This window comes from Taudactylus pleione, unplaced genomic scaffold (genome assembly GCF_031769625.1).
Source record: "Taudactylus pleione unplaced genomic scaffold, aTauple2 ptg000115l, whole genome shotgun sequence".
Classification (NCBI taxonomy): Eukaryota; Metazoa; Chordata; class Amphibia; order Anura; family Myobatrachidae; genus Taudactylus; species Taudactylus pleione.
Window position 1 is genome coordinate 1594571 of NW_028284517.1, and position 72089 is coordinate 1666659.

The following is a 72089-nucleotide window of genomic DNA, read 5'->3' on the forward strand; positions in this document are numbered from 1 at the left end:
ACAAGAAATGCAATCTTCAAATACTATGGAGTAAATTTACTAAAGTGAGAGTTTTTAGAAGTGGAGATGTTGCCCATAGCAACCCATCAGATTCTACTTAACATATAACTAGCACCTTCTAAAAGATAACAGCTAGAATCTTGATTGGTTGCTATGGGCAACATCTCCATTTCTAAAACTGTCACTTTAGTAAATTTACCCCTAAGAAATGATAATTTTCAACATTGTAGATATGGCTGGATTTGGGGTCATGTTACCCTACCCTGGCTAAAACTGGCAGTGTATGCGCATTTCATCGTGACCCTTTGCTGGCAGCGTTGGGGTACAGATGAAGTAGAGAGAACTCTTGCAGAGGAGCCCCGGATTAGTAAATTGCAGCATTGGCAAAAACTGCATGGCTATGATAAGTGGTGATATAGATATTACATGCACACTGAAGGTCTGCAGCAGGGATCGCAAGTGCAAAAATGCACGCACCCGGTCGATTGTTGCGTTCTCCGCATGCGTATGCATCACAGTGCATGTCTGCGAACCAGCCACTGTGATCAGGACTCCGATCGCAGTGACTACGCAGACCCATCGCAGAGTGACAGGAAGTACCATTTGGGGGTCTTGACTGGGGGTGGTCGGTGAAACACAGACGTGCCAGTGCCTTTCTACGCCGTTACAGGGGTGTGCATGAATTAGCCACAGCGTTGGCCTATGCAACATGAGCTCTAGTTGCGTACAGGAAGTTTAGCAATTTCTGGGTAAGGTCTGACCTGCCTTAATTGTGTGTCAGGCTCCGATGGTCCTCGATGCTACCGATGTTTTTGCAGATTTGCAAGGTATTGCGGATGTGACTAAAAGGGAAGTGGCCGTCTTTATGTTGTGCTGCGGTGACACTGCGATCGCACTCATTTGCATCATTTCACAGCAAAACTGCGTACGCACTTGCTGCCGTGATCGCATCAGTGATCCTTGCTGAATCAGGCCCTGAATACATACAGCTCAGAGAGGTCACTCTGGAAACACACACAGGACACTCCCAGGTGGCGGTTCCCTTCTGTGCATATGCCGTCACCACTGGGAAAAGCCCATTTCCCATATAGCAATTAGGGTTAGTTTTAGCGTAAAATACTACTGTCGACATTCGGACTGTCGACATGGTGAACACGGCGACATTATTGTGTTGTCATAATGAATATTGACGCTCTGCATGTCAACATATAATACCCAACCCAAAGAAGACAACGAAGAATAATACCCAGCAAGTAGAATAGGTTAGTTTCTTTACAAGCATAATAAGAACAGATACTGGGAATCATATCAAGCTTAGAACAGGAGAAGTGAAACAGGTATGGAGCCTGTATACTGTATGTACAGAATAAGAACAGATACTGGGAATCATAACCTGCTCGTAGTACAGTGAAACATATGAAATTCTAACTACATATGGCTAGTTAAAAGATATACAGACATTTGTTATTTTTGACACAATTTATTCAAAAAACAAAACAGATAATACAATGCACTTTTACTGGTCTTTAGATTTTTCACCACATGGCCCTTCCAATTGAGGCCAACTGGTTCCAGGTGAACATAGTCGTGACGGCTGTTGTAGCAGAGGTTGGTGGTATCACTTCAGCTACCTGATGAATCACAAGCCATGATGAAGAAATTACAGTTTGGGATTGGTCCTCCGTCTTCTACCTCATCTGCCGTCAAAGTTGGTGAAGGAATTTGATCTGCCAGTTCTTAGACCCACAGCTATACGAGCATCCAGGACGACGCTCCATATTAATGGAGGTGGGCCCTGATTCAGAGCGAGCGCTCTGGTCAGAGCGTCCTGCTCTGAATCAGGGCCAAAGTCCATAAAAAAACAGATGTCCGAGCACTTTCTTTGCTTATGCTGCCTAAATCGTTAGAGATATATCACAACGATGGACTTTATTTTATACCATGTAGCGATTGATACGTATGATCCGGTTTCTCCAGAAAAACTGATGTAAGCCCTGTTTGCTGATACAAAATTTCAGTTTTTCCCTTTTTTATCGTTCCTATTTCATTTATGTGAAAAACGATTCTCTAATTTCAAACGAGTCCAATTCCCGGTAAGAGTCTCCTTTGGCATGGCAATAAAAAAGCTCAGGGTCAGACACTTAACATGGCTGGAGTTGACCTTGGTGGAGACTATTTTGCTCATGGACAACTTTATGTGGCCCTTTTGCGTGTCACGTCAAAATATAAAGCTTTTCATGTTGACGTCAGGAGGTAATCTTATAAGACCTTGATTAAAAAAGACTATTGCCATGAATTTAAAACTGCTCTCGTGCAAAGCCGAGGTGGGTCGCTAGTGTGGAATAATATAAATTGGGGTCACTGCAATGTGGCATAACATTAACTAGGAGCACTACAATGTGCCATACTGTGATCTGGGAACACTAACATGTGGCATAATGTAAACTGGGGGCACTGCAATGTGGCATAATGTCAACTGGGGCACTACAATGTGGCATAATATGAAGTGGGGGCACTGTGTGGCATCTGTGAAATAGAGCACTATTATGGGACATAAAATGAACAAGGGCACTACTATGGCGCATAAAAATGACAGCTGAAGAGGGTATATCTGGAAATATTGGCGGCATCTTCAAAATGTTGGTATGCGGCTCACAAAGTTCTAGTTACACCCCTGTATATAGGTTGTGTTGCGGGAGGCATATGGAGAGTTTCGCACATGGGAGGGTGGAGTGTTTTGTGCAATATGTAAACTTGCATAAGACCCAAAAGCATAACAGAATAACATCATGCATTATACGGTCAGTATGTTTCACTTTCTGCATTGCAACATGGTATTCTAAGGACGGATATTTCCTGAAGACCTATTTGTTATACACGTTTGTTATATATCTCACATAAGAAGAGGAAAAATAAGGTCATATAATGTAATGATTCACAGCATTTACAAATTATTTGGAGATGCATTCAGGATCACGACCATCAAAATGCAGAAGGTGACAATACCGTCAGCACCATCCCAGTGGGCCTGTCAAATTTCTGTTTATTATCATTCTTCCTTGTAGCTTCCTCTTATTTCATCCCCAGCATCTCCTGGCCTCTCCTATCTCTTCCCTGGCCCTTCCCCAATAGTCCATGATCCTTTTTTGGGTGCATTATGTCTCTTTGAAAAATGAGGGGGCGCCAATGCTCTTTCTGGCACAGGGCACCAAAAAGTCTAGTTACGGCTCTGCATATCACTAACATTAGCATGGCACATATGGAAAAGTAATGTTATCCTTAGAGCCTTGTCCTGTCCCTCAGGGAGAGATTTGCACCATTTTGCCATAGTAAAAGTTCAAATTCACACACAAACAAAATATAGGGGGAGATTTATCAAACCTTGGAGAGATAAATTGGAGAGAGATAAAGTACCAACCAATTAGATCCTTACTGTCATTTTTCAAACACAGCCTGTAAAGTGACAGAAGCTGATTGGTTGGTATTTTATCTCTCCCCGCATTATCTCTGTCCAAAGTTTGATACATCACCCCCATATATTCTAATGACACATACGAACTCTCAAGAAACAGAGTTATATAGAGACACATACAATACACCTCTCCTAATCTTATAACCCAATCATCCACAATGTTACTTATGCTGGGCATACACTGCCAGATAAAATGTCTGTCAGACCGACAGACATTTTATCTGGCTGCCTGCCAGCCGCAGATGTCGCCGGCATACACTGTGAGAGAAATCTCACAGTGTATAGCCCGACATCTTCGCTCCGCCCCCGGGGGAGGAGACATTTCCCTGTTCCTTCCGTAGGAAGGAACACAGGAAATGTCTGCCTGTCGGCCGCGCTGGGCATACACTGCCCGATGCGGCCGACAGTTTCCCGGGTAAATATTGCATCGGACGGGCATGCTGGACAATCCAGCATGCCCGACCGAGCAATATTTAACCCTCGGTCGCCCGCATACACGCTGCAATTATCGCGGCGATCCGCCGATATCGGGCGGATCGTCCCGATAATTGCAGAGTGTATGGCCAGCATTAGACACTGCCTCCGTGAATTATCAGATGATAAACAGTACATATTTATTATCCTCAAGCACAGTACGTCATAAACCTCAGCTAAGCTTGCAACAATAAAAAAGAACATCTTAAACTGTACTTTAAACATGTGTTTGTGGTTTTTAAACCAGTTTGTTTCAAGGTCCTCCAGGTTATTTTGCAGCAAGCAGAGACATATAAAAGATTTAATACTAAAAGATTCATCCACTTGCAATTCTTCAATAATGAATTCAAGTTTAAACATAGGCAATTAACCCTGTCATTCCCTCTAAGTGTGCAAACATAGACGGCACAATAATTAATTACATTTCTGCATTCAAGAGATGATTCCAGTTTCATTTAACTCCTTCTGAAAAGATCTCGGCTGCTCGACTCTCAGCAATAAGGTGTCACAGATTAATGGGGTCTTTTTCGCATCATCTGCTCTCTCTCTCCCTCTCTATACATACATATATATTCTGTATATATATATATATATATATATATATATATATATATATATATGTCACATTCCAGTAACAATTTAAAGAGAAAATACCCCAAAAAATGTTACCATTTGATTAGCTGATGTTCATATTCATTTTTTACGGCCAAAGATTTATTTAGCAGTAGAAAGGCTATAGCTTTCCTAATGTGTTTAGTATGACCATCACATCTTTTGAAATAATCTGTGGTGCAGTAAAGGTGTAATGCTCTCTGCCTAGTGTATGCCATGACCTATCCTGCTTGTCCTTATAACCATCCCAAAACAGCATCATTTTGACACACATATAATCTGCCTCATAAATGTATATTGTAATTTTAATAAAACAGCATTATCTAGAAACACCTTCCACTCCTAATTTTACAGACCTCACAATCAATGTACAGATTTGTCCTCATACGCTGAGGCTTCAGTCGCGCCAAACAGCCCCTCTCGGCGTGCCAGGGCCAAGCATCTTTTTTGCTCAAAATGTGCATCTCATTCACACACATAAAACAACTGGAAGCGACAAAACTACTTTGCTAGATTACACTGATCATTGTGATGTGCGACATTTGTACATCTGTGTGCGACTGAGTCTAAATGAGTATATACGGTGCAGCGACTTTTTCTCACGCCAAGTCCCGTTGTGCTTCATCTGCAACTTTGTGCGTGTTCAAAATTAATTCCTGTGCAGTTAATGTCGCAGCCCAGAGTCTGTAGTGCACTGTGAGGGGTGTTTTGCTGCGTCACTGATGCGTATAAGATGCAGAATTTTAAGAAAAAAGTTGCTGCCCTACACCTCTAGGAGCGGCTCAGTCACGAGGGGCGTTTTGCGCCTCATGGCATATTGAGGTGTATGAGGAGAGGACACATTTGTGCTTTTACTGATATATTCATTCTCACAATCTAATGATATAAATTAATGATAATCTATAGTTAGGTTTATGCAAATGTATGAAACACATTGAAACTGAAACGGCTTATGTTACAGTCTGGACGGTATTTTTACATGTACTACAGTTCTATAGGGACCTCACACTCACTAGATTTAGTGTTGCGTTAAAATAAAAAAAAATTCAAAAGTTTGCAATCATCAAGAATTGAGAAGAAGAAAAACTATTATGGTAAATCATGTGCATTCTAGAAGAGTGTATAATATAAAGCAACTTGTGACATCCTGGCTGAGGTCCATACCCCATAACTGGATCTCTAGCGACAATCTGTCAGTCCAAGATCTAGAAATAATGAAGGGACAATAGGCAGAAGTCACATATAATGAGCTGGATCACTGCCACAAAAACAATATTAACCGGAGGCACTATAGATAGGTAGATAGATAGATAGATAGATAGATAGATAGATAGATAGATAGATAGATAGATAGATAGATAAATTCTCTATATCCATATATATTGTATATACTGTATATACAGTAGCTTTCCAAGGTCTTGCACTCCCAACAATTAAAGCATCTGAGGCCGGTGCCCTCACAGTCAAAAGAATGTACAGAACAGCAGTGGCACTCTTGGCTTAAATAGATATTTTCTGAGACTGGATGCAGTATCAACGTTTCAGTCTTTATGACTGTCGTCAGGATATCTATATATCTACATATATCTATATATTTGTAAAACTTCAGTAAATAAAATAAGTATAATCACTAGGTACCAAAGTCATTAATTTAGTGTAGGACAATGTGTGTGTTAAAAGGAATTTTGCAACTCATACAATCACTGATTAGAGGTCACATTTCTGAGATCCTTGAGGTTTCTAGGGGCACATGACTTAATGATAATACCCAGAATATTGCTATAATTAATACTCATAGAATGAATATTATGTCTTCTCTGCTTTTATATTACAGTACATTGTCCACAGACTGATTTACAAGTAACTGTGTTTGTGCATGGAGTCTGATGATTCTTGCCCTGAATGTAAATGTGACATTTGTGAAATGGAAATGAGTAGATAATCTACTGGTGGTGAGGGGGCATCACAGAGGGGGTAACAAGAATTGCTCATTAATATACACAGTGTCTCACACGAGAATCCCCCCCACCCTACCTCAGAGGAGACGGAGCTGCTGCTGGAGACACGTTCAGCACCTGGACAGCTCCACTAAGAGACTGTCACTGCCACAGCCAGCAGCGTCTATACAGTACAGAAACAGAACCTGCGACCACCACACTGCCGGCACGAATATACAGGAGACACAGAAGGGAAAGCCCTTCCCAGCACAGAGACCCCACACAACGCAGACTCCACCTCACAGAGACCCCACACTACAGGGACCCCACACAACAAGGACCTCCCAGGGGACCCCACAACAAACAGACCATAGACGGTCGACCACAGATACTTCACACCACAGAGACCCTACAATACGAAGACCCCACATCACTGAGACCCCACACCATACAGACTCGCCAGCACAGAGACCCAACAACACACAGACCCTAAACCACAGAGACCCCACACCACAAAGATCCCACACCAGACACCACAAAGTCCTCACACCGCAGGGACCCCACGCCACTGAAACCCCTCACCACGGAGAGGTGACCCCACACCACAGAGTGGCACAAGACAACCCCCACAACACACTTATAGACCCGATCACCCTGCACATTTACAAGGGAGACAGCCAATATACCCCCACCCAGCACAAATACACAGGACACATCAAAGAGACCCCCACATACTGTAGCACACATACATATAAGAGAGCTCAGAGACCCACAAAGCACATATGCACAGGAGAGAGCTTAGAGACCCTTACACAGCACATATACCCAGGACACAGTACATAGACCTTGACCCAGCACATATTTACACAGAACACAGCACATAGACTCCCACCTAGCACATATACACAGGAGACAGTACAGAGACCCCCACCCAGCACATATACACAGGAGACAGCACAAAGACCCCCACTCAGCACATATACTGTACATGGGAGACAGCACATAGACCCCCATCCTCCAAATATACACAGGAGACAGCACAGAGACCCCAACACATATACATAGTAGACAAGAAGCACAGAGCCACTCACCCTGCAAATATACACAGGAGACCCCCACCCAGCACAAATATATAGGAAACAGCACAGAGACCCCCACCCAGCACATATACATAGGAGACAGCACAGAGACACCCTCCAAATATACACAGGTCAAAGCACATATACCCTCCCAGCACATATACACACACAGGAGACAGCAGCAGGCAGTAGTGTGGAGACACTGACTGGAAGCTGGTCGCAAGTTTCATTCCGATGGACTGAATTTAGGGGGATGCACTGGATGGACTGAACTTGGGGGGGCTGCACTGGATGAGCTGAACTTCTGGGGAGCACTGGATGGACCGAACTTTGGGGGCTGCACTGAAGGGGTTGGCACCGTTGCTTAGATGGGGAGTTCTGCCGTCGCATCCCAGGATGGGTTGAAGTGTAGCCAGTGACTGACCGGGTCCAGCATCTGTATCAGTGGTTCTAGCGGGCACGGTGCTAGTGTGAGCATGGAGCCCGGCTTCAGATACACATAAGCGAAGCCCCATGCCATCACCTGCAGACGGGAGCGGGTCCTGTGTCCTGGGGGCGCGCTGCGCCTCACCCTCTCCAAAGTTTGGCTCCCGCTTTAGCGCTGCGCAACATGATCCTATGTAACATCAGCGCCATCAGAGATTGGGGACCTTTCCTGTCCCGAATCCTGCCCAAAGTCAACAAGACCCTCCGACTAGTGCACCAGGGCATAAACACGGTGGAGGCAACGACCAGCTCGGTGGCGAGTGTCCTCCAGGAGCCGGAGCCCACCAGTTACCTACCCCACAACGAGCCCATGACCGACAGCGACTTCACCACCGGGCTGGAGCGGCTCTTCCATTACACTTACTCCCAGTCCTCTGAGGACCAGCAGGTCTACAAGGACTACAGCAAGCCACCCCCCAAGGAGCCGGTGCCCCTGCCCAAGGCCGTGCTCTACCTGTTGATGGCAGCGCTGGTCATGGTTGCCGTGGTGTATGCCATTGTCGGGCACCTCATCAAAGATCTTATTCATGACTTCATAGGTAAGTTATTTTCATGCCTTGTTTGAGAACATTGGGGAGGGTGGGGGGGGGGACGATCAATGTTTTTATTGTAACCATGATCGATGACAACAAGTGTATTTGACATTGATGGCGCCAGTCCGTTGTTAAGAACATCGGCAGCGCCAGTCTGATGGCAGAGGTCTGCGCATATGCTGCACTGTGCTCACTCTTTTCTACCAATGGTTTTAAACTATCAACCATCGATGATACAGTCTTCGATGGATATCACTGATATGAGCACCCTCAATTGTTTTAAAAAGATGGCACCCATAATTGGCATGGCAGAAAGGTGGTAAATCTGGGGGTGGTAGAGCAGGGGTGTGTGTGATGGATCTTATAGTCTTCTCTGGACTTTATAGACCCCTCATGACTTACTTCCCAAACTTGCAGGGTCCTGAAGTGAATGGTAGGTCAGGTTTGGAAGATTTAGGTAGGGGTAGGTCATAATGACAGGAGGGAGCTGCTTTTTAAATCACATAGTGAAAAGTTAATATCATTTAACTGCTAATTTAGCAAGAGTCAGATCTGACAACTATTGGCAGGTACAAACCTCAATGATTCAGCATGATATAATTGACATTAAAAATATAATTGGCGCATTATTTAAGCTTTTGACCTATTCAGCAATGTGTATATGGAGAAGATACTGTAATTATCTTCTCCATATTTTCCTAATTCGCAGAGCACCGCACTGTAGGGATCAGCTATTGATCTCTACAGTGCTTTAACGCTTTTTGCTATTCAGCAAAGCAAAAAGCGTTAAATGACTCCTAAAATATTTCCTTTATATAACACCACATCCCGAAAACTGCAGAGACAGAGGGACATTTTCCCATAAGTGCCTGCAGCATCTTGTAAGCCCGCCCAGTCTCCGTGCCTGCTTTCCGGTGATCGGTGGCAGGTAAGTCCACCTAGAGCCTTTTAAACCTGCTGAAATTGATTGACATGCATATACATGTATACATGCTAGTATAAAGTCTGTATACATATGTCAATCACTTTTGGCAGACTGGAGCTGTACTTACCCCGCCGGCGGTCACTGCAAGCAGGACGGAGACTGTTTCCGAGCGCATGACTGAACATGCACAGACGAACAAACAGAAGGTATTGTTTTCGGAATCCCGATAACAATGCCTTCTGTGACATCGCAGGGACAGCGTGTTACCGCATCCGCTGTCCCTGCACAAAATATTGCTGAATAGCAGCCATATTCTATCATAATTGATAAAAACTTGTGACGATGTTGCCCGATACTAACCTGGGCAACATCGCCACTCTTGCTGAATAGACCCCTAAAACATTTTGAGACCATTAGATATTGAGTGCTCACACTAGTGGTTTACTACAGTATTTCAATCCCAATAATTATCTGCCCTAAGATCATCACAAAGTTGTCGTCTTTAAATGAACTATCAGCAGAAATGTCATACAGATAATCATGAATTCATACACACTACAAAACGCGCACAATATCGGCTCATCAGCTTAGAGAAATGGTGTGTCGCAAGTCAGATCCAATCATCCAATCCAACTGCTTTTGGAATGGTAATGGGCTTAGGTCCTGCGTACACACTGAGGTTCTCATACCAAGCAGCTGAAAACTGGCTGATCGCCACGATTATTGCATAGTGTGTATGTGCTGGGTTTGATACCTGCGGCTTGAAGAGCAATTCTGTGATACACAATCAAGGTTGAGTCACATTCACAACTACTGTACATCTCCATCACAGATTGTGTCAGGGAAATACTGCATACCCACCAACATGACCCGTTCCAGGAGGCGTAAAATGCTCTGTTCATGGACTTCCCCCTTAATTTATGATTGCCATCACCTGCGGTGAAACACCTTTCTTATCTATTAGCTAGTTCAACAGTATTGATACTGGGAGTGTTATTGTCACCTCACAGCCCTCATCACATTATAGCTGGGGTGCAGTGTGAGATCATCAATTTTAACCTACTTAATTCTGAAATATAACTAGAGAAATATGTAAAGCTTTTTGTGTGTGGATAATGTACCAAAATCCGGCGTCTCTTGTCAACATGTGCTACAGTTCAATCAATACTGTCCACAGTGGCTCCAGTAGCAACATGCCAAGGGGTGAATGTGTAAAGGTGCCCACACACTAGGCAATATTTTACATGATCAGCCCGATTCCGATGCATCGGGACGACAGATCGTGTAAAATATGTCCTAATCGCGAGTCTCTACTCACAATTACGATACCGATGCGCGTACCCGCTGTCGTACATCGCATCTTCAGATCTTGCCTGCTGCAGGCAGATCTGAAAATCTTATCACGATGCACTGGAATAGTATAGGATGCACGATAGATCCTGTGTCAATTTGGATTGTTTTTAACACCAAATCGTGCCCACGACTGCAGGGGGAGAAATCGGACACGATATCGGATTGTGACCTGAATACCTAGTGTGTGGGCACCTTAAGACTGGTCTCACCATAAGTGAGTGGTATTATATTAACAAATCCCAGGAGACCATTCAGAGGACAGAAGAATCCACCTGATGTGGGACCTTCACATGAACTGTGCAATATTTTCTGTAATTTCGGAGATGTTATCTCAGAGTCTCTGATTCACAGCAGATTGTCTACAATTGAAAACTCTACACCTGTATTTAATATTCTCTTGAATTAATGTATTTTGGTTGCTTGTTGTAGTGCTCAATAACCAGTCGTATTAAGGATGAGAATTCAGAGAACAACAAAATCTGTCGCATGAGGTAACTAGAACATTAGGGTCACCTAATTCTCTATCCCCCAAACAATTTTAAAAGGTTTACAAAAAAGTGTCCATGAAGGCAAAAAAATATAAATTTGCTTCTTTAAATTTATACCATAATACAGAGGTTCCCAAACTTTTTTGAATCCCAGTGCCCTAGAGTATCAGCATTGTTTTCACGGCACCCCTAAGCCAAATGTTTGTTATTTAGAAATTCCAATTTTTTTTTTAGTAAAGTAGTAAAGTGAAGTATATTGTGCTTACCTGTCATACTTAGGTTCAGTTATGTGGTGGTGGACAGGTTTGTCCACATATTTACATTACATTGACAATATATAATTAGATTTAGTGCTGGACCGCCAACGTGAGGCACCCCTGCAAGTGTCCCGAGGCACCCCAGGGTGCCACGGCGCACAGTTTGGGAACCACTGCCCTAATTGAAAAGGGTTGGGTACGGGATCCCGGCGGTCGGAATACTGTCGGTCAGAATACCAACAGCGGCATCCCGACAGGATTAGGTAAGTACCCTAACCCTTCCTCTAACCCTAATACAGTAGAGTGGTCAGGTTATGTTGGGGGCGTTGTGTCTTAGTCCATATATATCTAATAGAACCGTATTATGATAATGTCCAGTCGTCAGTTCATGTTGAGGGTGTAGTGTCCTATGTCTGTATAGAGTGTAATAGAAATGTATTATGATCATGTGGTCAGATCATGTTGGGGGTGTAGTGTCCTATTGCTGTATACAGTGTAAATATGATCATATATAGTGGTCAGCTCATGTTGAGGGTGTAGTGTTCTATGTCTGTTTATAGTGTAATAGAGCTGTATTATGATCATGCCCAGTGGTCAGGTCTAGTTAGGTGTGTAGTGTTCTATGTTGGTTTATAGTGTAATAGAACTGTTTTATGATCATGTGGTCAGGGGCGGGATGCAGTAATACTTACCGCCGGACATCGCCATTGTACAGATCGCATATGCACTAACATATGCGATCTGTACAGCAAAGGACAGCTCTTCCGATAAGAGCTGTCCTTTGCAATCTCTCCTGCACAGTGGACTTCCGGGTTTATGACCCGGGAGTCCATCTGCGCATGCGCAGTGACGGGACGTCCGCGGGGCATGCTGGGAGGGATCCGATTGGATCCCTCATAAGCAGAGCGATGCGGTAGAAGCCCATAGGCTTCTATAGGGTAACGCCAGCAATAGCTGGCATTACCCTCCGCATCGCAGCCCAGCGGCCAGGAGATTGCTGTATACAGAAAATGCGGTAAACAGGGGTTTTACTGCATTTTCCGTTTGGTGCATCCCGCCCCAGGTCATGTTGGGGGTGTAGTGTCTTATACCTGTATATGTTACAGAATTGCATTATGAACATGTGCAGTGGTCAGTTCATGTTGAGATGTAGTGTCCTGTGTCTGTATAGAATATACTGTAATAGAGCTGTACTATGATGATATCCCCTAGTCAGGTCATATCGGGGGTGTAGTGTCCTAATTCATATATACAGCTGTATTCAATATGGGAGAGAAAAGTCTGTGCTGGACTTTTCGCTCCACATCGGAGATTTTCCTGGGATAAAGTATCGTGCGCGTGCCCGCTTTATCCCCATATTCAATTTAAAATCAGCAAAAACGGGACCCGGCGAATTGGGGGCTATGAAAAAAAATGGGAATTTTCGGGAATTAATTGTAGGACCCCCCTAAAGATGTCCAGACATGGGAGATAACTATGGGTACCCCTGTTTTTTCCTGCCAAAGAAAGTCGGGTTTTAAAATAGCCGCGGCAGGTGTTTTTTCCCGACATTGAAGAAGTGACGCAGAAAAGTACTTAGGTTATTTTTTTCATTTTTTTAATTGGTCCCATCAAATTTGGGGTACATTAAAATGGGTACTAGCATATTTTTAAGTCCTTAAAGCCATTTTTTTTTTTAAATTCTGCAAAAATGCACCTGCCGCTAATAGCCTATTCTAGAAAACACCTGCCGCATATTTGCAGAAAACCCCTGAAGCTATTTCCCTATTTTTAAACACTGTTTCCACTTTTTTTTTTTCACCCCAAATTTTTAGTAAATTTTTTTGGGGTGTCCCTATTTTTTTTTTAAAAAAATGTTTTGACACAGTTTATTTTTAAATGACATTCCCAGGGGTGCAGGCTATTTTTTTTAAGCCTGCACCCTTAAACCCTAATTCTGCACTTTTTTTCAAACCTGCGAAAAGTCTTTGAAATCGAATACGGGGATAATTGAAACTTGCGAAAAAGACGTAATCGGCGATAAGTTATCGCCGATTTCAAATTTTCGCAGCCTAATTGAATACCCCCCATAGTGGTCAGTTCGTGTTAGGGGTGTAGTGTAGTATTGCTGTATAGAGTGTAATAGAATTGTATTATGATCATGTCCAATGGACAGTTGTGTCGTGGGTGTAGTGTCCTATGTCTGTTTAGAGTGTAATAAAGCTGTATTATGATCATGTCCCTTAGTTAGGTCATGTTAGGGGTTTAAGGTTCTATGGGGTATATTGATTGAGTAAATATACTCCAATGTCTGTGTAGAGTGTAAAAGATTTGTAATATGATAATGTCCAGTCAAGCCATGTTGGGAGGTGTAGTGTCCTGTATGTCTGTATTTAGAGTAATACATTTGTATCATGTCAGTAGTCAGGTAATGTTGGCAGTTGTAGTGTCCTATGTATTTCTAAAGTGTAATAATTGTATTATGATAAGGTCCAGTGGACGCGTCATGTTGGGGGTGCAGTATATTTGCATATGCCCGTATTGAGGGGATGTAGTCAGTATTCTGACTGCCAGAATGCAGATGGTCACAATACTGACAGCGGCACCCTGACGGTCACAGTCCCGACAGATTCTGACGGTAAGTACTAGGGTTAGGGTTAGGCTGCGGGAGGGTAGGGTTAGGGTTAAGCTGCGGGAGGGGAGGGTTAGGGTTAGGCTGTGGGAGGGGAGGGTTAGGCTGTGGGAGGGGAGGGTTAGGGATAGGCTGCGGGAGAGCAGGGTTAGGCTGCGGGAGGGGAGGGTTAGGGTTAGGCTGCGTGGTGGGATGGTTAAGGTTAGGCTCCAGGAGGGGTGGGTTAAGGTTATAGTTAGGCTTAACAGTTGGGGTAAAATTAAAATACCAAAATCCGTCGGGATTGTGACCGTAAGGATGGCGCTGTTGGTATTCTGACCTTCAGCATTCTGACAGTCAGGATCCCGTACCCAACCTGCATTGAGTTATCTGTATATAACACCCAGAGATGTATTTAATAAGCAGACACTTGGTTTTATGATTTCTCTTGCACCAGATAAATGAAAGTGTATTGGTCATTATCGGTTACTCCTCTGTGTAAGTTTGCAGCTATGTTAGTAAATACTGTAACCCCCGAAGTGATTCAACCACCCAACAGGAAAGTGCCTCTGAAAATAGTTTTTAAATGGGGAAAGTTTTGTCTTTACACTATAGTAGATAGGAAAAAAAAACACAACACAAACTCAATATCCGCAGCGCCATCTAGCAGTCACATGACCCTACCTTCACCCCCAGAATGTTAATTAGACATTTGGATGAGATTTGAGCTATATTTCAGAACTTGCAGTGCTTATCCACAGTCGTTTCCATAGGAGATATTTTTCTGCAGCACTTCGCAGCAATTACAATATCCTGCAGCATATTGCAGCAATAACATATCTGATTTACAAATGTTTAGAAAGAACTTTTTTTTTTTCAAATATCTTTTTATTTTAGTTTTTTCAGACAGGAAAAATACAAAAAAGTAACAAAATACTCGTGTAGGTATAACAGAAAGGTAAATACAAATATACTGCTCAATGACACAAAGGCCCTCATTCAGAGCCGTACGCTCTGAGCAGAGCGCACGCTCTGAATGAGGGCCGGGCTCCATTTTCATGGAGCGTCCTCCTGGACGCTCGTATAGCTGTGGGTCACCACCCACAGGCTATACGAGCGTGCATTGTGATGGCCGCGATGGTCGAGACCATCGCGACCATCGAAATTGCGAGCCGGAGCCTGCGGTTGAGGTTTTCAACCGCAAGCTCCGGAGTGATTTTGGCTCTATCAGAGCCAAAATCACTCCCACTGACATCACTAGTGATGTCAGTGGGCCGGCTTCTGACGGGAGGCGTTCCCGTGGGAATGCCTCCCGTTCCCGTGGGAACGCCCCCGTCAGGGAGGCACGCCCCCGGCACGCCCACCAAAGGGGGCGTGCTGTCAATCAACATTGACAGCACGCCCCCTTTGATCGGACACAACGAGCGAAGGACTTTCCTTCGCTCGTCGCGTCTGGCGCATGCGCACGACGGAGCTCCCTCCGTCGTGCGTATGCTCAGTCCATAACATCGACCCACTTGCGAGCGGACAGCCGCTCGCGAGTGGGTCTGAATCAGGCCCAAAGACATAAAAGTCGACCAGGAAATAAACAGTTATTTCCAAGTATCTCAGACTGATTACAAATAAGTTCAAACAATGCAGAAATAAGGAACTCTAAAAGAAGTTCCAATCTCAAAAATCACATAAAAACTGTAATGATTGAGAACTTCAAGGTTCCAGATTCTGGTACTCTATTAGATAAAGACAATTTATATCTTTAGCCAAATAATACAAAATAATACAATAATGTAAAAAAAACTAAAATAAATAAAAATAGACAATATGCACAATGAAGAGAAAGAAGAAAGAAAGGGAATAGAAAAGAGGGGGGGGGGGGGAGAGATAAGTACCCGTATTTTTAGATGTTTCTAGGACTGAGTCTTCTATAGTAGAGACCTTTTAATAATTTAATACAGAAAACTTGAACAGAAGTCTTCCAAATCTCTCAAGGAAAACAGACATAATATATGAGTTAAACCGGTTTTTGGTTCAAGTACCATGATGTGGTTTCAAAAATGTTGTTAATATGGGATTGAGTGGTGTTATCCAAATGTGATATATAAAATCCCCATTTTCTCTGGAAACGTTCTACCCCCTTCTCAATATCCGGGAGAGTGTCACGCCGGTCAAAATAAAGTACTTGAAGTATCATACGTTTAACATCACCAAGAAAAGGAGGGGTCTTTACCGTCCACTTTATAAGAATCGCTTTCTTAGCGATCGTCACTATTGTCGTAAGGAGCGGAATAACTGTTTTCTTATTATGAGGGAACACATTCCAATTACTAAAGTTCGCAAAAATTTAAGTTAAGGGGTCTTTTAGTAGACGTAGTGATAACAAATCATTTATAAAGCACATAAGTTTATCCCAGAATTTGCGGAGGCGCCCACATTCCCGTATATTGTGCCAAAAGGTGGCTTTAGAGGCTTTGCACTTCACGCACTGTCCTGTCTCATCTAATACCATATGAGCTCTGCTACTCTGTGAAATATATGCCCTGTGTAAAATCTTCTCATGGACTTCCTGTAGGTGAGCCGAGTGTAAAATTTTCAGGGTGGTCTCATAATAACTTAAAAGAATTTCAGGAGAATCTATTGTGGGGATATCAACTACCCATCTCATTGCACATTTATGCCATAGGGAGTTTGCTTTAGATGAAGTGAATTCAGTTGTCAAAAGTTTGGTTTTGTAATTATTTTGCATTGTGAACGTAAATATGGAATCTAGTGCATCTTTTGCACCTGGGTCTGTCAAAGCAGGAGGTATATGTTGAATTAAATGTCTGACTTGGAGATACATAAAAAATTGCGAGTTAGAAAGATTGAATTTATCCTTAAGAATTTGAAATGAAAGAAAGGTGCCCCCTGGGTCAAAAACATCTTTGATTTTTGCAAGACCCTTAGCCTTCCAAACGAGGAAGTGGGAGTTATCTAAACTTGGGCTAAACATAGGATTACCCCAAAGAGTGTTGTATTTTGAAGAGCAGGCGTTTCGGGTTGAGTCTCCGGTTGATGGTCCACAACGCCTTGTAGGTGTCACGAAAAATGATATTACTTAAAATTGGGGAGTTTGGGTTTAGGTGTGTGTAAAAGGGCACTTGGAGCAAAAGGAGAAAGTAGTTCTGTCTCCAGAGACAGATCCGTATAGACATTACGTTCAAGACACCAGTCTAACACATATCTATAAAATACAGCTGCTGAGAAGTCCTTCAGATCTGGAATACCCAAACCACCCCTTCCCCTGTCGCCCTGAAGCTTAGCTAGAGCTATTCTGGTTTTCCTGCCCCGCCACAAAAATTTGGAGGCTGCTTTTGAGTAAGCATTAATATCATTTTGGGTAAGAGCAATAGGAAGCATTTGAATCAGATAAGCAATCTTCGGAAAGATTATACTCTTCAGGACCGCCACTCGTCCCATCAGTGACAAAGGAAGATCACGCCAATCCTCCAAATGCTTATTGATTTTCGAGAGTATTGGGGAAAAATTATAGTTGTATATTTTAGTAGTTATGTCGGGGATGTAAATTCCCAAATATTTTAAAGTGTTCTGCGATCTTAAAAATTGGGAACAAACCGTGGGTAGGATAGAAGGGGGATCCGTTCCCAAATACAACAACTCAGATTTGTTAAAGTTTACCCTATATCCCGAGAAAGATCCAAAGCGCTCAATATTTTCTAAAATTGAGGGTATAGAAGTCTCTGGATGTGAGACAAACAACAACATGTCGTCCGCAAATAGAGCCAACTTGGACTCCGCTGTTCCTATCTTGATACCAGAGAACTGCTCATCATTCCTCAGCATGACCGCCAGAGGCACCAGTGCTAATGCGAACAACAAGGGGGACAATGGGCATCCCTGCCTCGTCCCCCTGCCTATCGCAATAGGATGAGACAGGTAACCGTTACAGGCTATCTTGGTTATTGGATTAGTATAAATAGCTGAAATTAAATTGATAAAATTATCAGGAAAGCCAAAACGTCTTAGAGATTCGAAAAGATGATCCAAAGTTAGTAAATCGAACGCCTTTTCGGCATCCAAAGAGAGAAGTAAAAACGTCCCCCGGTTCTCTCTGAGTTCTATAATCGAAATAACTCTCCGAATATTGGTCACTGAGTGTCTATCCATGATAAAACCTGTTTAATCAGTATGTATTACCGCTGGCAGGCATAGTTTAAGACGATCTGCCAAAATTTTTGTAAAAAGTTTATAACCCGAGTTTAGTAAAGAGATAGGCCTGTAAGACCCTGGATGTTCAGGATCTCTTCCTGGTTTTGGGAGCAATTTAAGAATGGCGCTGTTAAAATAAAGTGGCAGAGATTTATTTTGAAGTATAGCATTATACATTTCTAATAGAGTGTCTCCAAATTGGGAGAAGAGAATTTTCAAATACTCTCCAGTAAGGCCATCAGGTCCTGGAGCTTTATTGGGTTTGAGAGAGCGTATAGCTCTAGAGAGTTCTGATATCGTAATAGGGGCACATAGATTTTCTGCAGTTTCTTGACTGATCTGGGGTAAGTGTAATTGCTCCAAGAATCTATCTCTTTGTGTATAGTCTATTTGACTGTTTGCATAAAGGTCTGAATAAAACGTCCTAAGAGTTTCGGATATTTGTGTACCGGTGTGTATACGATTACCTTTTGGATCTATTAGGGATTGGATGATATTTGTTGTACGAGGGCCACGTAATAAATTGGAAAGTAGACGCCCTGTTTTGTTGCCGAATTTGTGGAATTTAAAATCTGAGACATATTGTGATCTATCATGGTAGTTTGACACAATGGAATGAAAAGTCAATTTTTTATCTCGGTAAATTCTTTTATGTATGGGAGAGAGAGTCAATTTATATGTTTGGAAAGCGTCAGTTAGCTCTCGTTGGGCCTTATGGTAATTATTATAATAATTCTTCGTATGTTGTTTCACATATGATATTATTTCACCTCTTATTACTGTTTTGGACGCTTGCCAGAACAGGGTAGGGTTCGTGAGCCTGTGCTCCTCATTATTAGTTTTATAGGTTTGCCAGCTGGACTCTAGCATAGATCTAAACTCAATTGAGTTGACCAAGTGTGTGGGGAATCTCCATTGTCTATAAGGACCTTTGTCAATTTCTTCCTTAATAGTGACCCGAATCAGTGCGTGATCAGAGATACAGATTGTTTCAATATGCGCCTCTTGTACCTTAGGAAAAAGGTTAGTCGAGATTAACAGATAGTCGATTCTAGAAAGAGAGCCATGAGCAGCTGATAAACATGTGTATTCTTTTTCTAGTGGATGTAACGCTCTCCATATGTCTATAAGATCTAATTGTTGTTCAAAGGCTGAAATACCAAGTTTAGGTGGTTTAATTGGACGGGTCCTAATTGTCTGTCTGTCTAGAATCGGAGACAAATGATGTTAAAATCTCCTCCCACAATAAGCTTAGTCCCAGAAGGCAAGTTTAGTTTATTCAGAATTTTTTGGAAGAAAGATCTGTTATATACATTTGGAGCATAAACATTGCACAATCTGTAGTTAGTACCATTAATAGTCACATCAATTATTACAAAACGACCCTCTGGACGGAAGAATGTATCACATAGGAGTGCTTTTTATGTATTAATACTACCACACCTCTTGCTTTGGAGGTAAAAGAGGCATAGGCCATAACTTTATATTGAAACATATTCAATTTATTTATTTCAGGGTCTAATAAATGGGTTTCCTGAAACATCATTAGATCAATGTGTATTTTGCGAATATAAGTAAACACCCTTTTCCTTTTAATAGGAGAATGCAACCCACCCAGGTTCCACGAGCCAATATTTAATGAGCCCATTGTGTAGGAGATAAAACAGGTCTCACACTAGCAGGACTACCAAAGGTTATTCCATATATAAGATCAGTAGTAATAAACTCTAGAACATTTTTAAAAGACTCATGTTGCATATTAAGTACATTATCCTCATCAAGTCGGGGGGGAGAGGGGTGGATTAGTAAGAGGAAAGAGAAGAGAAGGGGGGGAAAGAAGAGAAAGGAAAATATTCCAAAAAATAATAACAAAATAAAAACACATATAATTACACTCCAAAGGGAGGCAATCTATAACTGAAACCCTCAAGCAACGCATGAAAACCTCTGATATGATTAGCATCAATACCCAAAACCTCAGGCAAAGATATAGAAAAAGAACAGAAAAACAATATAACACATTATACTTTTAGTCTGCCACGGCCATATGATATAGGTGTTGACATTTAACGTAAATAGCTAGAACAACGTTAAAATTCACCAGCAAAAGAAAAAAGAACATTTATGAAAATCGTAGTAATTACCATACTCATTATGCACTTTTCATTGACATATTGAAGACAGTCTCTAGGTCACCCCACTGAAGAGGCAGAGTGGACGGGTGGAAATGCCTGAGCCGCGTCGCCCTCTTCCTATAGAAATGCCATCGCATCCGCTGCCGTGGAGAAATCTTGATATGAGGAGCCATCAAACAATCGAAGGCGTGCACGAAATAATAATGCAAATTTGCGTCCATCCTTAATCAGCTGAGAGCACACTGGGTTGAACTCTTTACGGGCTCTGGTGACCTCGGTAGAATAGTCTTGAAACAAAAATAGCTTGGTGTTTTCCCACATTAGATTGCTCTTGCATCGAGAAGCTGACCAGATGGCTTCCTTATGTGCAAAATGTAAGCATTTGAAGATGACCACCCTAGGTCTATTTGAACCTGTATCTCTGACCGGCCCCAGGCGGTGCGTTCGTTCAATTACTAAATCAGAGCTAATATCATTCAACTCCAGCAATTCAGGAAGAGACTGACATAATAAATGGTATAAGGCAGTTCCTTTGATAGATTCAGGAAGTCCCACTAGACGCAGGTTGTTCCATCTGGAACGATTTTCGAAATCGTCGATCTTATTGTATAGTTGATAATTAGATTTTTCCAGCGTTTCACATTTACTTTTAAGGATTTGTATGTCATGGAAGTTGACCCCCACTCTATTTTCAATTGTGTCCCCAAGAGTTTCCACCCGTGCAACATTAGACTTAATATCTGCTATAGCCTGTGTAAAGATGGATGCTTGATCTTGCAGCATCGGTCCCATTGTGTCTTTTATAGCCTGCACCATTGATGCGTAACTTATAGGCTGTTAGGGGTTGGAATATATAGGCTTATTAGCGATCAAGTCGGAAGCTTGTAAGTTAGAGTCTTTCACTTGCGGTTCGATAACCGCGGCCATGGTGGAATCTCTGCGTCTGTCTCCCCGTTGTTTCTGACTTGATTTTCCTGGCATCAGCGGAGGGAAAAATTTCTCCATACAGTGGAGACACTTAGCAAGAGACGTAACAAATAAAGAGGGGAGGGAGGGGGGGGGGGGGTCACAGACACCTAAAAGGTGCTTAATATATGGACGGGGTGGCAGTGAAGTTACAATATAGAACTATGCCATATCACACCGGAGGTTCAGGAGTAATAGAAAGTGATTACTACATGGCTGAGAATAGTAAACAGGCCTGTATAATGTGTAGCAGGCTGGGAATGAGACTGAATAGCATGCACCATGTGAGGATAAATGACATTGACCGGCAGACACGGTCAGAGTCTGCCTCTAAAATAGAGAGAGTAGAGAGACTAATAAATCTCACTTCATCAGATGTTGTGTTCTGTAGCCGCGAGCCGCAACCATCGCACTGCTCGTAGCGTGTCTCAAAATGGCGCCGGTGTCTCTTCACAATTCCCTTGTGTAACACGCTCCGGAGGGCAGCTCCGGCTCCTGAGAACCGCCATGAGAAGATGGAAGTGAGTCTCGGGCGAATCGCTGCAGGGCGGAGGGCGGGGGGGGGGCCTTGGTGAGCAGCGTGTATGTTAACCGTGAGTCCCGACTAGACGCAGCCGGAAATCGAGGCCGTGGTCTGCAAGGCGGTCGGAGGCCGCAATCCGCGGCAGCAGTAATACTCGCTGCCCGATTCCGTGGACCTCGCGCCCCCGGTGCTGTGTGATCTTGGTGAGTGAGGGAGGCAGAAATCAGCCACCAATATGTGTCGTATGGCGAGTAGTCTCCTTAGTCAGCGGGAGCTCAGGCTGCATGCGTCCATCTTCCTCAAAGATCAGCCCACGCCCCTAGAAATAACATTTAAGTGAAACTGGCAAACACAAAACAAATAAACTGACATGTCACATACTGAGCAGAGATAGGGACTGGTGCATAGTCATACATGTCACATACTGAGCAGAGATAGGGACTGGTGTATAGTCATACATGTCACATACTGAGCAGAGATAGGGACTGGTGTATAGTCATACATGTCACATACTGAGCAGAGATAGGGACTGGTGTATAGTCATACATGTCACATACTGAGCAGAGATAGGGACTGGTGTATAGTCATACATGTCACATACTGAGCAGAGATAGGGACTGGTGTATAGTCATACATGTCACATACTGAGCAGAGATAGGGACTGGTGCATAGTCATACATGTCACATACTGAGCAGAGATAGGGACTGGTGCATAGTCATACATGTCACATACTGAGCAGAGATAGGGACTGGTGTATAGTCATACATGTCACATACTGAGCAGAGATAGGGACTGGTGCATAGTCATACATGTCACATACTGAGCAGAGATAGGGACTGGTGCATAGTCATACATGTCACATACTGAGCGGAGATAGGGACTGGTGCATAGTCATACATGTCACATACTGTGCGGAGATAGGGACTGGTGCATAGTCATACATGTCACATACTGTGCGGAGATAGGGACTGGTGCATAGTCATACATGTCACATACTGTGCGGAGATAGGGACTGGTGCATAGTCATACATGTCACATACTGTGCGGAGATAGGGACTGGTGCATAGTCATACATGTCACATACTGTGCAAAGATAAGGACTGGTGCATACATGTCACATACTGAGCAGAGATAGGGACTGCTGCATAGTCATACATGTCACATACTCTGTGGAGATAGGGACTGGTGCATAGTCATACATGTCACATACTCTGTGGAGATAGGGACTGGTGCATAGTCATACATGTCACATACTGTGCGGAGATAGGGACTGGTGTATAGTCATACATGTCACATACTGTGCGGAGATAGGGACTGGTGCATAGTCATACATGTCACATACTGTGCGGAGATACGGACTGGTGCATAGTCATATATGTCACATACTGAGCGGAGATAGGGACTGGTGCATAGTCATACATGTCACATACTGTGCGGAGATAGTGACTGGTGCATAGTCATACATGTCACGTACTGTGCGGAGATAGGGACTGGTGCATAGTCATACATGTCACATACTGTGCGGAGATAGGGACTGGTGCATAGTCATACATGTCACATACTGTGCGGAGATAGGGACTGGTGCATAGTCATACATGTCACATACTGAGCAGAGATAGGGACTGGTGTATAGTCATACATGTCACATACTGAGCAGAGATAGGGACTGGTGTATAGTCATACATGTCACATACTGAGCAGAGATAGGGACTGGTGCATAGTCATACATGTCACATACTGAGCAGAGATAGGGACTGGTGCATAGTCATACATGTCACATACTGAGCAGAGATAGGGACTGGTGCATAGTCATACATGTCACATACTGAGCAGAGATAGGGACTGGTGTATAGTCATACATGTCACATACTGAGCAGAGATAGGGACTGGTGCATAGTCATACATGTCACATACTGTGCGGAGATAGGGACTGGTGCATAGTCATACATGTCACATACTGTGCGGAGATAGGGACTGGTGCATAGTCATACATGTCACATACTGTGCGGAGATAGGGACTGGTGCATAGTCATACATGTCACGTACTGTGCGGAGATAGGGACTGGTGCATAGTCATACATGTCACGTACTGTGCGGAGATAGGGACTGGTGCATAGTCATACATGTCACGTACTGTGCGGAGATAGGGACTGGTGCATAGTCATACATGTCACATACTGTGCGGAGATAGGGACTGGTGTATAGTCATACATGTCACATACTGAGCAGAGATAGGGACTGGTGTATAGTCATACACAGGGCCGGATTAACAATGGGGCGGGTGGAGCTTCAGCTCCAGGCCCTCCCACTAAAATAGGCCCACAGCATCACAGTCACACAGCATATCCTGTGCTGCTGTAGACAGGAAAAAAAATCCCTGCTACAGCCTGTCAGGCCGGTCAGCGCCCAATTGAGGTCCCTCCCATGCAGCCCTGGCGGGCCATCAAACATCCCCTCTCCCTGGCAGCCGGCACTGCAACCCGTGGTCAAAACAGTGGCCACACACACACAAGCCTTTAATCCTGTGCTGCAACTGTCTCTGTGTCACATGACGTCATCACCACCGGTCCGCGCCAAAAAATCATGGAGAAGCCAAGCCCAAGCTCTGCTCCGTGAAGGCATCATAGTATGATGTATCAGTGAGTGCTGCAATGCTGGCTGCTGCTGATGCGGGGGTGTCATGTGCCTCCTGCTGGCTGCAGTCACTGATCAGTGTGTCCTGCTTCAGCCTGAGTCTCGGTGAGTGCCTCTGTAAATGGTGTGCAGGCACAAGGCAATAATAGAGCATTTTAACATTTATATCTCGTGACCCAATATAATCAGTTTCATACATATGTGGTTACTGTGATATATAACATGTATGTATGTATGTATATATATATATATATATATACACATACACATATCTCAAGCAAGGAGGCACTCAGTGGCTTAGTGACCAATGTTTTAATGTATTGTATACATACAATACATTTTCCTTTGTTTTCCTTTCCTTTGTATATATATTTTGCCCTGTGTCATTATTAATCCTGAGCGCCGCCTTGCTTTCTTTATATATTTGTGTAGTCTCACCCATTGGACACTGGAGGGAACCGTTGAAGTTTTGCTACAAAGGAGTGCCGCTGGGATCTGTATGTATTTGGGCGTGTACGTGTAAACATATCTATATATATATATATATATATATATATATATATATATTATTTTTTTTTAGGTGAGTAGGCGGTAGCTATGCCCTCCATGGCCACAGCAATGACACAGACCTCACGGTAGTGTATAGATCCCCTTCAGCACATGTACATGGAAGTGACGTGAGGGCGGAAGTGCGATCCCATGCCCATAAAGGCAACCAAAAGGAGAAAATTGTTAGCTTGCCACAGGTTTATATTCCTCCTCTATGTTCACATGGGTAGTATGTAATGACATTGGACAGTGGGCCTGATTCAGAGCCGGACGCTCTGACCAGAGCGCTCGCTCTGAATCAGGGCCCTCCTACCTAAACTTGGAGCGGCCTCTTGGACGCTCGCATAGCTGTGGGTTACCACCCATAGCTTATGCGAGCGACCATGATGATGGTCAAGACCATCGCGACCATCGGGCTTGCGATGAGACCCTGCAGTAGGGTCTCGGGGACTGCAAGCCCTGGAGTGATTTTGGCCAAAATCACTCCCACTGACATCACTAGTGATGTCAGTGGGGCCGGACCCAGACGGTAGGCGTTCCCATGGGAACGCCTCCGTCTGGCAGCCACGCCCCCAGCACGCCCACCAAAGGGGGCGTGCTGTCAATCAACATCGACAGCACGCCCCCTTTGGTGCGAGACCTGGAGCGACGGCTTCCCCGTTGCTCCCCGGGTCTTGCGCATGCGCACGACGGAGCTCCCTCCGTCGTGCACATGCGCACTAGGGCACCATCGACCCGCTTGCGAGCACTCAGCGCTCGCAAGCAGGCCTGATTCAGGCCCAGTAACTGATGACGTCAGGGTACATCTATGGAAGGGGATCTATCCACTACCCAGACCTCCTGCACAGACAACACCCCAATTCAGTAGTCACACCCTCGCTGTGCTAGTCAAACCTCCTAGAGCAGCACACAATAAGCCCTTCACAAATTTCAGCTCCAGGCCCATGTGGACCTTAATCTGGCACTGGTCATACATGTCACATACTGAGCAGAGATAGGGACTGGTGTATAGTCATACATGTCACATACTGAGCAGAGATAGGGACTGGTGTATAGTCATACATGTCACATACTGAGCAGAGATAGGGACTGGTGCATAGTCATACATGTCACATACTGAGCAGAGATAGGGACTGGTGCATAGTCATACATGTCACATACTGAGCAGAGATAGGGACTGGTGTATAGTCATACATGTCACATACTGAGCAGAGATAGGGACTGGTGCATAGTCATACATGTCACATACTGTGCGGAGATAGGGACTGGTGCATAGTCATACATGTCACATACTGTGCGGAGATAGGGACTGGTGCATAGTCATACATGTCACATACTGTGCGGAGATAGGGACTGGTGCATAGTCATACATGTCACATACTGTGCAGAGATAGGGACTGGTGCATAGTCATACATGTCACATACTGAGCAGAGATAGGGACTGGTGCATAGTCATACATGTCACATACTGAGCAAAGATAGGGACTGGTGTATAGTCATACATGTCACATACTGAGCAGAGATAGGGACTGGTGCATAGTCATACATGTCACATACTGAGCAGAGATAGGGACTGGTGCATAGTCATACATGTCACATACTGTGCAGAGATAGGGACTGGTGCATAGTCATACATGTCACATACTGTGCAGAGATAGGGACTGGTGCATAGTCATACATGTCACATACTGTGCAAAGATAAGGACTGGTGCATAATGTCACATACTGAGCAGAGATAGGGACTGCTGCATAGTCATACATGTCACATACTCTGTGGAGATAGGGACTGGTGCATAGTCATACATGTCACATACTGTGGGGAGATAGGGACTGGTGCATAGTCTTACATGTCACATACTCTGTGGAGATAGGGACTGGTGCATAGTCATACATGTCACATACTGTGCAGAGATAGGGACTGGTGTATAGTCATACATGTCACATACTGTGCGGAGATAAGGACTGGTGCATAGTCATACATGTCACATACTGTGCGGAGATACGGACTGGTGCATAGTCATACATGTCACATACTGTGCGGAGATAGGGACTGGTGCATAGTCTTACATGTCACATACTCTGTGGAGATAGGGACTGGTGCATAGTTATACATGTCACATATTGTGCGGAGATAGGGTCTGGTGTATAGTCATACATGTCACATACTCTGTGGAGATAGGGACTGGTGCATAGTCTTACATGTCACATACTGTGCGGAGATATGGTCTGGTGCATAGTCATATATGTCATATACTGTGCGGAGATAGGGACTGGTGTATAGTCATACATGTCACATACTGTGCGGAGATAGGGACTGGTGTATAGTCATACATGTCACATACTCTGTGGAGATAGGGACTGGTGCATAGTCATACATGTCACATACTGTGCGGAGATATGGTCTGGTGCATAGTCATACATGTCACATACTGTGTGGAGATAGATTTTTGCCTATATTTTACATGTAACATTTTGGGCAGATATACATATATGTCCCCCTACACTTAGCCTAAATACATACTTGCCTACCCTCCTGAAAGTTGCGGGCGGTTCCCGATTTTTCAGGGCTTTACCGGAAGAGTAGGCACTTCTCCCGCATTCTTCCCACTTCCTAGTGAAGTGGGCAGAATGGGGAGAATATTACCGGCGAGTCCAAGCCTTGGGGGGGGTCTAATGACGCGATTCTATAAGAATTGCGTCATTTAGCCCTGCCCCTATTTAAATATCAGGCGCTCGCGGTGAATTCCCATGAGGGGGTGGGGCTTAATGATGCAATCCTGCCGCCCCCAACTCCGCCCACCTACTTCTCCTCCCCAGGCTTCTCCCCGGTAGGAGAATGTGAAAGTCGGCATGTATGCCTCAATATACCATGTGGCGTGAGACATCCGGTGTGACTGAGCTGCTCCGACAGGAATAGCATAGCGTCTTTTTCTGTAAATGATGCGTCTTATCACGTAGACGTAGTGAAACGCCACTCACAATGCACTAGAGACGCCGGGCAGCGACATTAACTGCACAGGAATTAGTTTTAAAAAACATACACAGTCGCAAATGAAGCTAGACGGAACTCGGCATGAGGAAAAGCCGCGGCGACTGTATCGTAGCACATTGTATACAGAATCAGACTCAGTCGCACACAGATGTACAAGTGTCGCACATCACATTGATCAGTGTAATCCAGCAAAGTAGTTTTGTAGCTCCCAGTTGTTTCATTTGTGTGAAGAAGACGCACATTTTGAGCAGAAAAGACGCACGGTGCGGCCGAGTCGCACGTAACCAGTCGTGCCAGGAGGGGCTGTTTGGTGCGACTAAAGCCACTGTGTATGACGACACATTTAAATGGATGTGACACATGTGGACATTAAGGACATTTTTTGTATAAAACAGACACGGTTAATATTTTATCATGTACATATCTTTATGTTTGTCTATTCATCTAGCTTTATACTAGGACCACATATTCCATACTTGTTCAACAGCTTTACTGTCGATTAGAGAATATACCAACTAGTTATAATACCTGATTTATCCTTTAAAAACGTTACAAGTGAAGGAACTGCTAGATTTAAGATTGACATGTGAATGGACCAATAAACTATGAACCAGGATGAGCCAATTGAAAAGGACATCAGAGCTAATTTACATGATTGGCTACATCCCTGCAGACTTAAATACAGATCCTGGATTCCTATACACCCAACACCTCCTAGAAGAAGGCCAGATACGGCCGAAACACATTGAGGTTATAGCACAAACCGCCAAGCATTGAGTACACTGCAAGAACTTTACACAGAGGCCAAACAACTCAGTTTTTCTTTTCTTGTTGAGACCGCGATCACGTGACAAGGAACCCGGAAGTAGCAGAGAACCAGGAAGACAGGACTCGGACGACAAGCCGGGAAGGAAGAGAGCGGACTTCTGTATAACCTTTCAGTGTTCTGACCAGCTTGGAGACTTTTTTTCCTTTTACAAGCCAATTGCTATATATTGCCCGCACAGGAGGCAGCTCATCCAGCTACGACAGTGTGTTTAAGTGCACAGTTTGCAGTTCCACATCGAACACTAGCTAGTAACTTTTATTGTTGTTATCATTTGCTTTTCATTTTTTGTTCCTTTATGATTCAGCTTTTACATGTTATGTGGTGTACACATGCTCATTTGTATGATCAGTAAAGTTATATGTTTTACATCTACTCTTTATTTCTCTATTTCATTATTATTGATACTCTATTACAATACAATCAGGGCACATAGCGACTACCCCTTTTCTCCACATGATAATATCACCTCCTGTAGGATCTACCAAACAACACCAGTTTCATTCCACAGAGATAAGCTGAGCGCTACCAATATCTGTTTTTTTCAAACTGTATGTTTATATAGGTAGGTAAGGGTGCCTATAGTATCTAATTGGTTAGTAGGTCGCCATCTATATAAAGCTCAGTGTGCAAATTTAACCAATCTCTAAGTGTATGAGGACACATCTGCAGGGACGGGAACCTGGTCATACCAAGTGCAGAAATAATGACTAGTGCATGATCATACGTGTCATATTCTGTAGAGGTAGAGTCCAGTACCTGCTCATACATGTCACATACTATGCGGAGATAGGAATTGGGGTCTGTTTGTAAATGTCACATAGAGATGTAAGCCCGAAGGATGACATGTAAGCATGAGGGACATTAAACCACAAGTGTTTTGAGTGTCGCCAGTTTAATAACGTGTTGGATATTGCCCCTTTAAGTTTAGCTGGTCTTATGCAGCCAATGAATGTTTCATGGGGAGTGGTCTAAGAGTATACAATGGAGTGATCTATGTAAAGCTGTCTCTTTGTTCCAGCTTTTTCCCACCCTCCCTTCCTCTTTTTGTTTTTCGTTTGTTGCATGTATGATGGTTGGTTTGGTGGTTGCGGAAAAGAACGACACTTGGAGTTACTTTATGTTAATAATTAGGCTTAGTGGGTGCTCTCATTAAAGTGGAGTAAGGTGACAGCCAATTGTCTTGGACAGGAAATGGCTATACCACCTGGACCTGTGGTTGAAGGTGAAGGAGAGTTGATCACCAATGCTTGGCTGGTGTGTGTGTTTGTTTGAGCTGTTTGGTTGTTATTGTCCTGTGCGTTCTTTTTGTGCCGTCACCATTATTAGTATTACCTTATAGTCTAAAATTTAATGACTTGTCAAATATAAATTTGACGAAATATTTAAACGCCAACACTGTTGTCTGTGTCTTTATTCTTAGAAGTAAAGTTACATCGCACAGCCGATGCTCACGATTATCGCGATGGTCTCCTGGCCGCTCTCACAAGCTGTGGGTGATCTCCCACAGCTTTGCGAATGGCTGGAGAAAAAGAAAAACGCCCACAATCCCTGCGAGCGCCCGGAGTTCCTTCTATGTAGTGTTCCTTCTAGGGAGGCCAGGGGGCAGGACAGCTCTCATATAGGGGCACCTTGCTGTGCACCCAGAAAGGGACATGGTCTCTAGAAAAAGGAGCGACCCCCTTTTCATCACTGTACGGAGTGTTCTCAGCACTCACAGAGCTGCTCACAAGCTCTCCCGCAGGGTGAATAGATGCCATGCCAGGGTGGAAACTAGGATTTTTGTCACTCGGGGCAAGACAGTAATTTGACGCCCCAGACCACCCCCCCCCCAACCTCCGGAAATTCCCTTATAGTAATGCCCCCTGCAGCAGTGCTACTATAGCAATGTCCTCTTCAGCAGTGCATCTATAGTAAAGCCCCCTGAGGTAATGCCCCTGTAGTAGTGGCCATTTAGTAGTGGCCCTGTAGTAGTGCCTATATGGTAATGCAACCATAGTAATACCCCTGTAGTAGTGCCCATATGGTAATGCCCCCATATAGTAATGCCCCTGTAGTAATGCCCCCATAGTAATTCCCCTGTAGTAGTGTCCATATAGTAATGCCCCTGTAGTAGTGCCCATATGGTAATGCACCTATAGTAATGCCCCTGTAATGCCGCTTACACACAAAAAAAACCCAATACTTACCTTAAACCCCACTCATACGTCTGCCGCCGTTCGGTCCGCCTGGCTGCTCCTCAGAACTATGGGAGAGACGTCATGACTTCCTTCCCATAGTGCCCATGGGGAGAGCTGTTCAGGAGAGAACTTCAGCTTCCAGCTACCGCGGCGCTGCAGACAAGGAGCTGGGCGCCCGTTGGTAATAAAATCTCAGCGGGCGCCCGGCCGGGAGCTGGAGGACACTGGCGGTGGGTGCAGCGGCACACCCGGTGCATGTGCCCACCGCCCCCCCCGAGTTGCGGCCCTGGCCATGCAGTGGCGTAACTAGGGTATTTGATGCCCAGGGCAAATCTGAAAATTGAGCCGCCCCCCCCCCCATGTGCGCGCGCTAAAAAAATGGGCGTGGCCTCTGACAAATGTGGCGTGTCAACAAGACACACACCCCTTTCTTGTCACTTGGAACATTTCTTTCCATTTGCACCTTAATGCAGTGCCCCTTATACAGTCCCCCCCTATGCAGTGCCCCTAGTAGTGGTCCCCCATATGCAGTGCCCCTTACACAGTGCCCCCTGTAGTGTTCCCCCTTATGCAGCCCCCCATAAGTTCCCCTTATACAGTGCCCCCAGTAGTGATCCCTCATATGCAGCCCCCGGTAGTGATCCCCCATATACAGTGCCCCTTATACAGTGACCCTAGTAGTGGTCCCCCTTATGCAGGCCCCGATTAGTTCCCCTTATACAGGCCCCCAGTAGTGGTCCCCCATATGCAGTGCCCCTTACACAGTGCCCCCTGTAGTGGTCCCCCTTATGCAGCCCCCCATTAGTTCCCCTTATACAGTGCCCCCAGCAGTGATCCCTCATAGGCAGGCCCCCCGTAGTGATCCCCCATATACAGTGCCCCTTATACAGTGCCCCCAGTAGTTGTCCCCATTATGCAGTGCCCCCTGTAGTGGTTCTCCCTTTTCAGTGCCTCCTGTAGTGGACCCCCCTGTGCAGTGCCCCCAGTAGTGAGCCCCTAATATAATGCCCCCAGTAGTAGTCCCTCCTATACAGTGCCCTTTATATAGTGCCCCCAGTAGAAGTCCCCCTTGATGCAGTGCCCCCTGTAGTGGTCCCCCACAATGCAGTGCCCACAGTAGTATCCCCCCCAGTGGTAGTCCCCAGTAGTGGTCCCCCATGATGCAGTGCCCACAGTAGTATTCCCCCCCCAGTGGTAGTCCCCAGTATTGGTCCCCCACGATGCAGTGCCCACAGTAGCATCCCCCCCAGTAGTGGTCCCCCCCTGAAGCAGTGCCCTCAGTAGTAATCCCCCCCAGTAGTGGTCCCCAACCCGAGGCAGTGCCCCAGAAGTATCCCCTCCAGTAGTTGTCCCCAGTAGTGGTCCCCCCCCAAAGCAGTGCCCCCAGCAGTATCCCCCACCCAGTAGTAGTCCCCAGTAGTTGTCCCCAGTAGTGGTCCCCCCCACCTGAAGCAGTGCCCACAGTAGTATCCCCCCCAGTAGTGCCACCAGTAGTAGTCCCCTTCTTTGTAATAGAGCGCGCCCCCCCCCCCCCCCGAAATACACACTAAAATGAAACAACAGAAAAATACTTACCTGTATCCACGCTCCTGCTCCCGCCGCCGTCCGCACGTCCATCCTCCCGGGCCGGGCCGCTCTGCATTATGGGAGAGACGTCATGATATCATGACGTTTCTCCCATTACCACTGCAGGAGCCGGACGGAAGCCCGGCTCTTGCTGTTGGCGCGCAGCAGTGAATGACAGTCTATCTGACTCACATTGGCTGCTGATTCACACACACATCACCGCCAGTGCTGCGGTCGGCGCTACACTGGCTAACTAGGGCGGGCCAGTACCGTGGCCAGCGGCGCCCCCCCCCCCGCGCCGCCGGTCCCACGGTGCCCAGGGCACGCACCTTGCTCGCCCTGCCCTAGTTACGCCACTGCCCCCATGTCTATTTCTCTTTTTAGGTACACTTCAAAGGGGCCCCCCGATAATTAAGTATAATAAGTATACAACACTCTGCAGTGCAGTGAAACTAGTTTGACTTGGCAGTGCTAGTGCGCATGATTGAACTGGGCAGAGGGATCCGATTGGAATACCTCCTCTGAACCATGGATCTCCTCTTTCCATGGGGGAAGGAAATCAACACCACCTGAAGATGGCGAAGATTCCCGTTGACAAGTTCCAAAAATGTAGTACTTTTGGAGCTTGATCAATTTTGGTCCCAATACAATAGTATGGGGACAGCGGACCAGATTGGGGCTGAAAGGTGAGCAGGAGATATCCATGATATCTATGATGAATGGCCCCATTACTTAATTTCTACAATAGTAAACTAAAATGTTAATTTTCATCTACGTCTTTAGAAATTAGGGGATAATGAATAGACCCCTAATTATGAAATTGCCAAATCCTTTAACTGGAACTGAGCCCTCATCCATCAAGGTTGGAGAAGCTTTGAGACAACCCCCTAAAACTGCTCTACCTATTCACGTCATATACTGTGTGTGTCATGAAATTCTCTTTGTGATGTTCAACACAAGACCTGACTCCCTATACTTAGTTTCTTTATATCACAGATGTCACATTATTATTATTATAATTTATTTATATGGCGCCACAAATGTTCCGCAGTGCCTTACCAAGTACATAAACAAATTGTAGACAGGCGACTTACAGAACAATACAATACAGGACCAGGACATGGATAATATACATTGCTACATTAGCGACCATAACACCCAGATAAGCAACAGAACATAAGCAAGCAAGCGTTAGGTAGTGCAGTTATTGGAAATTATGGCAACAATTTGAATGCATGATCCATAATCTTCCTTTGTCACTGAAAGTCTTAGCATGCAGCGCGAGTGACCAGCATCGAGCGGTGTGGCATAGCGACTTCTTTAAATTTGCATCTTATTCGCACAGTAAATGCAGTGAAACACCAGGAATTAATTTTAAATATGCACAGAGTGGCAGATGAAGTACAATGTAACTTGGCATGTAAAAAAGCTGCGGCTTCTGCATCGCAGCACTTCATACACAGATTCAGCAGTATGCCTAGCCTGTGAGGGGGAATGGTCTTGCTTGTTGCCAGCCCTCTGGTTACCCTGTTCTATGCCTGGTTCTGGCTGTTTGAATTGCCACCTGCCCTGCCCTTTGCTTGGATCTTGTTTTGCCTATTCAGGTCATTATGAGTACCTGCATTTCACATGGAGGCACACTCCACTGTATGTTTTAGCCCAGTGGTTCTCAAACTAGGTCCTCGGGACCCCACAGAGGTCACGTTTTCCAGGTCACCCAGCAGGTGCACAGGTGTAGTCATTACTCACTGACACATTTACAAAAAATTCACAGATGGAGCCAATTATTTCACTTGTGGTTCTGTGAGGAGACCTGGAAGACATGCACTGTGTGGGGTCCTGAGGACCGAGTTTGAGAACCTGTGTTTTAGCCTATTCTCCTGTGCCAGCATCTGTATTACAGTAAGTACCATGTGCACAAGCCCTGAAGGTAACTGAGTGCTATTGAGCACGTTCAGCTTTAAGTGGAAGAGGCCAATAATCATCCTGTTTCTGAAGGTTTATTCTTGGAATGTCGTGTCTGGCCTCAGCGATTTGTCCGATCACTTACCGGTATTGGTTGCATCTCAATTTCTCCTCCAGCTTTGACACCATTAAAGGGGAACTGTCAGCGGAGTTCCCCACCAAATGTCACCAGCCCCTCGGGGAATTGAGCCAGCCACAGCAGAAAAAAAACAAACAATTGATAGATTGTAGATGATTGCAGTTACACACCACCATTATTAACCAATAGATAGGCTTTTACTGCACTCAGGGCCTGATTCAGACCCAGTCGCGAGCGCTGAGCGCTCACAACCGGGTCGATGGTGGCCCACAGCACATGCGCACGATGGAGCCGGCTCCGTCGTGCGCATGCGCGAGACCCGGCTAGCGACGGGCAATCCGTCGCTCCGGGTCTCGCACCAAAGGTGGTCACGTCGCAAGCCCGAAGGTCGCGATGGTCTTGACCATCGCGACCATCATCATGGCCGCTCGCAATAGCTGTGGGTGGTCACCCACAGCTATGCGAGCGGCCAAGAGGCCGTTCTAAAAAAAAGAAAGCCCGGCCCTGATTCAGAGCGAACGCTCTGTCAGAGCGACCGGGTCTGAATCAGGCCCTCTGAGCCATCACAGCAACAGTTAAACACCGGTCTTCACGATAATGACAGTTCACATATTGACATACGACATATTTACTCACGTATCATATTGCCTTAAGAATTCACACACAATTACTTGTGTATCCGGAGTCGCACTGATCTTACGCAAAATTTCATGTTCTTGTGGGAAGGTATTTTGGACGGGATGCATGAGGCATCGCATTTGGGATGCGATGCATCTCGCCGCTCTTTGCATGCATGCCGGCGATATGTATGACCAACACCACAAAGGACCACTCTCTCAGTAAGAGCGTCCATTTGCGATGGAGGGACTCCAGGGTCTATGACCCAGAAGCCCCTCTGGTGTCCTTCTGCGCTCGCACGTACCGCTGGGGGGGTTCTGGCAGGGATCCCTCTCACAGCACTCTCCCGATAGAAGTGCATAGGCTCCTATAGGGTAACGCCATCGAGATGGTGTTACCCACCGCAACCAAGCCCCGGAATGCATCGCAGTCCGAGGATTGGCGCATATGAGAAATGCAGTCAAACCCGCATTTTTGAGGTTTGACCGCATTTTTCCCTTTGTTGCATCCCGCCCTTTGGGTCTGTGTTTTCGGTCTTCAACGTTCTATCCTGGGTATTAATTCTGGGTTCTGTTCACTAAGCCTTGGAGAGAGATCAAGTGGAGAGAGATAAAGTACCAACCAATCAGTTCCGAAGTGTCATGTTACAGGCTGTTTGAAAAATGACAGTTAGGAGCTGATTGGTTAGTACTTTATCTATCTCTGCTTTATCTCTTTTCAAGGCTTAGTGAATAGAGCCCTTAATATTTATTAGTAACTAAACTATTATAAATAGAACATGCAGTGTACATATCCCTCTCCCATTTATCTCAAATGTCAGGGGAGAGCGTTTAATCCTCTGTCAAGTGCTGATTGTTTTATCTCACATCCGACATAAACCCTGGAACTGTGCAGGAGAGATACCGGGAACACAAAGGATAAGACACCATGGCTGCTGGCCCCTACAGTGGGTGATTTGGATTTCCAGCAGCTGAAATGGATCCATTACTTTGTAAAAGTTAAATTCATACTTTGGTAATCACTGTGTTCCTATGGCAACCTCAATTCCCCATACTTTAATGTAATATTACCAAGATACTGAGAGAGCCATGATACCGAGAACAAGCGCCATCTTCAGACGGCGCTTGCTCTCGTAGCCTGGCTTTTTCCTATGGGAAGGAGTTTCGGGGATGCGAAGAAGGATCCCTCCGCCGCCTTCTCACGGACTCCCGTAGCGGGGACAACAGGACGGAGGTAAGTAACGCAGCTACTTCTGATACTAACCGAGGGAACAGCTGCTTTTCGGAGCAGCTGTCCCACACCGGAACATTGATGAATTTCTCTGGTATAATCTATCCCTCGCAGCGAGTTCAATACTTACGCCCTCCAATGATGAATAGGCCCCTATGCCAGAGTTCCCAAACTCTGCAATTACAGTCCATGTTTTAAAGATGTCCATACTTGAGCGCAGGTGACTTAATTAGTATCTCAGCCAATTTGATTTAACCATTTGGACTCAAGCATTGATATCCTTAAAATCTAGACTGTAATGGCAGAGTTTGGGAGCCTCTACACTACGCTATAAATATTCTACTTCACTGACAGTAATCTAGCTCAGGAGACTTGACAATGAAGGCTGTGACGATTGCTACAGATGGGGCTTCGAGAAGCGGGTGGCAAAAGAGTAAAACAATTGGGGATGAGCTTTTTGGAAGGACATTAAGTATAAAGTTTATCTGAGATAAAAGCGAATCACATGTACTCATTCACTGATTTTGTAAAAATCAATTAAACTGCATATTTTAATAGAAGGTATTTTATTATTTATCACCAGTTATTTATTATATAGTATAATAATGCTACTCAGCACTGTACAGAGAATATTCAGAATTCAAATCAGTCCCATGGGAGCTCAGTCTACATTCTCCACCCCTCTCCCACCTATACACACATACACTAGGGTTCATTTTTGTAAGTAACCAAATAGTCTACTTTGATCTTAATATTCACAACAGAGTTCCAGCCTTTGTTCTCTGGTCTTAGTTGAGGAACAGGTCTTTGGGGAATGGGTATGAAGTACTGGCAGCCGAATAGCCACCAGTTCATATCCTGACGCCGGCAGCCCGAAGGGAGAAGATCCCGACAGGGCAGGTAAGTACCATACCCCTTACTCCTTCCCCCCCTAACCCTCCCTTAGTGGTGCCTAACCCTAACCTCCTCCCTGGTGCTTAACCCCTTACCGCACCCTAAACCTAACCCTCCCGGGGGGTGCTTAACCCTAACTTCCCATGGGGGTGCCTAATCCTCACCTCCTCCCCCAAAACCTAACCCTAACCCCGCTGCGCACCCTAAACCTAACTTTCCACCCCCGCGGCTAAAGCTAAGGGCACCCCGGACTTACCTCGTTTGGACTGGCGTCCTTTGGCGTTCCAGCGTCGGGATTAAGATAGGCATCAGTATTTCCCTTGACGAGATTTGGATGTCGGTATAACTACATCCCGGTCTATGGTGCTGGCTTGTTTCGATGGAGAGTCATCTAACTAGCTGTAGACCAGACAGAAGGTTGGAGGTTATCATTAGAGATGTGTGCAAACCCCCTCGTTTTAGTTTTGGTAAAATCACACTCAAATGTTATGGTTTTAGTAAAACCATTCTCAAGTGTTTTGGGTCAGATTTGGATTTGGTTTTGGATCTCGTTAAAATTGATAAAAGTAGCTAAAATTATTTAATTTGTACCAGTTTGCGTGCAATCCAAAACTCAAGATTTGTTTTTTAAATCCGAGTTCCGAAATTACAGCAGACCCGAGCTGGGACTCTGGCCCTGATTCAGAGCCGGACGCTCTGACAGAGCACTCGCTCTGAATCAGGGCCGTCCCTGCTCCTTTTTGGAGCGACCTCCTGGCCGCTCGCATAGCTGTGGGTGACCACCCACAGCTATAGCGAGTGGCCAAAATGATGGTCGCGATAGTCAAGACCATCGCGACCCTGCGACGAGACCCCCCGTCTGGGCAGCCACGCCCACCAAAGGGGGCGTGCTGTCAATCACCATCGACAGCACTCCCCCTTTGGTGCGAGACCCATAACGACAGCTTGGCCATCGTTATTTGGGTCTCGCGCATGCGAACGACGGAGCCGGCTCCCTCGTGCGCATGCGCACTTGGGCAACATCGACCCACCTGCGAGTGCTCAGCGCTCGCTCGCGAGTCTGAATCAGGCCCTCTGTTACTACTCGGAACCCCAAAAGTGATCCAAGCCGGGACTCGGTTCAACTCGGAGCCCCAAATTTCGGATGTGTTCGTTTTTTCAGAAAAACCGAACCGCACGTCTCTGGTTATCATCGGTTGCTGGAACTTAGGGAGTAGAAGGAGTTCTTGATGAGTTTCTAATGCAGTTAGGAAAGGTGTTTAACTGGTGGAGTGACAAATGAGGTTATTGCAGACAAACTTAGCCCACAGAAGCAAATTACTGTAATCCATACATGCCTACCCTCCCGGTTTTCGCGGGAGGCTCCCGATTTTTCGGGTAACCCCCCGCACCCCCGGAAGGGTAGGCATTTCTCCCGCATTCTGCCCACTTCCTAGTGAAGTGGGCAGAATGAGAATACCCGCTGCGATCGCGGGTCTCCGTGAAGGGGGCGGGGCTTAAGATGTGATTCTGCATGAATCACAGCATTTGGCACCGCCCCCTATGTAAATTTTACCCAATCGCGGCAGTTTTGCCACGAGGGGGCGGGGCTTAATGACGCAAATCGTTAGGCCCCGCCCCCATCGCCCCCCTGCTGCTTCTCTTACCCGGGCTTCTCCCGGGAAGAGATTATAAAAGGTAGGCAACTATGCTGTAATCATCCAGGTGAACGGAAATATGGGACCTCAACATTGTCTCCATGAATTGGCTGACCCCCCCTTCCGTCTGGCCATTGGATGGTGGATGATAGCCTGTAGAAAAATGTAGTTTGAAGTTTAGTTCTTTGACCCGAATAACAGAAAAAAAACTTTTGTAAACTGGCAGGTTGGTGATGAAATCCTTTGACTTTTTGGTCCAGGGCTTAATTGGAACAAGCAGAATAGGTCCTGCAGGAGACGGAGCAGGAACCTTGTTTTGTGCATTTACATAAGAAGTTGCTATATATTCAATGATAGGAAGACCAGGCCACCAGTAGCTTTAACAGATCAGTGTTGTCTTGAGTAAGCGCCAGGGCCGTAGCTAGGGTAGTGCGGCCGGTGCCATCGCACAGGGCACCACAAGTCAGGGGGCGCTGTTTGTGCCTGTCACATTTCTGTTTATCATCATTCTTGCTTGTAGCTTCCTCTTATTTCATCCCCAGCATCTCCTGGCCTCTCCTATCTTTTCCCTGGCCCTTCCCCATGGAGCCATGGCCCTTTTTTGGGTGTATTATGTCCCTTTGAAAAATGAGGGGGGCGCCAATGCTCTTTCTGGCACAGGGCACAAAAGTCTAGTAACAGCTCTGGTAAGCGCTAATACTCAGATTGGCTACAGCAGTGTTTCCCAACTCCAGTTCTCAGGGACCGCTAACAGTGCATGTTTTACAGATCTCCTCAGTAGCCAAATGAAATAATTAGCTCCACCTGTTGATAGTTTAAAATATGTCCATCAGTAATGAATACACCTGTGCACCAACTAGAAGATCTGTAAAACATGCACTATCAGGGGTCTCCGAGAACTGGGCTACAGGAAGGACAGTCTCCCTGTATGCAATTGCCCTTTTTGCTGCAGATTTTACCTCTACCACTTCAACCTTACACACTGACAGAAAAGTGAATGCAATTGGCCAATTCTCATAAAGATGAGCCGAGCCAGTCTACACGTCCTGCATTTAACACTGTATTGCTTCCCATGCTGTGTGCATTGTATCCCTGACTAGTCAATGAGCCTAAAGGGGGGCATCCACTACACGATTTTACCAGGCGATTGAACGATAACGACGTCGTTATCGTTCAATCGTTTAAAAGTCGTTTATAAATCGTGCAGTGTTTGGTCGTTAACGATCAACGATGCGTGCTCCCGCTGGTCGTTTGATCGTCTCGTCAGTCGACTGAACATGCAGGTCAATTTCACTTGATCTATTAAAGATAGTTTGCAAATCGTTTGTAAATCGTTTGCAAATCGTTCAGACTGAAAGATAAAATTTCAAGGGAAAAAATCAAGGGAAAATCGTTTAGAGATTGGACAGGAAGTAGATCGTCCAGTGGATGTGCCCCTTAACACAGATTCAATTGTACATGAGCAGAGCCAGCAGTTCTCAGGCATATGTAACTTGTACCAGGATAGGCCAAACCATTGCTGTACTGTTTTTCTTACAGGAATGAGGGGCCTATTCATTAACACTAAAATAAAGTTTTTAAGGACATTCTCCTTAATTATCGTTATTTTAGTACTCATGAAGACACTTAACACAGGAGATATCACTGATATCTCCTAGTCAAGTCCGCCTGCGTTAATTTCCACTCCCCATACATTAGTATATTAGTATGGGGATATGGAAATTATGCTATTAATAAAATTCCGAAAATTATATATTTTCTGAATTTGATGGAGTTACTATCCGCCACTGTGAGGTGGCGTATAGTAGGTGACACTTACCTGTGTCAGCGTGGGCAGGTCCTCCTCCGCTCCATCCGGCTCTCCCTGGTCCCTCCTCTGGCTCCAGGCAGAACACAGTAAAGTTTAGAAAAAAAAAATGTTTTTTTTTCTTTTCTAAACTTTACTGTGTTATGCCTGGAGAACACAGGGGGTCATTCAGGCCCGCGAGCGAAGGTCGCTCGCAAGCGGGTCGATGTTGGGCAAATGCGCACGACGGAGGGAGCTCCGTCGTGCGCATGCGTGAGACCCGGCGAGCGACGAGAAATACGTAGCTCGGTGTCTCGCACCAAAGGGGGCGTGCTGTCGATGGTGACTGACAGCACGCCCCCTTTGGTGGGCGTGCCGGGGGCGTGGCTGCCAGACGGAGGCGTTCCCATGGGAACGCCTACCGTCTGGATCCGGCCCCACTTACATCACTAGTGATGTCAGTGGGAGTGATTTTGGCTCTGATAAAGCCAAAATCACTCCAGGGCTTGCGGTCACTGAGACCCTACCGCAGGGTCTCGTCGCAAGCCCTATGGTCGCGATGGTCTTGACCATCGCGACCATCATCATGGACGCTCGCATAAGCTGTGGGTGGTAACCCACAGCTATGCGAGCGTCCAAGAGGCCGCTCCATTTTTAGGGAGGAGGGCCCTGATTCAGAGCGAGCGCTCTGGTCAGAGCGTTCAGCTCTGAATCAGGCCCACAGTGTCAGAACAGCAGACCGAGCCGGAGTTGGCTGCAGCGGGCAGGTAAGTTGGGGATGGGGGGGAGGTGAGCGGAGTGGGGAGGGGCTGGGACACATACACAATTACCGCAGCTGTAGGCAGTGCTGCGCATGCGCTGGTTTTACGGATGTAACAGCGCATGCGCAGCACTGGTTACAGCTGCGGTAAGTTAGAGCAGGCAGGGAAAAGCATCTATTTCCCGAAAAGCTGTCATCGCAAAAATGACAGCTTTTCGGAATAGATACTGATGGAGAGGAGGGACGATGAATTCCTCCTGTAATTAGGTAGAACTCCATGCGAGTTCTAAACCTAATTACCTCCAGAGGAATTTTAGTTATGATGAATAAGCCCCTCAGGGAGAAAATGATCCCTGGGGTCTATGTACTAAGCCTTGGAGAGAGATAAAGTACCAATCAATCAGCTCCTGTTAGTTTACGGGCTGTGTTTGAAAAATGATAGTTATGAGCTGATTGGTTGGTATTTTATCTCTCTCCCAGGCTTAGTATATAGACCCCCATGACCCTTCTCCTTATATTCCTCAGTAAATACTCCTACACTCAGTATATTTTTCTTCTAACTACGTTTGGTGTCCGTAACAGAGTGATTTGTCAAAGAACACAAAAAGCTGATGCCTCCAGCTAGCCCGTCAGGGACCATTCAGATGAACTTCATAGGAAAGCTATCGGGACTGCTTTTGCAATCGTTAACAGGCGGACATCAGCAGATATCTCTCTTGGTCAGTGGCCCAGATACTAAAAGATATCGCAACTCCGAAAACAGCCATTTTCTGAGTATTGACTACATTTTACAGTTATATAGACTCCTTAATCACTGAGCTACCTCTTCTACCTTAAATTATCTACAGTATTTTACTTACTATTTACATAACAAAAATTTCCCCATAATCAATAAACAACCGACCACCGAACACATTTAGAGGATTCTAAGGACATTTTAACGCAAAAATACACTCAGGACAAAATGCTCAGCCCTCCAATACAGCGCAGTCTGTAGATCTTATGTTCATCTCCCTGAGATAGGACTGATTTGCACAAGTCTGTATCTATACTAAGAGCTCACATTACAAACGTTCCTGTCAGTTTCACTGTTATGGACCACGAGGTTTGCAGTTGGGAAGCCGGCGGACGTAATCCCGACGGCCGGCTTCCCGACTGCTTTATCCCGGCGAGGGTTAAATCACAGGCGTCTAAATCTAGACGTCTTTCATTTCACCGGCAGACCGGAGCCCGGCATCCCGATGGAAGTGATGCCGGGCGCCGCTGCGGACAGCCGCGGGGGGGAGGGTTAGGTTTAGGCCTCCTGGGGGGGACTTAGGGTTAGGCACCCCCCCCTGGGAGGTTGGGCTAGTGGAAGGGAGGGTTAGGCACCCCCCAGGGGGACTTAGGGTTAGGCACCCCCTCGGGGGACTTAGGTTTAGGCGGCGGGGAAGGGGGGGTTAGGTTTAGGCACTTAGAGGAGGGATTAGGGTTAGGCACTGGGGGGAAGGTTAGGGTTAGGCACCCCTAGAGGGTTAGGGGGGGAAGGTTAGGTTAGTAAATACTTACCTGGGGACGATCAGGATTTTCACCCATGTCGGGCAGCCGCTGTCGGGATTTGAACTTACGTCCGGTGGTAATTCATACCGATTCCTCACATGATATCAGCCCCTTTGTGTGTGTTTTAGGTATAGCCAGTCTATATACTGCAGGCCTAGTGTATAGAACTACAGGCAGGACTATACCGTATAGGACTATAGGCAGTAGACCTGCAGTATATAGACTGGTTCTATCTTTGGAAACATCACTGGTGTAGGGAGGAGGTACAATGTTAGATGGGAGAATAGATGGGACCTTGGATGACACCCAGCTGGCTGCTTGTTATAGTAAGATAAACACATGATGCACCCCGGCTGGCTTCTGAAGTTTGGGTCTGGTGGTTGGAGGGTTATCGGCTGGACACAGAATTAAGGTTGTGTTTAGAGTATTAGTTAATTCTGTTGTGTGTATAAAGCATCTCATATGTTCCCAGTAGCAAAGGGTCTCAGGATTAGGTCACAGTAATTAGGTCTGCTCCCATTGGTTGATATTAGTTTACAACAACCAAAAAAATCTGTCCATTAACTTTACTTTGGCAAATGTAGGTCACAGTTTTGTACTGAGTAAATAAGAACCATACAATATAGAGCACACAGATAGCGTATTCCACATCATTTATAATGATGGAGATTGATGGTGGGAACAGTAGGTTTAATACTACGTAATATAGATAGTCTGATTCACATAAATGCATCATTATCAGCTGCAGAATATTCCCATCTCCCGGCCTGTCTGTGGCTGATAATAGAACCACAACATGTCCTTCACACTAAATCTGAATTTCTGATGAGCTGCCCTTTCAGGGTATTTCATGGGGGTGGGGGGAGCAGTCTATAGAGACGTCAGCTCTTCTGTTCTGGCACCAACACTGTGCAATCATTTACAATAACTGGCTAGCACATTTGACACTTCGCAGACGGGATCTGGCGGACAAGCCTTAATTAACCAACTTTGTTAGCACTTTATAGTAATGTTATTATAGGAATAGCAAATTTATTTGTAACGGGAGCTGGCAATATAGCTCTCAGATGTAACAGAGCTGAGCAGTGTATTTCATTAGAAGGATAACAGTTTCATGACATTGTGGGGCCTATTCATCATTACTTAAATGGCCCGTTAACCATGCGGAAATGTAAAGTTACCTGGCCATTCATCATCACGGGTCGGATAGGACCACCTGATATTCAGCAAACTCCGAAAACTGAAAGTTTTCGGAGTTTGCCTGTGAGAACAAGCGCCAGGGGCGTATCTATAATGGGTGTAGGGTGTGCGGGGCACACGGGCCCCTGGGTCCAGGGGGGGGGTCCCGCACGGCACAACCTCCACCCATAGTATTACTTACCTCTCCTGAGTCCCACATCGGCGCGGGCGTCCGGCGCTGTAAAAATGACTGGAAAATGGCCGCCGCGGCCATTCTCCCGTCGTTTGCACATGCGCAGTACAGGGAAAATGGCCGCCGCGGCCATTTTCCCGATGACCTGTGCATACTCTATAGACTCTGGGCACACTCTAGTGCCCAGAGTCTTTAACTCCGGCGCTGGCCGCGCACAGCTCAGTGCGCTGCTGGCCGCCGGACAGAGAGGAGGGAGCCCGTGTCGGAGACTGCACACAGGCCCCCTCCTCTCTAGAAACGCCCCTGACAAGCGCCATCTACAGATGGCGCCTGTTCTTGTAGCCCCGCTCCTTCCTATGGTAAGGAGTTCCGGGGATGCGAAGAGGGATCCCAGCAGATCCCTCCGCCGTCTCCTCGTTGACTCCCTGGCCGCTTTGCACATGCGTGACCTCCGGTGCAGTGTAGATTATAATCACCATCTGCAGTGAGCATTGGTTGTTAAATGCTGAAGTTCTGACATCACAGCAAATTCCATGCAGGATGAAATGTGTTAAATGGCTGCAGTCGGGAAAAGCGTTACTAACATCCGCACAAGTGACCGCTGATCTAGGGACCTAATTATCAAGATTTATGGCTTCTTGTATCATGCAGAAACAATACTTTTCACCTGATTTAATATCTCATCAATTCACTAAAAGCTGAATGCAGGAGATATCAAGGGTACATTAGAATTCTGCAGTTTCCATTTCTTTGCATGGATATTGTGGTCTTCTCCAATCACACTTTTCGGAGCTTGAACCCCCCAATAGCAAACACCACCTGAGAGCACATAGGCTACATAGGTACATCCCACCCGGGCACCTTTTACTTGCATACTGTATGCAGAGTAGGTGAGGTAAGTCTGAACTCAGCTGTAGAGTGACAGCCGCATGCGCACAGTGGGCCTGATTCAGACCCGCTCGCGAGCTTTGTGCACTCGCAAGCGGGTCGATGGGCCCCCACTGCGCATGCGCACGCCGGAGCCAGCTCCGGCGTGCACATGCGCGAGACCTGGCCAGCGACGGCCGCTCCGGGTCTCGCACCAAAGCAGGGCAGCTGTCGATTGTGATTGACAGCTTGCCCCGTTTTGGAGGCGGGCAGGGGGGGGTGGCTGGCCAAACAGAGGCGTTCCCGAAGGAACGCCTGCTGTTTGGGGCGGCCCCACTGACATCAAGATTAGAGCCGAAAGCTCACTGGGGCTTGCAGGAACGAGACCCTACCACAAGGGTCTCGTCGCAAGCCCCGATGGTCGTGATGGTCTTAACCATCGCGGCCATCACCTGGACGCTCGCTAAAGCTGTGGGTGGTCACCCACAACTTAGCGAGCGGCCAGGAGGCCGTCTTTAAAAAAAACAGACGCCCTGATTCAGAGCGAGCACTCTCAAAGAGCGTCCGGCTCTGAATCAGGCCCAGTGTCAGGTTCCGGAGCTGGATAGAGGCCGCTATAGAAATGGATTGCAGAGCCATACTTACCCACTTTGAATACATCCTTTCCGGGAGAGCTGCTGCTGCAGACCTGTTCGGTGTCCGGACTGGTGACGTAATTAGGCCCGCCCCTTTCCCGAAAAAATGTTGCAAATTGCATCGTTTAGCCCGGCCCCCTCATCACAGACCCGCAAATTCTCCATTAAATCTCCCCATCCTGCCCGCTTCACTAGGAATTGAGCAGGATGTGGGAGATCTGCCTACACTTCCGGGGGTGCCGGGGGCTACCTGAAAAATCGTGAGCCTCCCACGACTTCCGGTAGTGTAGGCAAGTAGGCGTAGAGCCCTCTCCTGTGTGTGTGACTCCTTAGGTATAAAGTGGTCCGATGGGGCCAAACTTTGGAGTTTGGAAAGTAGGGGTATACATTGATAATAAAGGGGACTGTGGTCTGAAGCATTAATATAGCAAGTCTTTTGCAGAAGATTTCTGTGGGAGTTCCTGTATTAGGCTATTAGCGCATAGCAGGAATACATTGCTGTGTCTGCAGAATTTTATGAAAAATGTGCTTGATTAATAGACCCCATAGTTCTGGTCCTAGCTGCAACAAGAGCCCTTTCCTGCCCCCGCTGTGTGCCTCTGCTCACTGAGCCGTCTTCACCTCTGACCCAGTCACCCATCCTGAAATACAAAGTGTTTGTGCTGCAGGACACTGCAGGATCTGCTGCCTTCATGGACTCTGCACATTGTCAGGTGAAGGGGAAAAGCAATTATCCTCCAAGCTGATGGAATACTCACCTGTGAGACGTCTATCGGGGAGAGGAAATCTAGGTGGAGAGCTCTGCATTGCTCTCCTTCTTATGTGACAGTATCAGGACCAGAGCAGCCCTGTAAATTCAGACACGTATGCAGTATACTATGTCAGTTAGGCAGTTAGCATGTGAACTTGTTGCATAATAGTAAAGCAGCACCTAATGGAGTGTTTCTCAACTTCAGTCCGCAAGGCCCACTCACATTGCATGTTTTCAGTATCACCTGGTTGCAGCACAGGTGCTTTCATTACTGACTGGCTCAGTCAGCTCTCGCAGTACATGTTTTCTATATCTCCTGGTTGGAGCACAGGAGCATTCATTACTGACTGACTCAGGTGGCTCTCATAGTAGTTGTGCTCCATGGAATCGTTATGTATGACCGCCGGACCTCAGCCTGGCGGATGAAATCCCGACGCCGGAAGACCGGCAGATGAAGATCCCGACTTAGGTGAGTAACTACCCTAACCCTCCCTTAGGGGTGATTAACCCTAACCTCCCCCCAGGGGTGCCTAAACCATTACCCCCCCCCCTCCCCGCACCCTAACCCTCCCTTCCCCTAGCCTAACCCTCCAGGGGGGGTGCCTAACCTTAAGTCCCCCCGGGAGACCCTAAACCTAACACACACACACACCACACCCCCACTATCCGCTCCCAATGTCCGGCTTATCTACGATTGGTATGACGGGCGTTGGGATTTCAGCGTGGGGCTAATGATAGGCGTCGGGATTTAGATGCCCATCATTAGTCCCTTGCCGGGATTTCACTGTCAGGAAGCCGGCGGTCGGCATTTCGACCACCGGCTTCCTGACTACATGCTCTAATAGTTCCACAGCATTAATCATTTGACTTGTGTTTCTGTGTGGAGACCTGGAAAACTATCACAGAGTGATTTACTGTCATACATTACTGGTTCCTTTCTAATTCATTATTAATTGTATTTTCCTAAAATATTATTTTGCTGAGATTTAATTTCATAGACTGAAAATTGCCCATGAAAGTCTTGCCTAGAACTCACACAGTGATGTCATTACTGTGACATATGTCGCTGTAGATACAGGAATTTATCTTAAAAATGAAGAATTTTATCTGGAACAAAAATCTGTCTGATCCCCGTTTATATAATGCCCAATAACATGTCAGAAGCTGTTAATTTTGCTAGCACGTAGAGTTTAATACTGAGTGTATGTGCATTTGACAAACCACGCCTCACTCGAGATCTGCCCAGATGTTACCAATGCTGAAATACCAAAGCTCTTTTACTTTAGGTTTTCTGAAGTTTTGAAGTAAGTTAAAGCACCAGTTCTTAAAAAAAATTAAAAAGTTTTTGCTGTATATCTAATCATGTCTATCTATAACGCTGCTCCCCAACTCTATGGGGGGGGAATTCAGGTGTGTTGCGCGCCGGCGGCCAGTAGATGTCTCCCGACGGGGCAATTCAATTGTTGCTCCATTCGGGTGCGCACAGCCGCTGACATTTCTACTCGCAGGCCCTTGAGCTGGCGTGCGGAAATGACCGAAGGGTGACCCGTTTGAGCACTCAAACGGGTCTTTTTGCGGGTGTGACAATGTCCTGACATTTGACGGGCAGCTAAATAGTAGGACATAATTATCACTTTATCTCCATGCTTGGTCAGATTTATAGAATAAACCCCTCTGTGTTCCGCAGTGATAAGGGGATGAATCTGGGATTGTAAGAGGCCAGATCAGTAGTCGCTCCTGGGATTCATTGAGGCTAAATTATATTTATTGTGTGATCATTTTACGTACTTATTAAGTTATTTATATAGCGCACACATATTGCACAGTACTTTTATAGAGGCTATTTCAGTCATTCACATCTCAGTCTCTGTCTATATTCCCTAACACTTGGACATATGTGGGGTTAATTTTTTGTTACCAGCCAATTAACATGTGGGGGAAACTGAAGCAAGCACGGGGTGAAACATGCAAAGCTTATACAAGTCAGGAATTGAACTCATGAGCTTAGCGCTGTGAGGCAGTAATACTAACCACTACGCCACCCACACTACTGAAAAGTACTGTATTTTGCAACGGTCATGTGTTACTCTTTTAGGTGGCCAACTTCCTTTCCATTCACAATGGTATCCAGATGAAAGATCGACCGTGAATAGGTCGGCAGTCAATACGTCGACACCAGATGGTTGACATGCAATAGATCATCAGGGACAAAAGATTGACAGGTACAATAGGTCAACTTAAAAAAACAAAAGGTCGACACAAAAATGGCTGGTATTTTTTTATTTTTTTTATGGTTTTCTCAACATATTTATGGTTAGGCTCCTGGAGGAAGCTTGGGGTTGGGTTGCAGGAGGGTACGGTTAGGGTTACGCACTAGAGGAGGGTTAGGCTAGGGTTAGGTACTAGGAGCAGGGTTAGTGTTAGGTACCAGGGAGGGGGGGGGGGGTTAGGGTTAAATAAAAAAAAATAAGTGTCAACCATTTTTGTGCCGACCATTCGACCATGTCGACCTTTTCCACCATCGACTCTGTCAGTCGACCTTTTGTACATGTCGACCTATTGCATGTTGACCTATTGACTATCGACCTTAGTACTGTCGAACTTTTATACCACACTCTTTCGCAATAGTAACACTTTCTGCATTTGTAGTCGCTTATTCTGACTAATCTTCTTCCTTTCTCCCAAACCCAGACTGGATCTTCGGCTCCAGCCCAGACGCCAGCGCGAACAAGGGCGACATCAACTGTATCAGCCACAGTGCAAACGAAACCAGCGAGAACTTGGAACTTTCTGTCTCTAACCATCAGGAGCAGGCACCCTCCGGAGAATTCCTCATACGTATGGATGAGATCACCCACCTTCCCCAGCAAACATGACACGCCAGTCCCCGACAGCTCCCCTCTGGTCCTCTCAGCATGAAAACTGGAATGGGTTTAAGGCTGTGCCTGCTGGAGTCTATCTGATCTATTTTGATCAATTTAAAATCGATCAACATCGATGTATTCCTGGGGCTAAATCACACATTTGCTGATACTTAAAAAACATATTAAAAAATGGTCTGTTAGTAAACGTGTAATCTAGCCCCAGAAACACAACATTGATGATTGTCTTTGATTTTAAATCAATTAAAATCAACTTTTAGTAAATCTACCCCTTAGGTTCTAGCCTGATTGAGAGGACATTTTGCAAGGACTTGTTACATCATAAATGCAAAGTTTGGGTGAGCAATCCCCAGATGTAATCCATAAATTGTTTTATGTATTTATTTTGTGACGTCCGGACTAGTTTTTAAAGAAACACGCACAGTACGGAGTGTTCAATACCTACCCCAACTGAAGAATATGCTGTCTATTTTATTGTTACAGTTCATCCAATGTGTATTGAAAATAACATTTTGTTGTGTCTCCAGCGACCTGATGATAATCTGGATATTTTCCTAAACTTTTCTAATTCTGAGCACGGCAGCAGCTATTTTGTATCATTGTCCCACTTCAGCTTTGTGATTATATCATTGTATTGCTGTATCTGTATTTTCCAATGAAATGTATTCTGTCAGTGACTAATGGAAACGACTTGATTTATTAGTGGAGGATGCCGGGGTCACCCCTGTCACTCGGAATAACACCGTCACTTGGCCAATGCAAATTTGTGGTCAGGAATAATAATATTTGCATATCAATTTTCCTGCTGTTGGTGAACGTTCCAGCTGTTGGTGAATGTTGCCACGCTATACTGGCACTTGTAATTCCACAATAGCTGGTGAGCTACAATATGGTTATCTTTGCTCTATAGTAACTATGAGGTGATACTGATGTTTCCAGGTAAAGATTTTGCAGTTACACAGAAAGAATGGCTGCAAGTTCAATAGCAAAAATCTGAGAGATTCCACGGTGATCTCCCACCAAATGAGACCTTTGGTCAGAATAATCTGTGACTCTTTCTCTGGGGGAAAAGGATGGTACTGCATCACAGGGGAGTGACTGAATTGTGACCAAATTCCAATTTTGGTGCTTATTCAGAATCCATGGCATTCAGAATCGCAAAATGCGATCGCTAATCCATTCGCATTTTGCAGCCGATTCTGAGTTATTTGCACATGGATCGCCACTGGAAGCATGGTTTTAGCGTGCATTCGCAAAAGGTGAAAAGTAACAGTACACAATGTAATTGCAGTACAGTGAACGGCCAGATGGGGCAGATAATAAGTACCCAGGTGGATTGGTGTCTTGCGTTTTGACACCATATTTGTCGCACTTTGACTTCACACTTTTGCTGTGACCACTGCAATAAGGTGCGCATCCACTTCCCAGTACCTCGCGCCCATTGCGGCCTCGGTCACAGCCCTCTAGTTGCACGCAGTTTCAAGTCACATTAGAAACAGAAAAAAAATGCAGATTGCATCTAAGGCCCGTATTCAATTTGAGGCGAAAAGCCGTTTTTGCGTGTTTTTGGCAGAAACTTTTCGCCAATGACGTCATTTTCGCCTGTTTTGAATTTACTCCGTATTCAATTTGAAAGACTTTCCGCCTTGGCGGAAAGTCAATGCAATGTAATAGGCGGAAAACTTTCGCCTATGAATAGCAGGCGGAAAAAAAGTGCAGTATTGGGGTTTTGGGGTGCAACGTCGCGGGAACCCCCGTGCAGCCTTCAGACAGTTCCCCAAAGGTAAACTGTTTAAAAATTAAAAAAAAAAAAACACTTAAGGACCCCCGAAAAAATCACTTTGAATTTGGGGGCAAAAAAAAATGTTGGGGGACAAAGATAAAAACTAGCGAACTTGACTCTGGGGGGGTCCCCAAATATGCCTCCAGGTGTGTTTTTCATTGCAAGAGCTTGCGGAAGGTGGATTTTTCACGGTTTTTTTTACTTAACTTTAGCAACTTTTAAATATGCTGGCCCCCATTTTCAAGTACCCCAAATTTGCTGGGATAAGTTATTTTCTGCAAAAAAACTCCCGCAACCATAGGGGTGTCAGGCTGATTTCCCCAAATCTGACAGTACTTTCTGCTTATTTAAGTTTCGCCCAATCCCGTTTTCACCTACTTTCAAATTGAATACGGCGATACGCGGGCACACGCACGATACTTTTCCACCTGCAAAACAGGCAAAGTAGGCGAAAAGTCCGGGAGGCGAAAAAGTATCGCGGGTCCGCTCAAATTGAATACAGGCCTAAATCTGATTCTAAATATAGGCCTCAGGATCTCCCTTATCTGGTTGTGGCTTTCTAATTCCTATAGCTTTCCGAGTCCTAACACATGTGACTTTACAATGACTAATGGGAAGGAAGGCTGCTGGTATCAACTGCTGTTCCTGAAACATTAGATACAACATTCTATTAGAATCAAAGCTATAACAGACATATTATTACTAAGGTCGCATTTCCAAAAAACTTGAAATGATTATCATGGATAAACTGATTTTTTTGAAAACAACAACTATAAATATTTTGATGTGATTTTTTTTTTTTTAAGTATTCTGCTAATTTTTGATGTTAATATGATCACTAGTTGGTAATACTCACTTGAAGTCTATACAGTATATGTTGTTTTTGTTCACTTAATACAAACAAGGATAACCACTATTTATATTAAAGGGACTTTTATGCTGAAAATCAGCCTTTCCTGCAATTTATAGAACCCCCACTAGGGGCAGACTTGAATCAAACATTATAGTAATAGAAAGAGAGAACTTTTCAAGTATAATATGATAAAAATATGAAAATGTAATTATATTACAGTACTTTAAACATTCAGCAAACCAAAATGAAAGAAGCATTTGTAAAATAAGACCACAAACTAACAGAGATGATCTTCTATCACATATAACTGCGGCTTCTAGAGAGCCAGTGAAGTTTGTGCGGCACAGAATTCTGTGTAATTCCGGGAATGTATTAGCCCAGCTAATTGTCAGTTGTAAATGTGCCAGCTATTTAGTATTAATGTTTTTTATATAGTGCTACTGTATTATGCAGCCATGCACAAATAATATTTTATAATGCCCTGAGCTAACACTCACATTTTATAATACATACACAAGGAGAACATACAAACTCCACACAGATACAGGGGCCTATTCATCCGTAAGGCCTCCGATGATGAAATATTGAACTCACTGCGAGGGAAACTTAAGTATCCAACTTGCAGCGGGGGAAACTTGACTCCGGAGCAATTCATCATTGCTCTTGTGAGGGGACAGCTGCTCCGAAAAGCAGCTATCCCTTCGGTTAGTATCGTTACTTTCCTCCTCCCCGTCGGTGCGGCTACGCATGCGTGACCTCGGTTCATGCATGCGTAAGGCCACTGGGGAGGTTGTGAGGAGACGGCGGAGGGATCTGCTCGGATCCCTTTTCGCATCCCCGGAACTCCTTCCCATAGCAAGGAACGGGGCTACGAGAGCAAGCGCTGTCTAGCGTTTCCGCATGGTTACCGGGCCATTTATGGTATGAGGAATAGGCCCCATAGTTCTGGTTGGAACCAACTGCTTCATGTGGCAATGACTTGGTTCCTAGATTAAATTTGACATCACTAGAAACTGTGTTTAAAGCAACTAATGAAAGATATTCCTACAGCAGAGGTTCCCAAACTTGGTCCTCATGGCACTATAACAATCCAGGTTTTAAGGGTATCCACGCTTGACCACTGGTGACAAGTAGTACCTCAGTCAATTTGATTTAACCACCTGTGTTCAACCATGGATACCTCTAAAACCTAAACTGCTGGGGTGCCTTGAGGACCACGTTTGGGAACCTCTGTGCTAAAGTGTCTGAGGTTTAAGGGGGAGATCTGATGTCTTCCAAATGTACAAATAATTCTGGACATTTTCCATTTCATATTTTTAATTATAAAGCAATGAATTAACTACAGGGGTACTTTCCAGTATATTCCATTTCTCCATACGGTGTTATAAATAATATTATCATTGATGAGAAAGATGGTTTGGCTTTCAAGGACCTTCTGAAGAGGAAGAATGAAGAGGCCGTTAGGAAGTTCTTTTCTGTGGCAGGAGCTCTCCAAAGTTAGGAAGATCTGTTTAACCCACATCATACTTGCCGACTTCTTGGCTGCCTCCTGGAGGCTCAGTGGATGGGGGGGATCACGGGAAAGTGTGCGGACCGGTGGACGTGATGACTTAATTGCATCATCATGGCCCTGCTGCACAATTGCATGATTACCACCATTATTAAGTGCGGGGGGCACGATGACGCAATTCAGCGCAAACCACTTAATCGGCGATGCGGATGTTCCACTTTCACTCGGTAAGTGGGCAGCTGTGGATGGGTGGCAGCCGGCTTCAGGAGACTTGCACTTCCGGGCAGATCTGATTTTTGAGAGTCTTCCAGCCTTTCCTGGGAGATGGACAAATATGTCCCACACACAAGAATCTATAGCAACAGGAGATTTATCTCAGAGCGTGAATAGCTTTATGGGACAGGCGGTTGTAGGTGAAAACTTGGTGAAGCTGTGTTACAGGTCTTATCACCTCTGTACTGGTATTTCCCTAACAAATAAGTACTCCGAAGGGCCAATTTACTAAAGTGAGAGTTTTTAGAAGTGGAGATGTTGCCCTTAGCAACTAATCAGATTCTACTGTACTTAACATTTAACTAGCACCTTCTAGAAGATAATAGCTATAATCTGATTGGTTGCTATGGGCAACATCTCCACTTCTAAAAACGAAAAATTTGCCCCCAAGAATCTGTTTGAATTAGAACCAGTGTTTTATTTGTGTTCAACAGGCTCTATCTTTAAATACTGAATCAAGAGAAATTTAAATAATCAGATGGAGAAAACAGACTAGGGGGTAAATTTACTAAAGGTCGATTTTGCATTTTGAGTGATTTGAGGTGCGATTTTCATTCGGTTTGTATTTAATTTTATATTTGGGTATTTACTAAAGACCAAATAGAATTTTAAATCGAATTTTAGTCAAATCGACCTCAAATCGAACATCGGGAAAACATTGGTACTTTTACATAGCCCAGCACACAAAACCCTTATTTACTATTATTCAATTTGAAATCGGACTTCAAATCCCCAAATGAAAAGACCTGCTTCATGCTTTCGATTTTAGCATGAGCAGGTCGGATTGACACAGATACATGCAGACATCAGTGAGATGCCTGCATGTATCTGACTGTAAAAAGCAAATAAAGAGTTAAATGTTAAAAAAAAATTACATGAGGTCCACCCCTAAAACACAACTAGCCCCGGACTTTTCAAACCCTGTCCTGGTTGACTAAGTACAGGGAGAAAATTGCGTAGGGTCTCCCTGTACTTAGTTCAACCAGCACTGGGCTATGGGTACCAGTCCTGTTCTGGAATTACAGGGAAAAATTTGCGTAGGTTGCGTGTGGTTCTCCAAGTACAAGCATGCAGGGGAGGCTTGCTGGCATCTGCAGCTCTACTATAAAGACAATGTTAAACATATTCTTTTTTTAAACTACATTGACACAATCAACCCGCCACCCACCGCCCAGGGGTGGCGGGGATAACCGTGGGCTATCAGACTAGGCTGGGGGTGCCCTGGAGAGGGGGACCACTTTATTGGAGGCATCCCCAACTCCCAGGGATCTCTGGCCTGGGCTGACTAGAGGTCAGAGCTGATGCTGCGGCTGGGGGGCCCAGTGATAGGGCTCCCCTGGCTGTGGCATTAGTCCTCCGCTAGAAAGGGTCCAGGGCTGGTTCTGTGAAATACAGAGAGACCCTACGCAATTTTTTCCCTGTAATTCCAGAACCGGGACTGGTTCCCATAGCCCGGTGCTGGTTGAACTAAGTACAGGGAGACCCTAAGCAATTTTTTCCCTGAACTTAGTCAACCAGGACTGGGTTTGAAAAGTCCGGGGCTGGTTGGGTTTTGAGGGTGGACCTCACGTAAATTTTTCTTAACTTTTAACTATTTGCTTGTTACAGTCAGATACATGCAGGCATCTCACTGATGTCTGCATGTATCTGTGTGAAAACTAACTGCTCATGCTGAAAGTGAAAGCATGAAGCAGTTCAATGCAGTCGGGGATTTGCAGTTCGGTTTGAAGTGGGATTTGTCGTTCGATTTGTACATGAATATGTCAAATCCAACAGCAAATCACTGTTCAAAACCGATTCAAATCGAATTTGTTTTGCAAATCGCAAAACAAATCGACCATTAGTAAATCTGGTAAATAAACGGGGTTGTCACAATGCGATTTGAGTCGGTTTGAGGTGAGCTAAATCACACTTCAAATTGACCATCAAATCGACCTTTCAATGTCAGAACAAAAGAGTGGAGGACACAAGTAAATAACATAAGACACAAACCGGTGACCGAATTTTGGTGTAAATGATAAATAAATAAAAAAAATGAAATACCAACAGTTATAAGGGGAATGAAGGCAGGAAATGGAAAATGGAGGGGAAGGATGTAGTATGGCCACAAGTTAAAGCTATACATAGGGAAACAGATCAATCAGTAGGTAGATTGGTGGTGTCAGAGGAAAAAGCTCAAGATCGGAGGGAATTGTACGTGCTGCCCGTGGGTCCTCATAGGTGGTTAGTGCTCAGGGGTAGAGAAGGATGGGAGTCTACATTCTGCAGAGAGCCTAGAGTTGAATGAAGGCATGGCCCCTGTCATGAAGATAATAGGTTATCTCCTCCATAGCAGCTATGTGCCAAATCCTAAGAGCAGAAAGAGATGGGGGAGGAGATTTCCAGTTGAGGGCCACCAGGGATTTGGCTGCTGACAGGATGTGCACGAGTAGTTTCCTCGAGAATTTGTTAAGATTGGGAGGGGGGTAGCATAGCAAGAAAACCCAGGGATCCTTTGTTATCGGAGATTCCAAGAAAGGGTTCAAGAGATTATGCACTGACTCCGAAAAAGGGATAATGTTTGGGCATGTCCACCAGATATGGAGCATAGTGCCCCTATGGTTGCATCTTTGCCAACAAGTAGGCAAGGGGGAAGGAAACATTGTGCTAAGCCTCATAGGGATGTAATATCAACGATAGTATATTTTATATGAGGTTTCTTTAATTTTAGTAGAGATGAAGCATTTAGCAATCTCATGTCACACTTCTTCCCACGTTTCCTCATTCGGTGGTGGTCCAAGATCCTTATCCCATTCAGCCTCATGAGATCTCGGGGACGGCTACATCAAGAATGATGGAATAAAGTCGGGAGGTCAAGGAGTGGTATCTACAGAGGTACTCAAAGGGAGTAGGGTCTCTGAGTCCAGAAGTAGGGGGTAAGGAGCGTAAGAAATTATGGATTTGGAAGAACTGAAAGGGGTTGAGGGCCTTGGATGGGGACTTCTGATGGAGGTCCGCCAAGGTCATCCATTGGCTTTGAGTGGAAAAATCTGTTGGGAATTTCAGGTCGGCTTCGACACCACTTATGTGCTTTTGAGATGAACGACCAAGGAGGGAAGTTGGGATTAAACCAAATGGAGGTCTGATAGATTGGGGATAAAAAGGTAAACTTAAGTGATTGCCAATCCCAGAGAGACATGTTAAATTTAAGAGTAGGAAACAAATTAGAGGAGATAGGTAATTTTGTGCGGGACAAGCCCCATAAGGGGTCAGGTCTGGAAGGTTGAGAAAAGCGGATTATTAGTCAAGCCAAGAAGTAGAAACCGAGGGAGAGTAAGAGGTAACAATTTGTAAGAAGTGTGAGGCTAGATAATAAAGTTTAATGTCCGGGAGACCTCTACCACCCTCTGTCGCTGGTCTCCTCTGACCCCTTTTAAGACCACTATCTGGAGGTAAAAAAACTTTTCCATATGTCTCCCAAATTGCTGCTTGGTATAGTTTCTTTGTTGTCTTTCATCATATAATTAGCGGACATTGGAATTGTTATTGCAACAATAGCCTGAGCATGCGTACAAGAGTTAATCAAACAAAAACCACCTGGTCTAAACATGAGTAAAATTCCCAAAATTATACTTCACTTTTACTGTCAACTACTCAGTTCTATCACCACTAAGATTTGGATCCAAAGCTGATACTCTGTGGGAGTCTTCTATTAGTCCCTGATTTATCAATTATTTGCCTAAATATAGCATTAATTGTTAGTATGAAATGTTAGTATGGAGTGCGGTCTCCAACAAAATGGTTCAGCTAAGGAAGCTTCTTTCCCTAAACAAGATGGCCACTGATAGTGTATCTGTACATGTCCGGTGCATCTTACCACTGTGTATGAATGACATGGTGGAGAACAGATGTCCTCCTCTTAGCACCAGAGACCTGTGACATTACCCCGCTTCATCCACTGTTCCAGAACCCTGCAACAGTACCCTGAGAGAGGACAGTCACCAACTGGTGAGCTCTCTGCACCCCTGCTCTACTATAGACTCCATTCCATTGTTGAACCTATATCTGTAACATTGAGTTAGGCTGTACATTGACTTCTACAAATAAACCACAGAGCCTTCGTTAAGCTACCTAAGTGGTCATTGCCTACACAATTTAACCACTAGTGTGTACAGTTCTCTGCTTATCCTCAAAACTGCACACACATTCCCAACACAATAGACCCTGGGCACAGAAACGCCACAGAAGGGGCGTAATTAGAACTTGTGGGCATCATAGCAAAATCTTGAAAGCCCCCCCAACGTTGGCACCAAAAGGTAAAAAAAACATACATATGCCCCCACATGGAAGGGGAAATAACATTTTTAATCTTGAGAGGACTGAAATATTGCCCTAAAATATATGAGTGCCGAAGCTCATATAAGCACGTGCTGAGCCCTGATTGGATCTGCTCATCATTTATTCCTGACCCACAAATAAGGATCAGTGACATTTGATAGAGCAATTGTGGGTACAGACATCGAGCCTGCCTTCCGCATTATGGCATTGCTGATGGCGACCTCAGAGGTGTCCATGCTACAGCTCCCCCTATCCACTTCTACTGAATTGCACATGGGTAGGGAGCATGACCAGCATTTGGGATTAAGGGCCCGATACAGATCCACTCGCTAGGAAGTGTTCACACGCAGCCAGACGATTTTTGCATTCTGCTCATGAGTACGCATCGCAGTGAGTGTGCGCAAACCAGTCCGAGTGATCGGGAAGCATTCGCTCGCTGCGCATAGACAGCCAGCAGAATGAGTGACAGGAGAAACCGTTTGTGGGTGGTGACGGGCTGGCCGCTAGAAAAACTGGAATGGAGGAGCGAACGCAGGTGTGCCTGAGCGTCTTAACGCTGTTTCAGAGGCGTGCATAATTAAGAGGCAGCGTCATAGTACACGTCACTTGGTTGAATTTTTACACTGAAGTGCTCGAAGTGCTTGCAAGAGGGTATGGTCAACCACAAGTGCTGCATATGCATCCGATGGTACTCGATGTTACTGATGGTTGTATGCACATCCTGGAGATGACGTGCGCAAGTGAGCGTCTTAAGACAGGCTTGTGGGCGTCTGCATACACAAAGCGATCGCACGCCAAGACAGTGGGCGTGCTAATGCCTTGCCTTGCGATCGCCTGCCTTGCCAGATTTGCATATGCATCTAGCGAGCGGGTCTGAATCAAGCCCTAAGTTCAGATGATAAAAAGCCAACAAGGACAGTGACACACACACACATTTGTCACACATACATCAGTCAGCCATTGTCACACATCAGTCAGCCATTGACCCAGACCAGCAGGGGCCTCTGTGCACCATCCTCGCTGCTACATGCACTGTAGCCACACTGTCCCCGGTCCCATTAGCTGCCTAGCCTGACCGTTACACATAGCCTCATGGGATTTGTAGTTTATCTTTAACTGCTCAGAGTCTGATCAGCTGATAAATTACAAAGTCCATGTGCCACTATACTTCCTTCTCTGGCCGGCCAGGTGCCTCAGACTCGGGCTGACAGGTGACAATCCATACTTGACTAGGTGCAGGGGGATCGGCGGGCCTTGGAGGCAACCCGGGCCTCATAGCAGCCGCATCCCTTGCACCCATGGTAGTTACGCCACTGCACTACAGCACTACAAGTCCCAGCACTGTATGAAAGCTCCAAGAGCATACAGCTGTGACAGGCACCCAGAACACTTCACTACAGAAGGAATACCTCAGTATATAAATAAGAGAAGATTGTATACAGAAGTGCCCCAGGCACAGTGGCAAGTGTGTTACAAATGGGATGTGGCCGTCGGTCACAATCCCGACAGCAGAATACAGGCTAGGGATTTATAATAGGCGTCAAAATAATGATGCCTTTCATTATCCTGATGCCCGGTGACAGCATCCCGAACAAAGGTATGTCCGGGGTGCCCTTAGCGTTAGCCATGGGGGGGGTAGAGCATTAGAGAGTCTAGCGGGGTTAGAGTTAGGTTTGGGGGGGAGATTAGGGTTAGACACCCCTAGGGGGGAGGGTTAGGGTTAGGTACCCCCAGGGAAAGGTTAGGGTTAGGCACCCCCCCAGGAGGGTTAGGTAGTGGTAAGGGGGAGTTAGGGTAAGGCAACCCCTGGGGTAGGTTAGGGTTAGGCACTAAGGGGTGAGATTAGGGTTAGGCACCACTAAGGGAGGGTTAGGGGGGGGGGGCAGTTGAGTTTAGGGTACTAATCTGCCTCTGTCGGGATCTTGATCCTGTCGGGCATCCGCTGTCGGGATTTGAACCGCCGGCTAAACAGCCACCGGCATTTCAATCCCATTTCGTTACAAATGCTAGACAACATTGAGGCACCATCTTGGCGGGATGTAAAGTTGCTGAAAGCTGCTGCAGCACACTTGGAGACAAGCACGGTGCATTTACAGCTAAAAGGTGTCACAGAAAACACATATTACAGCATCATAACTGTGATATAATAGCTGTAAGGATCACTAACATAAGAACAATAAGTATAATTGGCTTCATTAAACTTAAAAGGTGTAGAAAACTACACAACATACTTCAGAACTAACAGCAGAGTTTGACTTCTTGGTCGTAGCATTGGAAGCAAACAGTGCAAAATTGGCAAAAGACAGAGGGCCTGATTCAGACCCGGTCGCAAGCGCTGAGCGCTCACAACTTGGTCGATGGTGACCCACAGCGCATGCGCATGACGGAGCCGGCTCCGTCGTGCGCATGCCCGAGACCCGGCTAGCGACGGGCAATCCGTCGCTCCGGGTCTCGCACCAAAGGGGGCGAGCTGTTGATGTTGAGTGACAGCTCGCCCCGTTTGGTGGGCGGGCCGGGGGGGTGGCTGCCGAGGGAATGCTTGCCGTTTGGGAGCGGCCCCACTGACATCACTCGTGATGTCAGTGGAGAGCTTCCAGCTATTAGAGCCGAAAGCTCTCTGGGGCTTGCGATGAACTAGACCAAACCACAAGGGTCTCGTCGCAAGCCCGATGGTCACGATGGTCTTGACCATCGCGACCATCAACCTGGCCGCTCGCTATAGCTGTGGGTGGTCACCCACAGCTATGCGAGCGGCCAGGAGGCCGGTCCAAAAAAAAAAACCGCCCTGATTCAGAGCGTCCGGCTCTGAATCAGGGCCACTGTGAGAGCAAAACTACTGCAGTCCAGGAACGTGTACCCTGTGAGCCTAGTGCTTAGACGGAATTCAGTATATGGCAAGCGGTTCTAATCCTGACAGTGGAAGCCCGGCAGGGGTGAAGATCCCAATGGATAATTTGGGTAAGTACCCCTAACCTTACCCATACCCTAACCCTCCTTTAGTGATGCCTAACCCTAACCTACCCACCTAGTGCCTAAACCTTACCCCCCTTCCCTGCAGCCTAAACCTAAGTCTCCTGGGGGAGGTGCCTAACCCTAACCTCCCCCCGGGGATGCCTAACCCTAACCCCCCCTTCCCCTAGCCTAAACCTAACCCTCCTGGGGACCTAACCATAAGTTACCTAGCCCTAAACCCTATCCCTCCCCCCTGTTCGCGCCCGGCTTACCTTCGTTCGGTATGCCTGGCGTTGGGCTCCCGGCGTAGGTCTAATGACAGGTGGTGGGATTTTGACACCTTGCCAGGATTTGACAGTCAGGAAGCTGGCGGCCAGCATTTCAACCATCGGCTTCCTGACTGCATCCCGCTCAGACAACTGCATTACAAGAGTGAAAAATTTAGAAAATTAAAATAAAAGTTCAAATGTTATAATTGTCACAAGATAGGTCATAAGGCAATTAACTACATACAGATAAAGTGGAACCAGTGCAGAGGCAGAAATGTGATGACAAAGATCAGTCAGTCCCGAATGTAACAGACAACCATGGAAAAGATTCATGGTATGTTGATTCAGGTGCAACAAGACATTTCAGCTGCAATGAGCAGTGATTCACTAAGATATGTGAGTGTGATCCTATCACAATTAAAGGAATCAGCAGTCAATTGTTGATAGCCACTAAAGTTGAGACAATTAACGCTCAATTGAGGATTAATTCAACAACTAAGGTCACAGAAATCTGAAATATATTGTATGTACCAGAAATGGGAACAAATCTTATTGCAGTTAGTGTCCTAGAGCAGCGAGACCACAGAGTTCAATTTGCAAAAATAAAGTGCATCATGAGAAACAAAAGTGTGACAATCATGGCTACAGGCACAATGCACCAGCAATTGTATGTCCTTGATACACAGTACTGCTATTCAATGATGACATGTGAGTCACAATCATTGGATCTCAGGCACAGAAGATTTGGTCACCTCAGATATGACAGTGTGCAAAAGCCACTAACCGGGATGGTCAGAGGAATGTCTGTGACTAACACAGAGAAACCCATGTGTGAAAGCTGCATATTTTGAAAATGAAATTGTCAACCATTTCCATAGTCAACCAATAAGACTAAAGCAGCATTCATAGTACATTCAGCATTCATAGTACATTCAGACATGTGTGGACCCGTGGAAGAAAAGTCCATTAGTGGGCTATAGATACTTTGTGACATTTATTGATGACTTCAAAAGAAATACACACGTGTATTTCATAAAGGAGAAATCTGAAGTAGCAAAGAAACTTGCAGATTACAAGAAACTCATAGAGAACCAAACAGACTGCAGACTCAAAATTCAGAGATCTTACAATGGAGGAGAATATCTCAAAAGAGAGGTGAAGCAATTTTGACAAAATATGGAATAGAGCAGCAGTTAACCATTGCTATAGTCCAGAGCAAAGTTGAATGAGCAAACTGTACACTAGTGGAGAAAGCATGCTGAAGGATGCAAACTTAGAAAAACAGTGTTGGGGCGAAAGAAATGTCCACAGCAGTCTACCTAAACAACTGTTCACCAACAGTAGCCCTGTATGACATAACACCAGTTGAAGCCTGGTATAAAAGTAGTGGAGTGCACAACTGCAAAGTGTCCAACAAAATAGCTCCTCTAGGGAAGATTTGTTCCCTAACCAAAATGACCTCTGATAGTGTATCTGCGCATGCACGGTTCCATTTTGCCAATGTGTATGAGCGAGATGGTGGAGGATGGATGTCCTCCTCTTAGCTCCAGGGACCCACAACATTACCCTGCTACATCCACTGTTCCAAAACTCTGCAGGACGGCCACCAGCTGGTGAGCTCTCTGCATCTGCTCCGCTCCATTGCTGAACCTACATCTGTAACAGTGAGTACGGCCGTACATTCACTCATACAAATAAACCACAGAGCCTAGATAAGCTACTCGAGTGGTCTTGGTCTATACAATTTAACTGCTAGAGTTTACAGTACTCTGCCTACAGTATCTACAAGACAGCACACATATTCCCAACAGTAATGACAACCAAGCCTTTATAGAAATCAAAGTCAGAAAATCATTACATATAGTTAAATAAATCTAACAAAGAAAGTCACAATGGTTATTGTAATGCCATAAGAGCTGTGAAGTCTACACTGCAAGAACTGAACATTTAAAGACTTACAGTAAGAGGCTTTTGTTGTTCAGTTCAGAAGATGTCTGCATATAAAAGAACTATAAGTAGGGTCGATAAGTAGGGACATATCTGACATATTCTGCTCTCTACAAAGAAGGATTATGCAGAGCTCAGAGACTTGTGCAGAAATATTCTGCCACATATTAGTCTTACACTATAAAATAGATTTACTTACAGCTAGACACAGACGAGTATATTAAATCTGCATCATTCTCATGTCTTTTATAAGTCCGAAATAGAGTCTGAAGATATACCCTGATGGAGATCTTACTATATCCGGCCGGCTGAAGACAATGGATTACCAGCGTGAGGAAGCGGAGGGCACTGCTGGTGCTATCACTGGGTCTTGCCGTGAAAATCGGTCATCCAAAATAATATCCAGTAAAAGAGATAGTGCTATTTATGGCCCAATTAGTTATTTTTGCTTATTAAATCCTCCCTGGATCATCATGCAAGTAGAACCCCCTAGTAGACACTCATAAAGACTGTTTTCTGATTGTTGTCTGATAGCATTGTCTGCTGGTATTGTCACCTGTATGGCTGTAATGTGCAATTTGTCTTTGTTGGTGCACTTAACCAGGGCACTTTTATGAAACCTTCTGTTAGTTTAGGTGCACGCAGCTGACAACATAGATAGCTGTTAGGGTTAGTGCACTGATTTTGTTATTGTTGTTGCTGTATTGATAGTATTGCATTAGGGGTGTTACACTCTCGCCAGTATATTGTGCTGTTTGAAACAAGAACAAGGCACCCTGCTTATCCACAGTGACTGTCTTTGTGTTGATCTGTAAAGCTGAGTACACAGTGATAGATATATAGGCCGTTCCATTGAACGGACGATATATAAAGCTATAGTACATCGGTGGGTGTGTACACCCGACAAATCTGTGAATTACGTAATTCACAGACATTTCGGATCAGCCCTGCAGCACAGCAGATGGCCAATATATCTTTCAGATATATCGGTCATCTGCTGGTATGTACGGGTGACCCGCCGATCGCCCGTACACATGCTGCAGGGCCCCGACGATGAGTGACAGCTGAACTGGGCAGGCAAATTTAAAAATGCCTGCCCAGTTGTGATGTCAAGCTCTGCACATCGGGAAGACAATTGGTAGGTGTGTATGCACTTACCAATCGTCAGATAGGTAGTCAGGGCCGGTGCAAGGTGTCTGGACGCCCTAGGCAAAGATTGACCTTACCAACCCTGCTCCCCACAGCAATCGGTCATTAGGCCCCCCCCAGGGAAGGTTAGGGTTAGGGGTGGAAGAGGGGGGTTAGCATTAGGCACCACTGGGGGGATGTTAGAGATAGACACCCCCCAGGAGGGTTCGATTTAGGGTGTGGGGAGGGGGGTTTCGTTCAGGCACCCCCAGGGAGACTTAGGGATATGCACCATCCCGGGAATTTTAGGGATAGGTACCACTAAGGGAGGGTTAGGGTGTTTACCTTCCCTGTCGGTACCTTCAGCCTTTGGGATTCCGCAGTTGGGATTGGCTAAACAGCGTCGGTATTTCAATCCCATTCCATACATACATATGCAGACTCACACCTATATATACACACACATACATACATACATACATAGACTCACACCTATATACACACACACATACACCTATATACACATAAATACACTCACACCTATATACAGATTCTCACACCTATATACACACACATACACAGACTCACACCTATATACACACACACACACATACACTCACACCTATATACACACACACATACATACACAAACTCACACCTATATACATACACTCTCACCTATATACACACACACATACATACACAAACTCACACCTATATACATACACTCACATCTATATACACACATACCTACATACACAGGGACACACACCTACTGTATATACACACATACATACAAATACATATCCACATCTATATACATACATACATGCACACACAGGGACACACATATAGACACACACCTATATCCACACATACATACATACACACACAGGGACACACACCTATATACACACACATACATACACAGACACACGTTTATACATAAACATATACACACATACATACACATCTATATACATACATACACAGGGACACACATACAGACACACACCTATATCCACACATACATATATACATACATAGCATACACACATACATACACAGGGACACACACATACATACACAGACTCACATATACATACACATATACATAAATACATACAGTACATACATACAGATAGACCTATATACATACATATACACACATGCATACACACACAGGGACACACACCTAAATACACACAGGGACACACACCTATATACACACACATACATTACATACACAGACTCACACACACACATACATAGACAGACACACACCTATATACAGACACACACATACATAGACAGACACACACGCACATACATATACATTTACCTCACCAAGTAATGTGACAGCCGCTCCTCGTGTAGTCTGGAGGGGGCGGAGCTCCTTCTGTGATTGACAGGCTGGAACTCCCAGGTTAGGAGAAGACCCGAGGAGAAGGAGGGGGTGGCCACCACACTGCCTGCATGTTCCACTGAATTCAGATACATGACAGACAGGAAAGTAGTTCTGATATGACCCCTCGTAACTCCCCCCCCCCCACCACCCCCCCGACACAAACCTGCCCTGCACTCTCTGCAGTCAGTGACAGGGAACATACAGGCAGTGTGGTGGCCACCCCTTCCCTCTCAGCACACAGTGACACAGACAGCACACACACATACTGACAGCCCAGGGGCCACGACAGAGAGGACCTCATTCAGAGTCGGTCGTTGCGGCCGCACGGTCGTACGCCACCGATGTTCGCTAAACTGCACATGCGTAAAGTTCACAATGTGCGTGCGCAAACTAGCTCTTAGGATCAGAAATTTCTCTCTCCTTGAACACAGTCAGGTCGTTAGTTTGAGTGACAGATTGAACCGTTTGTGGGTGGTAACAGGGGAAGGTGCTTGAAAACGGGGGAGTGGAGATCCGAACGCAGGCGTGCCTAATTATGCGAACGGCGTTTAATGGGAGTGCATAATTAACAAAGTAGTGTCATGGCACATGTGACATGGGAGGTTTTTACACTGACTTGATCCTAGTGCTTAAGAGAGGGTATGGTCAACCTTAAGCTCTACGACCAGCTCCGATGGTTCCTGATGGTCGCGATTAATCCTTATATCCCAGGAGATGACGTGTGTTGTGATCGAGAAGGGGGCGTTATTTAGTCTTACGGCTGCTTCTTACTCTCGGTCGTTCAGCTAACGATCTCATCTTAGGACCGCAACTTGTGATCGCTTAATTTGCATATCCGGCCCCTTTCCCCTACGACCGTGCGGCCGCAACGACCAACTCTGAATGAGGTCCAGAGACTGGCAGCCTGGAGTCAGTGCAGGAGGACAGGTACCGGCGGCTGTCGGATGATTAGACCAGCAGTCACACCAGTGCAGTGTAAAAGTCTCTCTTTCAGAGACATCCTTCTTTTTTGTTTGCTAGACTCAGTGGCTCCCTCCAGGGACCGGCGCCCATAGGCAGCTGCCTAAAATCGCCTAATGGTAGCGCCGGGCCTGTAGGTAGTAGTGTGTACCCAGCTTTAGTGTGTCTCTCCCAGGTAGGCCAGCAGGGTGCATCCTCTTACTTGGCCCTCATACTTTTGCGAGTCAGGTGTCCATATGGGAATTCTCCTATGCTAGGGACACCTGTAGGCCAGAACAACTTGGTGCAGGTATGTTGGGGTGTGGGTGTGCTGCCACATTCCTGTGACTTGCACCATACACTCCTATGTGGGAAGTGTGTACAGTCCCTCACCCCCATGGACTGTTTTGCTAGTGCGCATACTTGTTGTTGTAGGCAGAGTCCGCCGCGTTGGGCTCTATTCGCAGGTCGGCTATTTGGATCTGGTGAGCTACCACTTCTACTTGCGGAATCCTTAAATGGATGGAGGCGCTGCCAGTGCCGGGAACATATATCACATCCGTATACACAACAGTCTCCCCAGACTCAGATTTATTTGAATCCATCTCGTCCTTCAGAAGCTGATGACACACAAGTGACAGGCGTGGAAAAGCAGATGGTCACTAAATTAGTCTATTAATCTAAATATGCTAATTCATATGATGTGTCCTTGCCAGTAACAGGAAACTTTTCATCTTCTTTCTTAACTCTTTCCTGACCAGAGTTAAGTACAGAGAAGAGCTGTTTTCTAGCCATAGTCATTGGGGAGGAAAGGAAAACACTTTTGTCATTCATAATTGAGATCTATTATACTGTAGGAGTTAGGTAACAACTATAAACATAGAAACACGGTGCCAACTGCCAGCAGCTTTATCGGCTTCCGGTAATATACAATATAAGCTACCAAAAGCTAATTCCACAATGATTAAACTCTATAAAAATTAATAAATCCTATATAATAATATATGCAAAAATAAATAGTTTAAAACATTCTTAATAAATACATTATAAAGCCTGAAGATAAATGAATATGTCACCATGATCTTATTCTGAAGTTCCAGGTATGGCTGATAATTAATTTATAATATGAGCTATAAAATATATAAATATCTGTCATAAGGAATAAACTAAACAATTGTGCATCCAGGAGACTTCCCTTGTGGGTGCGGGTCACATTCTCAGTACTTCCTTCATGTACCAGTTATGTCACTTAATAGTTCTGGTGAATAATAATAATACTGCATGTTCTAAACAAGTGAGACCCTTATAACCTGACATATTAGGGTTACTTAACTGCTAAACAACTCCTGAAATCGGCATGGCCTGGACAAGCTAGTGATAGAAAAGCTCATTCCATAGCTCCTAGGCCCAAATATCCATCACACTTATCTTGGATTATTTGCTGGACCCTTACACTGGCATAGTTGGCGACTTACCTCTCCACGTTCCGGGAGCTCCTCGGCCTACCTGTCTTCTTTGGCTGCTGAGATACAGGCGCTGATAGTTTTCTCCTGCAGTAACTTCTCGTCGCGGGCGCCATCTTGGATCCAGCTTTGGTGGCTGATGCGGCTCCTGACTCCAGCACTGGCTACATCTGCCTCCCGGTCTGTGCTCTGGACAGTTGGATAGGTGGCAAATCCTGTCCCTGTTAAACTACAGCTCTCTGTGATTTTTTTTACAGTCCCGCAACTCCCTGGCCCGCTCGTCATTTTGGAGTGGTGCTATTTGTCAGTAACAATCTCTGGGCTGAAGGTACATCCATTGTTTATTTCTCCTATGCTCTCCGGAGTGGGAGTGTGGTAACTGAGACTGCTGCTGTGTCTTATTCTTTGGATTTCCACTGCCTCACCACCCTGTCTGCTGGCCCCTGAGACTCCCTATATTATATTTAGGGATCATCTCCTGGATGTTTTGTATTATCCTAATCTCCTAATCTGACATCCATTACCTCCTTTGTGGTTATACCATCTGGATTGTCTCCTCACTGCTATTGTTGATTCCAAAAAGAGCCTCGTGGCTCTACTGGCGAACCTGCATGATGCGTTGTCTCTTCCATGTTGTGACTTACCGTATACCGAAACTCGGCTCGCTGATATGGAGACATGCATTCCCACTCTGGAGGGTGGTGATACTCCTGTTGTTGACAGTCCAACCATTGTATTGTAGAATGATATATCCGACATCATCTGACGCCATTGCCGGTTACTTTGCTAATATTTTGTCTCTCTCTGATCTTTGACTCTGTAGGCCTCATTTTATCTACAAAGGCTCAATATATGGATTTATCCTCCATAGAGATTGCATTTATATCCAAGGTCGATGATTTCTCAGTCTATGGATACTTCGATTCGGTGTTGCCTCTCCGAAAAGCCCATCTCCTTAATTTACAGGTTGTGCTGAAGAATCTGGTATTATATGTACTTTTTTGTTTGTGTTTGGGTTGGCTGGTCCGAAACTCTTTTTATCTTTATTATTTTGCAAGACTTTGAGGTCTGGCCTGATTAGTGCTCCGCAGTCCGTTCCGAATTAAACCGAGTCCCGAATCACTTTTGGGGTTCCGAATAGAATCATCGCATGTCTACCCGTAAGTTCAGATCTGAAAGCTGGATCTTGAGTTTTGGATTGAATGTAAACATTTCCAAATTACATGATTTTAGCTGTTTTTACCAAAACAAATTCCAAACCATAACTGAAACCGAACCAAAACACTTGAGGGTAGTTTTCCCAATAGTCTGGGGTTCTTGCAATTCTCTAGTGTTTGCCCAACCTTAGTTATGTCTGCAGGGGCAGTGAGGGTGGGGGCGGGTACTAATTACTTGGTCACATGCTGAGGGGGACAAATGTCCACATTTGCAGTGTGCTGTGCCTCCCGGATTTGGCCATGTCCCCTCCCAGTACCAGCTCTCAGCGGCCCTGTATGTCTGTACCAAGGAAATTAAATAACACGTCAGCTCTGTACCTACATAGAATGTCCATGTCCCCTCCCAGTACCAGCTTACAGCGGCCCTGTATATATGTACCAAGGAAATTAAATAACACGTCAGCTCTGTTCCTACATAGAATTCAGCAGTTCAAAATTAGTGGATATTGTTCCATTTCTGTTTTTGTATTTTTGTGTTTCAACTCCAAATGAAGCCTCACTAGTATGCACCCTGTTTGAGTAGAGAAAACAATATTTCCACAAATTTCAGATTCAAATGAAATGTCCAACCCTTCAAGCAGGGTTGGACTGGCCCACAGGTTTACAGGGGACATTCCCTGTGGGGCCCACCGCTTCCTTTAGGAGAGAAAAACTTGGTGGAGCATGATCATGGTTCAATTGGATACTACATCAAGAACAGTTCTCCTGTCAATTAAAGTGGGTGGTCCTGACACACCCCGCTCCCCTCTTTTACAAAAGGGCACTGTTCTTTACAAGTCCCCTCTAATGGTTAGCCAAGTCCCTCTGTGGTGGCTGGCCACACCCCTTAAGCTTGGGCACCTATTACTGCATTCCCTGGTGGAATTTTAATTTGCCAGTCTAACTGTCAGCATATGCATTATGTAAGCAAGCAGCCTTCACATATCTATATAATTATCTGCTAACTTCTGTCATGTCCCATGGATGTACAGTGAGAGCCAAGGTGAATGCCTGCGACACACGCCATCCTGCCCATGGCTACTACTACTAGAGCATCGGGACAGACCCTAGATGGAGAAGTACACAGCTGCAGGAGGGAGGTGGTTGGGATGGGGTGGAGTCATAGGTGTATTTATAATGGATGCAGGGAGTGCAATGCACAAGGGCCCCATATTCAGGGGAGCCAAGAGTTGCAAAAGGAGCTGTCTAACTCCATCATCCCAGTATGATAATACAGGTTGAGTCTCCCATATCCAAATATTCCGAAATACAGAATATTCCAAAATACGGAATATTTTCAGCATGACTGAGATAGTGAAACCTTTGATTTTTGATGGTTCAATGTACAGAAACTTTGTTTAAGGCATAAAATTATTTAAAAAATGACCTATAGGCTGTGTGTATAAGGTGTATATGACATATAAATGAATTTCATGTATCTACACAAACTTTGTTTGAGCCACAAAATTATTGAAAATATTGTATAAAATTACCTGCAGGCTGTGTGTATAAGGTGTATATAATACATATATGCATTCTGTGTTTAAATATTCCTAAGACATTTCAATATGGTATGCAATTATTCCAAAATACGGAATATTCCGATATCCAAAATAACCTTGGTCCCAAGTATTTTGGATATGGGAGACTCAACCTGTATTAGCAACCTGTATTAGGAACAGGGCTTATTGCCGATCATGGTGTGAGCCAAGAGGGAGGTGATTCTGCGCTGGAAAAAAAAGAGATGTAGATTTTGTTCTTCCTAATCCTGTCATACCGGTAAAGGGTGAAAAGAAATGTATTAGCTAAAGCTGTCACTAAGCTCCGTCCAGTAAAAAAAAAAAAAAAAAACAGCTCCTACTCGTCCATCAATGGCAGAGAACCATTGACTCTGTCATTGATGGTAAAAGTATTCAACATCAGCAATAATGCATTGATGATTTTGAATCATTGATGGTAGATAGCCATCCCTGCCCACATTCCCGCTGCAGTTACCTGTGCATGATCTGCGCCCGGTCTACGTATACTCTACACTTCCTGTGACATATTTCAGGCAGAATAGAGGAAGCGGAGCCGCACTAGTTGAATGTGGTGGGCCACGGCCATAAACACCTCTGGAGCAGAGTTTTTTCAATTTAATTAAAAGTAGCTGTATTAGTAGTGTCCCTGGCCCTTTTAAAACTTAGTTGCAGGGTCTAAACTCTTGGTTGCCATGGCCTGGCCTCCAGGGTTTGTCAAGCCTTGACCTACTC

At 45.3% G+C, this 72089-nt stretch overlaps 1 protein-coding gene across 2 annotated transcripts; it reads left to right on the plus strand.

The window, feature by feature from the left end:
* Positions 1 to 8145: 8145 nt before the first annotated feature.
* Positions 8146 to 52360, plus strand: LOC148524871 (uncharacterized). Of its 2 annotated transcripts, XM_088471611.1 has the most exons (3): positions 8146 to 8599; positions 49013 to 49139; positions 49609 to 49692. In XM_088471611.1, exons 1-2 carry the CDS (start codon positions 8185 to 8187, stop codon positions 49102 to 49104), a joined length of 507 nt encoding a protein of 168 aa, XP_088327737.1. In that variant the 5' UTR covers positions 8146 to 8184; the 3' UTR covers positions 49105 to 49139; positions 49609 to 49692. The 2 variants fall into 2 exon arrangements, with proteins under 2 accessions (XP_088327737.1, XP_088327736.1); XM_088471610.1 differs by lacking the exon at positions 49013 to 49139 and having other exon boundaries at positions 49609 to 52360.
* Positions 52361 to 72089: the final 19729 nt, after the last annotated feature.

Bases quoted from the DNA above. Each gene is read 5' to 3' on its own strand.
- LOC148524871 (XM_088471610.1), top strand. From the start codon at position 8,185: ATGATCCTATGTAACATCAGCGCCATCAGAGATTGGGGACCTTTCCTG. The intron at 8,600-49,608 runs GTAAGTTATTTT...TCCCAAACCCAG, and splicing joins TCTTATTCATGACTTCATAG to ACTGGATCTTCGGCTCCAGC.